The sequence below is a fragment of the Corvus hawaiiensis genome, chromosome W (genome assembly GCF_020740725.1).
Source record: "Corvus hawaiiensis isolate bCorHaw1 chromosome W, bCorHaw1.pri.cur, whole genome shotgun sequence".
NCBI lineage: Eukaryota > Metazoa > Chordata > Aves > Passeriformes > Corvidae > Corvus > Corvus hawaiiensis.
The window spans coordinates 2,796,615-2,868,383 of record NC_063254.1 but is presented as its reverse complement, the minus strand read 5'-3'; the positions used below and the strand labels follow the sequence as shown (position 1 = coordinate 2,868,383).

General features: G+C 47.6%; 1 protein-coding gene and 1 long non-coding RNA gene across 2 annotated transcripts; both read right to left on the bottom strand.

Annotated features, from left to right (window-relative positions):
* Window positions 1–20,385: 20,385 nt before the first annotated feature.
* Window positions 20,386–29,007, bottom strand: LOC125319338. The gene is made up of 3 exons (XR_007200667.1): window positions 28,925–29,007; window positions 22,328–22,742; window positions 20,386–21,297 (listed from the first exon to the last, which is right to left on the bottom strand). It is a non-coding gene; the product is annotated as an uncharacterized LOC125319338 (long non-coding RNA).
* A 13,263-nt stretch (window positions 29,008–42,270) lies between these two features.
* Window positions 42,271–65,289, bottom strand: LOC125319329 (the record flags this gene model as incomplete). The annotated part of the gene is made up of 5 exons (XM_048290435.1): window positions 42,271–42,511; window positions 44,935–45,114; window positions 47,211–47,243; window positions 50,987–51,056; window positions 63,990–65,289. Coding segments are annotated over 5 exons (1,824 nt in total), but the record flags the coding sequence as incomplete, so codon positions are not given.
* Between the last annotated feature and the right edge of the window lie 6,480 nt (window positions 65,290–71,769).

Sequence of the window (71,769 nt, the reverse complement as noted above, 5' to 3'; positions counted from 1 at the left end):
CGCCACCGACACTGCGGCTCGCGTGGCTCCGCCCGCGCGCGGGAACTGCCTCGCTGCTGCTCTCAGAGCGCTCGGTGCACGTGGCCTGGGCCGCACGGTCCCTGCGCCACGCTTCCCTTCACCAGGACACAGCTGACACTGCTCAACAGTCTCGGTAACTAAATAATATTCACGAAAATATTCTTCCATCGGCATATATCTTGACTCCAGTATTAACTGTGTCCAAACGGTTTTCCAAAAGCCCTTGGTAATAATTAAATCCCAAGAAACATAGAAAAAGTTCTTAAACAACCATGCCAGGAAGTGTTTCAGTTCTTTTTGAGCTTGAATCAAGCTAAAATTTACAAATCGTTGTTCAAGAATCATTTTAAGTTTAAGATAAATGTCCATATGCGGCTCTGAGAGCCAAGAGTCTTCCCACGGTTCCTCCATAGTTTAGATATGGAATAGCAAAGCAAAACCAAGAAGAGGAATCCAAAGTTTCCAGGGTTTACTCACACAAATCAGTCGCTTAGGGATCGGGGATCGTTCTGCTCTCAAATCTCCACCATTTGTTGCAGTGGGGATCCTGCAACACGCATATATCAAACCAGGAGTCCCGTGGAAAGGAAATATATACGGACAGACAGATTCTTGATAGCTGTTTCAGAGAGATGTTTATTTCTCCAGCCGCATGGCCGGAGCTCTGCCCAGGAACTGTTCCAGTCATGGGACCAAGGGTCCTTCTGCCCGCGCAGGGAACACAAACCAACCAATGGGAACGAGGCTGAGCAGGGACAGGAAACCCCGTGCCTGTGCCCTCAGGGCCCCTCTCCCAGGGCTACACGGCAGGGGAGGGACCCCAACATCCCTTAATGCTTTTCCATGTGCATTTGACAAGGTAGTTAAGACCAGTTATGACTTGCATCTTGTTTTACTCTTTGCAAGATTCTGCTTATTTCTTGTGTGTCATGATGGATGGTGACTAAGGTCTTTTTCCCGTTTCTTCAGATTTCTTCTAAAATCTCAATTAGATCCTGATGTTTCATTAATTGCTTTACTAATGTGAGGTCCATCCCAATAGGTGTGGGTAGCAATTTATGGTATACGGTGTAGTTAGACCTCATGAATTGATGAGACACAACTGGTGCTAAATACGAAAAGTCACAACCAAAAATCTTGGTAAAATTACAAATACAAAAATTAGAGTGATTCCTGGCAGCTACATTTATATTACTGTCATCTATCATCATAAAAGGGCAGATAGTTCTTAAGCACACACAGCCTTGACCAATATATACAAGTATGGTTTTCGGTGTAGTGTCTGGGTGGACATCGAAGTGACAAATGCCTTGTTCTACTGATGTCTTTTCCTGGACTTAAAATCAAGAGTCATACACAGTTAAAAGGGGAAAAGGGATTTTACCTTGGTGTTTATTTTAAGGATTCTTAGGTGCACACGTCCAGGTCATATGCACGGAAATGCACCCCGCAAAAATGCCCATCCCAAAAGATAGGGTATAACATTATAGGTTTTACTAATTAGCACATCTATCAAAGATTCCCCAATGAGAGGCTCAAGTGAGCCCCCCTCTCCAAGGAGCCGTCCCTTGGATGGTTCTATCTTAGTTTACAGAATGTGTTCTGGAGAGAACCTTGGGGTCTGGGGCACACTGATCCCTAGCTATGAAGCTTCTAAAATGTTTAGTCTCTCAGCTTGACAAACAAGCCCAAGAATGTAGGCAAAAAGCACTAAGAATACAGAAGTTGTAAAAAAGGATAACAGGGGAATAAAAGAAAAGGCAAAAAATCTTCATGGCATCACGACGTCAAGGCATATGTCTTTGGCATCAAGTGTATTACTTTCACAGATAAATCCTTGTTGTTCCTGTGTGATGCAAGATTCTAAATTTACCGTTTGCCATTTTTCTTCTACCATCTGAGCCCATACTTTGTGTTCAGAGGGGTAAAAAATCTGTCCCTTCATAGTTTAGTCCCAATGCAACAATCGGATGAATTACATAAACTGTGGCATTCCGTATCATAAGAACGAAGGCAGTAGCTATGTTAGTCATTGGGTCATAAGTGAAATTTACCAAGGTCCACCAGGATTGGAGCTTTCTTTCTAACTTAGTAGCATTATTCCAAACAGCTCCTCGGATTCCAATAGGGAAAACACCTTCATTTCCTTGTCTTATAATTAAGGAAGCTGTTGACTGCATCCATAATTGGGCTTGTATGCAGCTAAGGGCAAATGATACATTGTCTTGAGCTACACCAAGTGTGTTTAATATCAGTCTGTGGTCCAGGTCGCTGGTCTTTGCGAGGTCTGGGAGTATTTTTGAGACTTGCCACTGGCTGTTTCCTAGCGCTAATAGGGAGGATTGTAGGGGATGTTTTAATTTGGTCAGATCACTGGTTGCCGTGGCCAATTTATTCATCAGTATCTCTGAATCAATTCCGTTATAGACTCCCAGTCCTGTTCCCAGCATGCCAGTCAGATCTCTCCGCATTCTGCCTTTGAGGGGGCTTTGCTTTTGCAGCCAGGCTGTCCACCCTTCAAAGGATGTTTGTATTAAAGGGGAGGAGGCTGGTTGGATCTCAGAAATATTAATTTGCATTAGTAGTTCTACACGCTTAAGAGACCACTCTGGATTAAACAGCAGTAATTGCTGGCCTGTGTTCCTCACTACATAGGGGCCAATCTCATAAATCTTTGGTTCAGGTTTAAGTGGTGTGACCTGGGTTTGGATTCGACTGCTGGCATAGGTTGTAATAGGCCCAGCCATGTGTTGGGGTTTTAGTTTAGTCCTAGTTTTTTTTCAGTTAAAGGAATTTTCCCCCCCTATACATGTTGCTAAGGGAACAAATCGCTGGGTGCTTAAGAAAAACAAAGGACCTGGCTGCTCTTTTTGTTTCACCTGGGGGTGTGGGCAGTTCGGTCTCCTAGTTCGGAGAGGGAAGCTGCTGGTTCTTTTTCGGCCGTTTTTCTTTCTGCGGAGAAAGATCCCAGGATCCCCGATCCACCTTCCCTGCCCCGCTGGAGGCCAGGCTGTGGCTGCCCTGCCCCGCCGCTGATTCGAGCCTTTGCTACAGTGTAGCCGTGCTCGCCTTGCCTGCCTAGACCTCCGGGGGGTTCTCCATTTCGATACATCTCGTCTGCCATCCGGGATTTGTGCCCGTCCCTGCCGCTCCAGCCTGCCGCTCCAGCCTGCCGTTCCAGCCTGCCGTTCCAGCCTGCTGTTCCCGAGGGTCCGGCCGGACACCGGGGCCAGCTGCCCAGGGGTTTGTGAAGCTCCCAGGCCACCGGTGCCGCGTGTCCCCCGAGCTCGCTCCGGAGTGCCCCCTGCAGCCGCGGGGAAACCATCGCACCTGCCCTGCTCACCGGGAACCGCCAGCGCCCCTGATGGCTGTGAGCGGAACTGCACCCAAGGGGAAAGAGCCTGACAGCCGAGAAGGCTGGGACTGGGTTCGTGATTGTTTGCTGTTACTGCCATAGTTATTGTTGTTTGTTTGCCTTGTTATACATATATATAATAGTAAAGAACTGTTTTTCCTATTTCCCACATCTTTGCCTAAAAGCCCCTTGATTTCAAAATTATAATAACTCAGCGGGAAGGGGGTTGCATCTGCCATTCCAAGGGAGGCTACTGCCTTCCTTAGCAGACACCTGTCTTTCAAAACCAAGACACCATGGTATTTATCTGGAATTTGAATGAGAGCTCATTACTATCATGGGCCCAAAGACAAACTACTTCAATGGTCTGTGCTAATGTAAAATTATACCAACAATCTAATTCATGTGGATGACTACAGATTTCATTAAGTTTGTCTGTAGGAGTATTTGAAACACTAATTTGGGTTGCTTTTTTATGAGTAGTTTTGTTAATCATTCAGCATCCTATATAGATTTCTTCTCCTACAGTTCCCTGAAGCTGCCAAGTTTTTTGTTTTTCCCATTCTTGCTTTGTATACACTAGATTTACATGCATGACCACAGTCAGCAGGCTTAAATCCTTTAAATCAGAATATTTCCCCATGAGTCCAGTAAACCGCATAAAGGCTTGGGACTATATGTCTTCTCTCTTATGAATAACTTCTCAACTTAAGGCTAAAAGCTTTCGGCTATCCTGAAAAGGTATCTGTCAGCACTAGCAGATATCAATACCCCCCTTTTCTTGGAAGTTCCATAAAATCGATTTGCTACTGCTGTCTAGGCCCATGGCCTTTTCTAATTTGACCCATTTTTGGTTTGGGGGTATTTTTGGGATTAGTCTGGAGGCAAAGGTTACACTGTACCTGCACAGTGGTTTCGTATAAATTTCTAGTGATAATTTTACTAATTAAGTAGTTATATAAGGCATTTGTTCCCCAATGCGGTTTTTTTGGTGCTCCGCTCTTACTAGTGACCAGAGCAAATGGAAGGGAATAACAAATTTTCTTTCTGCAGTGACAGCTCATCCTTCTTGGTTAAATGCTCCCCCTTCATCTTTAATCAATTTCTTGTCCTTTTTATTATATGTGGGCTTACCCTCTAGGGAAAGTTGTCCATCTGGGATCAAGGCTCCAGTTGTTGTTACCTCACCTTTTTCTGCTTCTTTTGCCTCTCTGTCTGCCAGTTCATTTCCTTCTTCCAATTCTGAGCTCACCTTTTGATGTGCCTTAATGTGCATGATTGCTACCTTCTCAGGTAGCTGGACTGCTTCCAACAGTTGCATTATTTCTTGTGCATGTTTGATGTTCGTTCCCTGCGAATTTAACAGTTTTCCTTCCTTCCAAATGGCCCCGTGTGCATGCACAATCCCAAATGCATACCTTGAGTCTGTATAGATGTTTATTTTCTTTCCTTTTGCTATCTCTAAGGCACAGGTTAGGGTGATTATTTCAGCCTTTTGTGGAGAGGTGTTTGTTGGCAGGGGTCCAGATTCTATTACCTCTTTTCAGGTGGTAACTGCATACCCAGCATGCCGCTTTCCACTGATGACATAACTGCTCCCATTGGTAAACCAGATCTCTGCATCATGTAAAGGGGCGTCCTTCAGGTCCAGGCGGCTGGAGTAGGTGGCTTCGATAGTCTCCAGGCAATCATGGCGTACCGGTTCCCCTTGATTTCCACTGAGAAAGGAAGCTGGGTTGACAATGTTAGTTACCACTATTTCTACATCATCTTGTTCCACCATGATGGCTTGATATTTCAGGAACCTTTGTGGGGAGAGCCGGTGCCCGCCTTTCACTTCCAGCTCCGCGGACACCGTGTGGGACACCAGCACAGTCATTTTCTGGCCCAAGGTGAATTTGCGTGCTTCTTAGATGTTTAGCACGACTGCTGCAACGGTTCTGAGGCACCCAGGCCATCCTTTGGCTGCTGTATCTAGCTGCTTGGAGAAATAAGCAAGTGCCTGGCGGTATGGGCCCAGGTCCTGTGCTAGTATTCCCAAGGCAATCCCTTGTTTCTCATTGGAAAACAGAAAGAATGGCTTACTCATGTCTGGAAGTCCTAGAGCTGGAGCTGACATGAGGGCATTTTTTAGCTGACTGAAGGCCTGCGTGGCCTCCTTTGTCCACTGGAGATCTTTGCTTTCCTTTGTAATGAGCTCATATAACGGTTTCACAAGCAGCCTGTAATTGTAGATCCATAATCTGCACTATACTGTCATCTCTAGAAAGCCTGTAATTCTTTCACTGTCTGGGGTTTCGGGGTTTGACATATCGCTTCTTCGCGATCTTGCCCCAAAGTTCGTTGCCTGGCACTGACTTCATAGCCCAGGTAGATCACTTTCTGTTTCACCACCTGAGCCTTTTTCTTAGATACCCTGTACCCTAGGAGCCCCAGAAAGTTTAAGAGGCTTATTGTCCAAGCTACGCAAGCTTCCTCTGTTCGGGTAGCTATTAGAAGGTCATCCCCCTACTTCAATAGCTTCCCTTCTCCTGGTGGGGCTTCCCAGGACTCTACGTCTTTTGCAAATTGTTCTCCAAACAGAGTGGGACTGTTCTTAAATACTTGAGGCAACACTGTCCATGTGAGCTGGGTTTTGCACCCACTTTTAGGGCTTTCTCATTTGAATGCAAAAGTTTTCTGGCTGACTTCATGGAGAGGGAGGCCAAAGAAGGCATCTTTTAAATCTAAAACGGTAAACCAAGTTAGCTCTGGTGTTAAGCATGTTAACAGAGTGTAAGGATTCGCTACCACAGGATAGAGATCTTCAGTTATCTTGTTAACAGCTTATAAATCTTATTCCACCTTGTACAACCCATCAGGTTTACGGACAGGCAAGATAGGAGTGTTGAAATCAGACTGGCACTTTTTTAACAGTCCTAACTGTAAGAATTTTTCAATTATTGGGCTAATTCCTTCTCTGTCTTCCCTTTTGAGGGGGTATTGCTTAATTCTAACTCGTTATTTCCCCTCCTCTTTGACTTGAGGATTTATGAGTTTTATAAATGAATAGAACAGCTATCAAATTCTAGAATCTCTTATAAACACAACATTTTTGTCTACGAGGCAATTTTTTTTCTTCACTATTTTTATACTTATGCATCATACAACTGTGAGGTTGCCATACTTTTTCTCTAAGAAATTTCCCACTGGACAGAAGATACTCACATGTATCACCACCTTTAAAATGTTATATTAAGATTAGAATTCAGATACACGAAATGTAAAACATAAATTGCCTTCATCACATTCTGCACCTACAACTGAGATTGCAGAATGTGCTATAAATAGGAGGCGTGAAGTAAAGTTAAAATACCCTCTTAAGACATAAGGCATGATATTCAACAGCACATTAGTTTGAGAGCTGGTAGAAGGCTTTTCTGTATTTTATTCATGTCCTATCTGCAGTCTATGGCTACCCCTCTTGGTTTAGGAAGGGGGATCCAATCATTCCTCATGCAGCATTTGCTTGTGTTTTGTCAAGATTCTTTAATTCACCAATTAGAAAATCTAAAAAATTTAGCCAGATTATAATAATTTTGAAGCCTTCTGAGGCAGAGCTGGGAAGGTTAGTCCATATTTGTAGGATTTCAAATATGTATAAATTCTTATACCAACTCAGGATAATGTTGGTTGAGGCAAATTATACATCCATAAGACCTTAGCAACAACATTTTTCAGTAAAAAGACAAAACAAGTTAGACAAAAGCTAAACTCAAGAATATGTAGAACACTTTAACTTCTATTTGATCCTTCACCAAGTCACTTGCAATGAAAACACAAAGAAATTACAAACATTAACTAACTGACAATGCAAGCAATTATGGTGACACTTTAAATTTCATTGGTTTTCATGCAGCTCCATCTCATGTGTTGGTAGATTCCTATAAAAGAAAAGTGAAAATTTGGCCCACTAGACCGATTATTAAAAAAGAAGTAAAACTTTTTGGGGCTAACACAAAGTGACAGTGAAGCAATGGTTATCACATTTAGGTGTGATTTTGCTGCTTGCAGTTTCTTTGCTCTCAAACTGCTTTATCTTCGGTGCCGGGATGTTTGACATTCTTAGAAAAGAGAAAAGAAACAAATTTCTTCCGAAAAAAAATGAAAAATATGTCTGAGTGAAACAAGTTGTTAATTGCATTAAATTTTTCAAGTGGAGTTTTAGTTTTTATTCTATGAAGTGCTTGTTGCACCACTTTTGTTGTTTCCTACAGGTTTTCAGTGGGGTTTCTTCCAATGGATTCTTCAGTGGAGGGAGTGAGACTGCTTTTAAAAGTTTTGCAAGAGTTGCAGTCTGTGAATCAGGCATTTTCTCTTAAAGTTTCCCTACAGCCCCCACAGATGAGGCTGCATGACAAATACCTAGGCCTGCATAGGGACAACACTATCTCTATAAGGCTGTAGCTGTAGAATTGGCTTCAGGATTAGAACCTGCCAATTCTAGTTCTCTACAATAAACCACAGACTGGTGGGGGGGTTCCCCACAAGACAGGAGCTCCAGATTGGCTTCAGGACTGAAATCTGCCAATTTTGGCTTTTCACAACAAAACACAAAAGGCACAGGGGCATGGGTCCCCTCCAAACAGGAGCCTTTCAGCTCTGCACAAAACACCAAGCAGAAAAGGGAACTAAACACCCAAATCGATTAACCACAATGTCCACAATTCTTACAACTTCTGCCATCACCTTTGCCTTTGCTTTTGCCTTTTCCATATCCCTTCTTACATATAATTGCTGTACATCTCTAACTAGTTCCTCTCAAATGTCTCACTATTCTCTGCCACTCTCCCCTCACTCTAACATTATCTACACCTTCATTTTCTGCCAAGTTCTTTATTCTTGCTCTTTCTAGTCTGATACCAAGCTCTCTCCTCTGGCAGCTTGGACACCACCTACTCCTTCTAGTAGAAGCACAATACTACTTTCTCTCACAATTCTTTCCCAGTTTTCTTCCCGAACCTCCCAAACCTCAGGTACCAAATGCGACTTCCCGCACACAAACTTTAAAATCTCAGGCTCAAAATCAACTTCACTAGAGTGCCTCCAATAGCACTGAGAACATAGGCTCTGCCGTCTGGCAGAAGAGCAGTGCCACCTCTTCTTACAAACTTTACACTGTATTAATACCCATGCAACTCTCTTACTGAATGAAAAGTTCTGATACATCCACAAAAATAAGCTATTCCACGTACTCTTTCAAACCCTAAATCCTCTGCTGCTGGTTGTTCCCAGTCTAAAGCCACTAATCTTCCTGTAGAGGTTCTGTATATTCCCTCTAAAGGAACTCATTCACCTCTTCTCTCTATCCAATGTCCTATTGGATTTATGAATTCCCAAGAATCAAGGCCAAACCACTGAGGGGGAGGGGTTCTTCTAACCTCTCGCCTAGCCACGATTCCAAAATCAGCAATCAAGCACCGCTCCAAACAAATGCTTCAATACAACGTACTCAAACAACACACGGCAACATACACATCTCCGATCTACAAACAGGCGAGCTAATATACAGCCACATGCACATAAAAGCAGTCCAACAACAACCAATATCCACACAGACATATAAGCAACACAACAACACTCAAACCAGCTACTAGTAGCAAAAATATTCATAACACTCACTTGTAATAACTATAGGCTCCCGCTTATTTATTTTCCCCAATTCAATCATCAAGAAGTTCTGGCAGAAACCCCCCTGGAATCACCCGATCCCTCCTCAGGATCGCTAGCAGCCGCTCTATCGGTCCCCTTGCCGGCTTCCATAGCCAGCTGCTTGCAAGCTCCAACTTTACCCACACAGGGACTATACTGTGCACGGGACGTCTCCTCGCGTCTTACCAGCAGCCCTGGCCAAACGTACGACTTACAGGCACCCTAAATCCAGAACATACCGTTTATCCGCAGTCCCAGCAGGTTGCTGTCTGCCCCTGCAGTGAGCAAGCCGAGGGGCGGAGTTCCTCCAGGAAAGCCCTAGGGCGCGCCTAGGATGTCCGCACCTCAGCCGATCCTGCAGCCGGACTGAGTTCCACCTGACGGCTAGCCAAAATGATATGGGGAAAAGACTCCACTACTGGAATAAGTAGTAAAGTAGGTAAGTTTATTCCAGTGCTGACAGCTGCATTCAGCTTGGTATATATCAGATTACGAGTTCCATATTCATTGTTTCCTAATATGCCTATACATATTCATTACCTAGCCCCGCCTAGCCTCACCTCGTATTACAATGAGCCCAAAAGTCATTTACATCCGCGTTGCGATTGTGCAGTGTTGTCTGGTGGTCGTGGGTAGGGGTCTCTGGGATGAAGTGAAGGGTCTTTCTCATTCTGAACTTTTCACCTTGCTTCCCTGCGCATGCTCTTTATGTCCCTGGCCCAAGTCCAAACTTCAAGGCTGGTTTAGGTTAGTTTTATGTTCGAAAACAGGATCTTTGGTCAAGATTCCTTCCCTTTATCAATAGTCTTACATCTTCTCATCCTGCTTTGGTAGGCACAATAAGTGTTGAGCAAGCTGTATGCATTGCTTCTAACAAACAACTTCTTAATAAGTCATTTAACCTCTGCTTCCCCCTCCTCCCCCTGGTTCAATAGAAGGGAAGCACGTTACAGGATACATACGCTATTGTTAATGGAAGGGAATTAAAGGAAGGAAGGAGGTTACCGCCCACATGGTCAGCTCAGACAGCGGAGCTGTATGCGCTTGTGAGATCCTGTGAATTATACCGGGACAAGATAGTGAATATTTTTATTGATTTTAAATATGCATATGGAGTGATACATGCATTTGGGAAGCTAAGGGAAGAAAGAGGTTTATTAACCTGTAGGGGAAAAACGTTAGTTCATGAGAGCTTAATCTCTCGCCTATTGGAGGTGGTGAATTTACCAAAAAGGGTGGCAGTTATACCCGTCAGGGGACTGTAGATACAAAAATGCTGCTAGCAAGGATTTTCTTGCTATTTTCTAAGTCCATGAGAGACTTTTCTCTCTCACAGAAGAGGTAGCAGAGTATGTAAACAACTAAACCACCTGCAACCTTGAAAAGTCTTGTTTATGGTATAGTAGAAAAATATTTTGAAAATGGATGTTTTAGGATTTTAGCCAATCACCCCCAAGGGGTGGCGGATCCTTGTCCAATTAGACTATGAAGAAAAAAGTCTATAAAAGAGTTTGTAAAATAATTCAATCAATCAATCTTGCTGCACAATTCCTGCCTGCTGGATCTTCTCTCCTCCTCCTCCCTACGGCTGCGGGACATGATGATATACCCTAGGGCCTAGGCCTGCGGTAATAGGGGACACCAGGCAGGGTGCTCAGAGGAGGCAATAGGTAACCGACTGGCTGATGAAGAGGTTCGGATAGCTGCATTGTTGCCAGAAATCTCTATGATCCCTCCCTTGCTCCCAGTAACCCCACTGCTGCCAAAGAAACTGTCTTTTCCACCAGAGGAGCTTGAGATAATTAAAAAGAGTGGGGCAGAGGAAAGAGGGGATAATTGGTTTACAAGGGATGGTAAACAGTGGATACCAAAAGCTCTGGCCTTACAGTTATTAAAACAACTTCATGAAGGGAGCCATTGGGGCTCCCAAGGACTGGCAGAAGCCTTCCTCAAAATGTACGCTGCTGTGGGTCTTTTTACTCTGGCAAAGCAAGCTATTGAAGTTTACTTGATTTGTGCTAAAACCAATAACAGGGTTATAAAGAAAATTGTCAGGGGAGGGAGGCCTTGGGCTGTACATCCCTTCTAGAGATGCCAGGTGGATTTTACCGAAATGCCCCGAGTGGGAAGGTTTAAATATCTTCTGGTAATAGTATGTTAGCTAACAAATTGGCCAGGAGCATTTCCAGCTGTTTCAGCAACTACAAGATCAGTTATTAAAGTATTTTTGGAACAAATAATTCCAAGATATGGGATTGTAGAAGCAATACACTCAGATAAGGGAACTCATTTTACAGGAAAAATTCTTCAAGGGGTTATGACTGCTTTAGGAATACAATGGAACCTCCATACCCCTTGGCACCCCCAGAGTTCAGGCCAGGTTGAAAAGGTGAATGGAGAAATAAAGAAACACCTTCTGAAGCTGGTGATAGAAACTAAGATGCCATGGGTGCAACTCTTGCCACTGGCTTTAACAAGAATAAAGGCTGGACCCAGGGGAGACATTCAATTATCTCCCTTTGAATTGATGTTTGGAATTCCTTACCCTTGTAATTCTCAGCCTAGTAGGAGGGTAGAAACAAGTGATGTATATTTAAAACAATATGTGGCCCGGATACTGTTTCTTGTGAAATCTCTTCAACAGGAAGCTCAGGTGGCACAGACCCTGCCTTTGGACTTTGCTGTTCACAACATCCAATCAGGAGATTGGGTCCTAGTTAAGGAGTGAAAAGAAGCACCACTGGTGGTGAAGTGGCGTGGCCCATTCCAAGTGTTACTGACCACAGAAACAGCCATCAAGACAGCTGAACATGGGTGGACCCATCACACACAGGTCAATGTCTCTGAGGCCCCAGAGATTTGGACATCTCAGCTGGAGGAGAAGGACGGAAGGCTGTGACTAACACTCTGCAGGAGTCAACCGGAGCAGTAGCCTGTGCGTCGACATCGGGGGAAGCCTCGTGTGCCTACCCACAGACTGTCTGCTGAAATAGTCTGTATGATCATCCCTCCTTTAGAATCTCCAGTCACTGGGGGACCAATCCTCGCTGTCATTGTTTTCTTTTTAAGCTATTTCTGTGCCTTCACTCGCCACAGGTGGTGCAGGAGACAACGTGGAAGTGAAAATTGGGTTAGGAGATAAGATTACACTGATGCCTTAAGTGGCCTCCCAGAAACAGAGACTAGACAGGAGTAAGGGAATAAAAGTAGGCATTTATTTGAAAGGCCTTCAAAGGTACCCCCTGGGGACCCTGAAGCTATTCTCAAAAATGCACCCCAGGTCACAAGTTTTTCACCCTTTTATAGGTTTGGTTCATTTGCATAGCAGGGTTAATTCTCCAATTAAAGCTTCAGTTTTCCCCTCAGCTTGCCCCCCCCTTAGCGGCTCTTTGGTTTATACTTTTGGCCTCAGACAGTCTTGGTGTCCTTGGAAAGTAGGGCCGGAGAGGCTTTGTTATGTCTACCTACCATGAGAGAGCAGAAATTAACAGGCTACAAAAAACTTCAGAGTCACACACCAAGCAGTACAGAATTTGAAAAATAAAAAGGTTAAAACCTAAGGCATCAACACCATTAGAATATTTCTCTTAATAATCTTACCTTTATATTGTCTGTTAGGTTTGGGCCAAAAGTGGGAGAATCATATTTTTAATCCTAGGAGAAGAAGTAGCAAAAACCTTTAACCTTAGCAATTGTTGGGTCTGTGGAGGGCCAGGAGGATCTGAAAACTGGCCATGGGTGGCCAGCCCAGTCGAACCTAAATGGTGAGCCAGCACCCTGAGTGAAGTCCATAATAGAATGGGATTTTGGGGTGAAGAAGGAAGTCCATGGCTACTTCATTCTTCTGAAAGAGGCATTTATTGTCTAAATAGAACAGGAGGTGTATATGTCGGAAAAAGTGTTTGTGACTGGACTTTATCTTTGAGTTTATATATTAGCAGAAGAAAGGGGACTGTGTAGAAAAAAAAATTACTGAAACCGCTGTTTGCAAATAGATGACAATGGAAAAGTGGTGAAACAAATAACAAAAGGAATAAGAAAGTTAACAGATGTACTGGTCCAAACGTGGAAAGGATGGGAATGGGACATGTTTTCGTAGTTACCTGGTGGACTATGGGTTAAACAAATGGTTTTTTCTCTTATGTGCTGTAGCAACTCTAATTTTTTTACCATGCATGATCCCTTGCTAAGTGCAACTTATTCAACATGTGATCAAGGGGATGCAGGTAGTAGCCATGCCTACAGATCCAGAGATGGCTACAAAAGGACAGAAAATGATGTCACTGCAAATAACTGCAAAACTAAAAAAAGACCCAAGAACAGAAAATTAAGTCAATGATAACTAAAGTTCATAAAGACAATTATTAAAAAAATAAAAGAGGGGGGATTGAAAGGAATGAGGGACTTGTCTTTACAAACAAGATGTGGGCCTGCTGGAAGATAAAACTAGTACTGAGAGATAAAAGAAACAATGGGAAGCATTCCACTGATTGATGAATGGAAAGAAAGAGATTTGTCTTTACAAATAAATTATAGGTCTGCTGATAAATTAAATTGGATATTGAGAGATGAAAGAAACAATGGGAAGAACCATAAATTCCATAAGAATTAAAATAAAAGGGGGGGGGGTTTATACATTAGAAGGGAGTCTTAGGCATTTCGGGAAGTCTGTACCTCTCAAGTACCTCAGCCAGTGGGGAAAGAGAGAGGGAAATGCGGTTGGGAAATTAGGATAAATAGGAGGCTGCGACCTACAAAAATTTGAGACACCCCAGGGGAATGCCCCATGGCCTCTCCCTTTATTCGAATAAAGTTACAGGACTCCTCTGTCTCCTTTTTGGACATAAACCTCTGGTGTTTGTGGATTAATTTTCCTGACACTAATATAGTTATGCTTGTGGTAATTGAACTGTCTGCTTGGTTGGATAACATTCAATGAATATGTGTTGAAGACCCCTGCAACTGACATGGCAACTATCGGCAACTACCGTCTGCAGAAACCATGGACCAAAGCCCACTCTGGAAGTGATAATATAAACTGACTAAAACCACAGCCAAGAAATGTGCATGCTCTAAAAAGGTGGATCCAAGGAGGAGCCATGCTAAACAGTTCCTGGAACATGTAAACTAGTTTGGGGAAAGGTTTGAATATGCATAATTGATTATGAATATGCAGTAGGCTGATGCAATAGGACAGGTATGTAAAAGGTGTCTCCTCAATAACAGGTGTGCTTTTGGCTGAGTGCCAAAGCACCCAGCACTTTGAATTTTGCTTTATTGTCTTTGTCCCCTATTGTCCTTTATTAAACTTTTAAATCCTAACAGGAGAGTGAACCTCGTTTTTCACAATACACTCTGCAGGCTTTTATTAAGGCATACAATTCTGTGTTTTGTGCTGACCATGTGCATTTCTATCTAGGATTAATAGTAGAGTTGCTATCTTATAAAACAAAAAGGGGGAATTATAGATACAAAAATGCTGCTAGCAAGGATTTTCTTGCTATTTTCTAAGTCCATGAGAGACTTTTCTCTCACGCAGAAGAGGTAGCAGGGAATGTAAACAACCAAGCCACCTGCAACCTTGAAAAGTCTTGTTTATGGTATAGTAGAAAAATATTTTGACAATGGATGTTTAGGATTTCTAGCCAATCACCCCCAAGGGGCGGCTGATCCTTGTCCAATTAGACTATGAAGAAAAAAGTCTATAAAAGAGTTTGTAAAATAATTAAAGAAATCAATCTTGCTGCACAATTCCTGCCTGCTGGATCTTCTCTCCTCCTCCTCCCTATGGCTGCGGGACACGGTGATATTCCCCAGGTCCGTCCATTCCTTCCTTCCTTCCTTCCTTCCTTCCTTCCTTCCTTCCTTCCTTCCTTCCTTCCTTCACACCCATTGACCAGGTCACCTCAGAGTAATGTGGAGAGGCACCATATCCAGTTTTCCATATTCCCCCGGGACTGCCCACACCTCTGGGTTCACTCCAGAATTCATAAGTGTTAGCCTCCCCATTACTCCCCACAACACCAACTCATTCCCAACTCCAGCTATCAAATCCCCTCCCAGCAAACCACAATCACAACTAAGAATAATCAGAAACTCATGCTTTTCAAACTCACACATTCAGCAAACTCTCATGGGTGTCCCCATATACACACATTCACCAATCATCTTTCCCACTTATGAAAAGAACATTTGAACAATTCTTCCCCCTTTGGCATGGATAGAGAAGTTCCCGTGTCTACTAGGAAACACACTTCTCAGTTGAGCCCCCAGTACGGTAGCAGATTCCTTCCCAACTGCTGTTTCGGTTGGCTCTCCCCTGCCGAGGAGGGAATGCCTCTGCGACATCCTTGTGGCCAATCCCATCCCTTCTTTCCCGGGGGATTCCTTGGGCCCTGCAGTTTATCCCTCCGGGGCTGTAAAAACTCTGCTATCACCTTTGCATTTGCTGTCGCCTTTTCCTCATCTCTTCCTACGTACACCTTCTAACCAGTTCATCCAGGGGCTTATTCTGCCCTTCCTCTAGCCCTGCTGTATGTACTCCTTCTCCCACAGCTCAAAATCACTCGTTTCTCCAGTGACACAAACAAAATCCCTTCGTGTATCAGGCCAGGCCTTGGTGACACGTTGTCTCTTATACAGTATACCAAAGCCGGTTGCTTTACCTTACACAGCACATCAGAGCCACTACCCGTCCAGTCGCAGTGTCCAGACACCCCCGCAGCACACCTGTCTGGGCCCCCAGGCCGCTCTCCCAGCACCACAAGCTCTGTAAAGCACCAGGTGCCAGCGCCGCTCAGCGGGCTTGCAGAGCCAACGGTGCTACAGGGATGGGAAGGAGGATGGGGTGTCCTGCAACCTCATGGGGCCGGGGGGGTCACTGCAGCCCCTGCCCGTGGGGGTGGCGGCATTGGGCACTGCCCGGCGCTGAATCCTGGCTGTCCCACAGCCTCGGCTCCATCCCACACCTCCCCCACATGCCCCAGCCCGTGCTGCCGATCCCGCACTCTCGCACCTAGCCTCGGTACTCCTCACTATAGAGGAACCGCCTTACAAATCCAAATCCTCCACCCTGGCTCCATAATGACCCGGGGAGGGCTGGGGGTGTAGGAACAATACCTCCCTGTTCTCCCTACCCTGGAAGCTGGAAATACAAAAGACTTGCAGCTGGCCCTGTATTAGACTGCAGCTTTTGAAGATAAGGCAGACAACTTCCCAATCTTTCCTTATCACATAGCCTCCCGCTGCTATTTGCCTTAACCATATTTTTCCACACTCCTCTCGATCAATCCTTTCCCAAAGCAACACCATATTGCCCACTCTGGGTGTGGGTTGCCAAGACCCTTTCTCGGCACCTCTTATTGCCCCCCCATGGCATACACCATAATGCCCGCTCTGGGCATCCATGACCTTAACTACCTCTGGAAGAATGTGCAAACCATCTCAACATTCTCCTAAAGGACCGTTCAGAGGTATTTTAGGATCATCATCCGTATAGTCGAGTGTCAGGGTCTCCTCCCCCTGCCATGTAGCCCTGGGAGAGGGGCCCTGAGGGGAGGCACGGGGTTTCCCGAGCCCCTGGTCAGCCTTGTTCCCCATTGGTTGGTTTGTGTTTCCCTGCGCGGGCAAGGACCCTCGGTCCAGACTGTGAGAGTTCCTCGGCAGAGCTCCGGCCATGCGGCTGGAGAAATAAACATCTCTGAAACATCTACCAAGAATCCATCCATATATATTTCTTTTCCACGGCCTCCTGGTTTGGTGCATCATGTTACAGTATCCTCGCTGTAACAAATGGTGGAAAATTGTGAGCAGAACAATCCCCGATCCCTAAGCGACTGATTTGTATGAGTAAACCCTAGAAACTTCGGATTCCTCTTCTTGGTTTTGTTTGGCTATTCCATATCTAAACTATGGAGGAACCGTGGGAAGACTCTTGGCTTTCAGAGCCGCATATGGACATTTATCTTAAACTTGAAAAGATTCTTGAACAATGATTTGTAAATTTTAGCTTAATTAAAGCTCAAAAAGAACTGAAACACTTCCTGGCATGGTTGTTTAAGAACTTTTTCTATGTTTCTTGGGATTTAATTCTTAACAAAGACTTTTGGAAGACCGTTTGGACACAGTTAATTTTGAGTCAAAATACATGCCGATGGAAGAATATTTTCGTGAATATTATTTAATTACCGAGACTGTTGAGCAATGTCAGCTATGTCCTGGTGAAGGGAAGCCTGGCTCAGGGACCGTGTGACCCAGGCCACGTGGACCGAGCGCTCTGCGAGCGGTAGCGAGGCAGTTCCCATGCGTGGGCGGAGCGACGCGAGCCGCAGTGTCGGTGGCGGAGCGAGGTGCGGCGGGAGCGGGACGACCCAGCGGTGCCCGCCCGGCCCCACGCAGCGCGTGGTGGAGTAAACCCCATGAACGCCCGACCGAGAGGGGCGGCGCGCGGGCGGCAGCTGGCGGCGGTGGAGCGGAGCCGCACCCAGCCGAAATGTGCGCTGAAGCAGGGTGCAGGGGAGTAATCGCTCAGGGGTCCGGCCGAGATGCAGTGCCTGGCAGCGGCAGCGAAGCGGCGACCAGAGGAGGCGACGCACGGAGAACTGAGCAGCGCGGCCCGGCCCGGCCCACGCAGCCCTGAACGCGACCCCGGGAAGAGCGCGCAGGCATGAGCAGCTCCGGCGGCCCCGGCAGCCCCAGCAGCTCCAGCAATTCCAACACGGGAGCGAGTGAAAGAGAAAGCAAGAACGCAGAGAGACAGAAAAAAGCAGCCACTTGGAAAAAGGAAAAAATCATAGTAGCCAAAGTTTTAGGAATAGTAAAATGGTGTAATGTTAAACAAAATTATGGTTTTATAACAAGATGTGACAACCAGCAAGACATATTCGTGCATAGAACTGCTATTAAAAAGAATAACCCTGAAAAATGCATCCCAAGCTTGGGAGATGGAGAGGTGGTAGAATTCAAAATTATACAAGGTAGAAAAGGGTTACAAGCATCGCAGGTCACTGGGCCTGATGGTGTTCCTGTAAAAGGCAGTATATATGCAAAAAATCGTAGTCATGTTAGACAATATCTCCATTATAAGCCCCCCCTACAGTCTCCCTTTCCTAATCTCACCTTTCCCTTTTACCCTATGTCCTATTACCCCCAGTGTATTCCCAATCCATTTTTTCATCCATGGTTTCCCTCACAAAACCATACCTTTGCCAATTGTTTCCCCAAAAATCCCTTTCCAATGCCGAGTGGGGGATGAAAAGCGGGGGGGAAAGAAATTAAACCCTCTCCTGCCTCAGTTTCCCCACAAAGCATGCTCAGAGAGTTCTGTCTCCCTTCTGTCAGCCTTAAGATGTTCCACAGAATCTGTTTGGACATTTAAAGACTCAGGAGGGTAGCTTGTTTTGTTTTGAAACTGTCCTTGTTGTTTTCAATGTTAAGTTTTACATCTTTTGTTAAAAATAAATGGGTGAAATGTCAGGGTCTCCCCCCCCTGCCATGTAGCCCTGGGAGAGGGGCCCTGAGGGGAGGCACGGGGTTTCCCTAGCCCCTGGTCAGCCTCGTTCCCGATTGGTTGGTTTGTGTTTCCCTGCGCGGGCAAGGACCCTGGGTCCAGACTGTGAGAGTTCCTCGGCAGAGCTCTGGCCATGCGGCTGGAGAAATAAACATCTCTGAAACATCTACCAAGAATCCGTCCATATATATATATTTCTTTTCCACGGGACTCCTGGTTTGATATATGCGTGTTACAGTAATCCCCACTGTAACAGTCAAGACCCTTTTTCGACTTTCCTTTCTTGCCCACCCCAGGCGTCCTGCCATGTTTTACTCCCCGAAGTTGTACTCACCGGTGAGATTTGCTGAGACCCTTCTCAACTTTCCCTTACTGCCCCCTCTGGGCATTCATGTCCAGTGGTCCTTTCCTGTGGACTCATCACGGAGTTCCCTGGTCTGCCTCTCATCTGTCTCCTGGACAGTCTCAGGTACCCAATCAATCACCCAGTGCCAGCCAGCGCTGAAGGAAGCTGGTCACTGAAAATAGGTGAGGCACGCCTCAAGCTCCTCTTGCTGCATGCCAGACCCAGATGGTGGAAAGATCCCGGACGAGCTCCCAATTGTCAGAAAAATCCACCAATGCCAGAGGTTTATGTCCAAAAAGGAGGCAGAGGAGTCCTGTTACTTTATTCGAATAAAGGGAGAGAGTCTACTGGGGTACACGCCTGCGGGTTTTCTCTCTTAAAGTTTCAGAGGGCACAGCCTCCCTTTTATCCTAACTCCTGGCCGCATGTTGCCCTCTTCCTTTCCCCATTGGCTGAGGTACTAGGAAGGTACAGCCTTCCTGAACTGCCTACCCCATATCCCCCCCTTGAACCTACTGTTTTACCCCAAAGTTCAGAAGTTCAGGCTTGTGCAGACCCACCTGTCTCTTCCAGGAGCCGAGCTGTCTGGGCCCGGTAAGGAACCTGCTGCCCAAAGTTAGTAGAGGCATTAAGACCCATTTCAAAGATGTTAACACCCATCAAATTGTCTGTAAAGACATTAGCACACATCTTTCCTCTCATTAGCACAGCTGCTGAGTTTGACTCTCAATCTTTTCCTTGTATACTTGTTTACTTCTCCCGGGCCTGAGATGACTGAAGAATGGGTTTCCCTTTATCTAATCTCAGCAGTTTGACTTTCAGTCCAAAGTTCCAGTCAAGCATTCTTTAGGGAAGGGTGGGCTTCGATAGCTCCTTTATACAGTTTTGTTATAATGAGCAAAACTTTATACCTATGTTTGAGGCATGAACTATTTCAGTCTCTGACAGTTGATAAGCGGCCAAAACTGCATGAACACAGAAAATCTAACTACGAGTAAACCACTTGACGCTATTAATATGTGCAGTAATCAAGGTCCTTTGAGCTCTCCCTCCATACCAGCTGGCTGCGCAGCAGTGATCTTCCCTCGAGTAGGGACACCTCTCAAGGTTACTCCTCGAGGCTGAGAGATCCCTTACCTGACAGCAGGCATCGATGGGTGGCTAAGCGACATAAGCATAAGTTTACGCGATAATCTCTGTATACCTGTCTTGGTTTGAAAGACAGGTATCTACCAAGGAAGGCAGGAGTCTCCCTTGAAATGAAAAAGAAAATGCAACCCCCTTCCCTCTGAATTATTATAATTTCGAAATTGAGGGGCTTTCAGGCAAAGGTATGAAGAATAGGAATAACAGTTCTTTACTATTATATATATGTATAACAAGGCAAACAAACAACAATAACTATGGCAGTAACAGCAAACAGAACCACAAACCCAGTCCCAGCCTTCTCGGCTGTCAGGCCCTTTCCCCTTGGGTGCAGTTCCGCTCGCAGCTGGCAGGGGCGCTGGCGGCTCCTGGTGAGCAGGGCAGGTGTGATGGTTCCCCCGCAGCTACAGGGAGCGCTCCGGAGCAAGCTCGGGGAGCATGCGGCAATGACGGCTTGGGGTCCTGAGGAGGGATGGAACAAAGGCTTCACAAACCCCCTGGGCAGCCGATCCCGGTGTCCGGCCAGACCCTCGGGAAAAGCAGGCTGGAACAGCAGGGACAAGCACAAATCCCGGATGGCAGACAAGATGCATTGAACTCCAGATCTGCGGTGGGGACCCTGGGAGGTCTCGGCAGGCAGGACATGCAGGCGCTACAGAGTAGCGAAGGCTCGAACGCAGCAGCAGGGGCAGGGAAAGGCGGGTTTGGGAATCCTGGGGTTTCTCTGGTAGAAAGAAGGCAGCTGAAAGCAGAAAGCCTGCAGTGCTGACGAGATGGAAGCAGCCTCTCTCTCTGTCTGAACTCGGAGCACCAACCGCCCACACACCCAGGTGAAAGCGAGTAGCCCGTTGGACCACACCCTCAGTGGCTAGGTCCTTTGTCCTCCCCAAATACCCAGCAATTTGTCGCCCCCAGCAACATATATGGGGAAAATTCTTCAAGAGGGGGAAAAAAAACCAGAAGGGGAACTCCCAAAACCCCCAACAATACCATACTGAAATTAAGTGTAGCAAATAGCTATTGACTGACAATCCATCTGTAATTATTAAAAATTTTATGTACATAAATTTACTGATTAGAGCTCAGTAAACTAACTACTAGATCAGATCTGTCCGATTGATCTCTGATTCTTCTCCTGTGACACCTGGACAGTATACAAAGCATCTGTGATGGGTTGACCTTGGCTGTATGCCAGATGTCCACCAATCCACTCTGACTCCCACTTCTCAGCTGGACAGGGGAGAGAAAAAAAGATGAAAAACATCTCTCAAGTGTAGAAAAGGCAGTTTACTAAGGCAAAAGAGAAAGTTTGCATGCCAACAAGCAAAGAGGAAAAAGAAAATAATTCTATCCCCTGATTCCCATCAGCAAGAGCTTTATGGCCACTTTCCGGGAAGCAGGGCTTCAGCATGTGTAGCAGTTGCTCCAAAAAGGCAAACGCTATAAATAACGAATGTGCCTCCTTCCTCCTCCTTTATTATGTAGCTTTTATAGCTGAGCTGACATCATATGCTACGAAATACCCCTCTGGCCATTTTGGGTCAGCTGGCCTAGTTGTGTTGCCTCCCAAGATCTTGCCCACCCCCAGCCTACTGATGGGGGGCAGAATGCTGGAGAGACAGCACCAATGCTGTGCCAACACTGCTCAGCAGTGACCAAAACACTGGGGTGTTACCAACACCTTTCTAGCTACCAATGCAAAGCATGGCACGGTGAGGGCTGCTATGGGGAAAATGAACTCCATCTCAGCCACACCCAGTACAATCTCCACCCCTTACTTCATACCATTTGCATCATACTCAGATCCCACAGAATTATGTGTATATATCTATCTATATCTCTATATATCTTCTAACTATTCCATTGTATTTATTTGTCATTACTGAAATCCCTTCTTACAAACACAACCTAAACTTCATGCTTAAACCATCTTTATAGGCAACACATAGATGCATGCATTTTCATTAACTACTGTCCCCCATCCTTTCACTGATAGATATTATTTTCCCATTTCATGGGCTTCCTCCGCTCCTACAGATATTCAAAAAGAGGCTGCTGTTGGGAAATGGTTAGAGGATCAGGGACATGGATCATTGATAGAATTATGGGATCAATAAAAGAACTGTACAAGCAATAGGCTTGCAAGCAAAGGTTAGTGTGAGAAACTCTCTCCATGAGAAAATCCCTGTGTGAGAAACAGGCCTGAGAAATAAAAAGGGAGTTTTGAAGAGAAGCAGCTGTGCAGATAAGATGTACTGACCAGGAGAGAAGGGAGGGTGAACTCTGAATTCTTTTAATCATAACATAACTGTAGAAGCTTGCCAATGTAGTCCAATTATGTAGAAGCAGAAATGCGCTTGGATAAGTTTTAAGCCACTTAAGAGTTAACAAGCTGGTATACTATATAAGTGCCTCTGGATTGCTAATAAACGGAGCTTGCTTTTATCAACCATATTGGCTGGACTGCAATTTCTTCCTCCCCCCGCCGGAGTCCACGGATCTTTTTCCAACAGGCTGCAACTTGGGCTCCATTCCATCAAGATGGGTGCTCAGGACAGGACAAGCAGCACACTTGATCGTTAGGTCCCAACACCGGCCCTGCCTGGGTCATCGTTGCACTCTCCTCGCAAAAATTGACTCTTCATTGGTTCATGTCACTCCTGCTACTTTACTTCCTGCAACAGACAATTTACACACAGATTATTTTTCACCCAAGATTAAATCTCCTTGAGGCACACACCAGGTATCCCCATCCTTCTGTATTACCCACCAAGTACACCTAGGTCTTTGAGCAAAGACAATCCCACAAATGGGTTTGCCTTTTCCCATGGGAGGAGAAATCCACACAGACCTCCCCAGCCACTTCCCAGTGTGTAGTAAAGGGACCTTATCTCCTCCCACAGTATGTAGTGGTTTTGTTTGGGCAGGACCAGTGTGGTCAGGAGATCCTCTGGTGTTAACCCAACAAGTGGCTTCTGCTAAATTTGCATCCCAATGCTTCCATGCCGCATTGCCTAACCCTCTTGACATAGTCTTCAGCAGTCCACCATACCTCTCGACCTTTCCAGAGGCTTGTGGATAATAGGGGATGTGATATATCCACTCAGCGCATGTTTCTTTGCCTAAGAGTTTATGAGGTTATTTCAAAAACAAGCCTCATTGATTCCATTCTTTCTGGGGTACCATGTCGCCACAAAATGTGTCTCTCAAGACCTAAGATGGTGTTTTGAGCAATAGCATGGTTTAAAGTATTAATGGTATTGAACAGCTTACATAAGGATGAACAAGGAACATGGGAGCCTGCATTCTGAAACAATCCACATCAGTCCTAGGTAGGGAGTGAGAGAGGTATTCCCTCATCGTCCCCAGAAAATAGCTCCCCCAGCACAACAAAGCCATTAATGTCACAGCAAAGCACAGAGCCATTGTTTGTATTAACATGTTCCCAAACTCAACAAAACAGAGATAAACGGTGCACCTGACAAACTCCATGTCCCGCACAGGAGCTTGCTACTCAATACCTCCTATTACTCTACCATGCAAGATATATAACTGCTGTTGTCTTGGCCCATGTTGGGTGCCAAAAATGACTGTGGTGGGTTGACTATGTCTGGATGCCAGGAGCCCACAGAGCTGCTCTATCACTCCCTCTTCTCAGCTGGACAAGGGAGAGAAAATAAGATTAAAAACAACTCGGAGGTTGAGATGAGGCTGATGCCTTAGGTTTTAACCTTTTTATTTTTCAAATTCTGTACTGCTTGGTGTGTGACTCTGAAGTTTCTTGCCGCCTGTTAATTTCTGCTCTCTCATGGTAGGTAGACATAACAAAGCCTCTCCGGCCCTACTTTCCAAGGACACCAAGACTGTCTGAGGCCAAAAGTATAAACCAAAGAGCCGCTAAGGGGGGGGCAAGCTGAGGGGAAAACTGAAGCTTTAATTGGAGAATTAACCCTGCTATGCAAATGAACCAAACCTATAAAAGAGTGAAGAACTTGTGACCTGGGGTCCATCTTGGGGTCCATTTTGAGAATAGCTTCAGGCTCCCCAGGGTGTACCTTTGAAGGCCTTTCAAATAAATACCTCTTTTAATCCTTTACTCCTGTCCAGTCTCTGTTTCTAGGAGGCCTCTCAAGGCATCAAGGCAGTTTACTAAAACAAAAGCGAAAGTTTGCGTGCAAACTAGTAGAGGGAAAAACCTCCCATATTTATCATCTAGTTACGATCAGGAAGTGCTGCATGGCCACTTCCCGGGAAGCAGGGCTTTAGCGTGCATAAGAGTTGCGCCAAGAGGCAAACACTGTAAATAAGAAATGCCCCCGCTTCCTCCTCCTTTTCTTAGCTTTTATATCTGACCTGATGTCATATGGTATGGAATAATATCTGGCTAATTTGGGTCAGCTGTCCTGGTTGTGTCTCCTCCCAAGATCTTGCCCACCCACAGCCTAATGAAGCTGGGGCTGAATGTGGGAGAGACAGTGCTGATGCTGTGCCAGAACTGCTCAGCAGTAGCTAAAACACTGGGGTGTTATCAACACCTTTCTAGCAACCAATGCAAAGCACGGCACTGTGAGAGCTCCTGTGTGGAAAGGAACTCCATCTCAGCCACACCCAATGCAGCACCATTGGTGCCTGATTCTCAGCTTTGGGTGTCCTTTGCTGCTGAAATTCCACTTATAGAAGATGGATTGGTAGCTGCCCTTCAGTCAAATCAACATTCAGTCATAACAGTTCCAAAAAAAAAGGTCGGGAACGACATCACCAGCCTTAATTATTGTCCTTTTACTGTTCACATCTTCAAGGCATTGCCTTCCCTAAAGCCCCGTCTTAATCAAGTTTAGCCAGACAAACCCTACATCTCCTCCATGACCTTTTATAGCTGGTCCTGGGTTTCCAGCGCGCACACACACAGCACCCAACAGGCTCTGCAAATTTTCATCCCTTTGCATGCAAGAGTTCCAGTTCTTTGCCGATTGTATTACCAAGGGAGAAAAAAAGGACACTAGATCTTTTTTCTCAGAACAACATCGTATTGCTCAGAAAGAAGGCTTTTTCCATTTAAACTTCCCCCCTCTCAAAGTGACTGGAATCCCAGATATGACCAGACTTTCCTAGCTCCAAAATTTCCTGTTCCTAAAATCTCTAAACCACCAACCCCCTTTTACATAGAAGAATACACCTTTTAGGCTTTATGATGCCAGATCTTGGCCAGCTGCCAGGGGGCCACCCAGCTGTTCTCTCACCACCCTTCCTCAACAAGACAGGAGGAGAAAATAAGATCAAAAAGTTCCTTCAGGACATAGCCACCTGCCAGATCTAAGGGCAGCAGGGAAGTACCTGCCCCGGACAGAATTTAGCACTTTCTTAAATATGCTTACACAGGGGTGCCACCAGCTTTGCTGAGTTGCTTAGCTTTGGCTCTTGGGGATTTCAGTGCCTAGCTGTCAGGAACTAGCTGTGTCCTTCACAGGGCAGACCCTGGCCTCTTCTCACAGAGGTCACCCCTGCAGGCTGCACCTGGAGTGCTGTGTCCAGTTCTGGTCCCCAGAATTAAAAAAAAAGAGGCAGACAGACTGGAGAGGGTCCCAAGGAGGGCAATGAAGATTATCAAAAGGCTGGAGAATATGAGGAAATCCTGAAGGAGCTGGGTCATTTCTCCCTTGGAAAAGAGAAGGCTCAAGAAAAATGACATCACAGAATTCTGGCTCTCAAAAGGCAGCTACAAAGAGGACAGAGGCCCTCTTTTCACAAGTAGCCACATGGAGACTCAACGGGAGGGTATTCCTTATTCATTTTATTCTTTCCTCCCTTTTCCCCCTCCAGCCTCAACATGGATAATTTTGGTGTTGATTTTGGTTTAAATTTTAGTTTGCTTTTTCTCTGTGTGGTTTAACTATTTAGTAGTAGTAAAATGAACCTTGCAAATGAACTTTGTTGAGCTTTCACTTTTATATCAAACCTGCTTTGGCCAATACCTTTGCCAGTGATTCTTTAAGCAAACTAAAACACCCATTTGTACTAGTTGGTGTAGTCAGCACGATGGCAAGCAATAGCACTGACTATTTACAGAAGCATGGAATAAGCCCAAGTCCTAAGTTCTCAGACAAATGGGCTTGGCACGATCGTAAAGCTAAAAGCAGCTATGGGCTGAATGAAGGCTAGCAATGACAAAGGAATTGGTTGCAAAATGTTAGGCACCTGCATAGGCTCAGGGGGAACCTCCTCACAGTATTCCAGTACTTAAAGGGAGGGTACAAAGAGGACAGAAGCTCTCTCTTCACAAGGAGCCACATGGAGAAGACAAGGGACAATAGGCATAAATTGCACCAGTCCCCATTGCTGGAGGTTTTCAAGATGTGATTGGACAGGGTGCTAGATAATCTCATCTAGGCTCCCTTTCCCATAAAAAGGCTGGACCAGATAATCTTTCAAGGTCCCTTCACACCTGGGCTGGTCTAGGATCCTACAATTCTTCAGTGGATCTCGGTTTCATAATGCTTGGCTCTCTTCAGTTTGGAGCAAAGTATCAAAAACCTTGCCTGCAAGGCAAGACAAAATTCCACCAGGCACCACAGACTTCTAAAGCCTATAGCAATCACCCATTCTCTCAGAATGTATGGGCAATACCTAGCTTCTCCAAAATCCCCCTGCCCCCTCGAAGTGGGAACGTCTTCTAGATACCTTAGGGAGTTTACAGAGACAGAACCATAGAATGTACCTACCTTAATCATTCAGTAAGCAAACACTGCACCAGAGCACTTTCCATCTACTTCAGGGAAATCATTTCTATCTCCTCCCCCAGGATGACTAAATAAAGGTGAAGTCTGTGGGTTACCTACACGCCCGCGTCACCAAACTTCACCCAATTGTTTGGGGATCTTGAAGAAATGAAGATGCCTTTCACTGGGCACCTCAGGTTGTCTCAGTAACATAGGGTTCAAGGGCAATGAAGGACTGCCTGGCTTTCCCATGCCCATCTCCCTTTTTTAATAGCTGTTAAAGCAAGCTGAAGTTTGCTGTCTCACTGCAATGGAGATTTGGTTTCGGTCTAGCTTGGGATGGAGGTAACTTTCCCCATCGCAGCCACAAAGTGCTCTGCTTTGCAGTTGAAAATAGAAGGGTGTTGATAAAAATCAATGCTTCAGCTACTGTGGAGCACTGCTTCCACAGCATGGAGGCTGTCGCTCCAACCATCCCCACCCACACAGTCCAGTAAGCTGGGGGTGGGCAAGAGGTTGGGAGGGGACAGAGCCAGGATGGCTGACCCAAATTGACAAAAGAGAGATTCCACTGTGCTATGGAAGCACCACAGCTGCCAGTCAGACCCATTGCTTTCTCCTACCATATCCCTCCTCACCAGAAAATGGATATCACAAGTCTTATGACACAGCCATTGATAAAGCACTGCAACAGGAGGTGGATGCTTCCAACACATTGCACCATGCTGAAAAACCACTTGGATGACATGCCTGTAGCCTCACATACAGTATATTCTAGAGTTGTAGCCGCAGCCTACACGGACTTTCTGTACGTTGACATACCTCTGCCAAAGAGCTAAGACTCTGCTTCCTACAAGATGCATGAGACTGCTAAGCGCTTCCAGCACCACGCTTCAAATGAACAGGAAAATCACTATCTATGGAATGCTCTTAACAGGCTGAAATATTGCACATACTTGCAGTCCAGGGAGACACCGTTTGATCTTGCAGAACTACTTCCCCTCAGTAAGACGCGCAAGACGGAGATGATATCCCCATGACAAATCTTTATTGTGCAACTGCTGCTCAAGGCTTTTATTATCTTCCACAGACACACGGCACAAAAAATTACACACCGAAAGCTGCTAGATTGACAGGCAACAGATGAAATCCATTCAGTGGCAATTTGTACACGTGCAGCAACTCTTGCAATGCCAAAATCTTAGCCAGGTGGCCAGCCCAACTGACGGCCACTCAGAATAGGTAGATGTATATGATAGACAGACTGCCCACCCTCGGGCCCTTCATCCACAACCATCCGGAATCCATTGGTCAGGCCCAGGTGAGCAACACACATCTCGCCAACAATCATTACATGCCCAAGAAGCTGGAGAAGGAAGTACAAACTCATAAATAAGTAAAATAAAAAAAAAAAAAGAACACACAAAGAGGGGAGAGGGCAGGAAGGGAATGAACGAGAGCAGAGAACCACCCAGAGAAAGCAGCTAGGAAATTCCTAGCAATTCAACTAGCAACTGATGCTTTCCACGCAAAGCTACAAAGACCAATTATGCACAGTATAGTGGCAAAAGAGAGCTAGGCAATTTTTTTTAAGATAGATGGCAACAATCAAAAAAACAGCCACTGAAGCTGAATTTGTCTCTGGGTTAAAGCCCCCATTGTGTATTCAGGCAACATAAGCAATCCTGGTGGAAAATAAACTTTAGGCTGCCTTTTGCATGGGTTTACAAAGTCTTTGAACTTAACTTTCATAGCTAAAAGAAAAGCATCCAGCACCTCTCAACCAGCTTTGCCCTTCCCTGCCCCTGACCTGCCAATAACCCCAAGCCCTCTTCCCTGCATTAGAAATACAACTACTCGTACACTAAACCATGACAATAGGCACCTGACTGCACTCCAAAACAACACTGCATTTTGCACCAGAAGTACATACCCAGGGATGAGCACTGCTTTTTATCACTGTTTTTAGTCAAAAAGCTCAACTCCATTACAAGCTAGAGGCAAAAGATTATAGCACCACAAAACCCAAAGTAGCCTACTGTGCCCTATCGAGAAGGAAAGGGGGGATGGGAAAGAGTCTAGTAAATGAGAAACTATCTACAGGTACAGTTTAGCATACAGAAAGCTCACACAGTACTTACAGATTCACCAGAACCTTCTGCTTCAGACAACCCAATAATTGGCTCCTTAGGCATGACTAGGAAAAGTGTCCCAGATTGCAGTGAAAGATCACGGAACGCACGGCACTGGAGGAAGAGCAAACAGTTAAAACATAACCGGCTTCAGAGAAAGGTAATAGCTTATGCAAATCAACCTGCCCCACTGAACTCCTACAGAAGCAGATTACCAGATACCCAAAACACAAGCCCGAACATTGATTTTTCTTGCATGATAGTAATGCTTTCTATATCCAAAATACAACATATTTCCAGAGCCCCCTCCAGAATTGGTATTCGTCATGCAAGACGATGGGAGCAAGGAGATGGGCCACTATTTGCTATTAACAACCTTCAGTATGTTTTAGTTTGGGCTGATTTGTTTCCTCAGCAGTTCTTCTATTGGATGTGGTCCACACAGAGGCAGGAGACAAATGGCTTGACTGAATCAGCAAAGAGGTTAGTGAAGTGGAAGAGCAGTAGCCATTCACTTTCCACGGTACAGGGAGCTCAAGCATTGAACAAACATATAATCACAGGAAGCCTGCAAGTGCATAGGACCAGTCTGTCTTCTACATTGCACGCAAACACTACCTTCCAAAGCAGAAGGCATCCTTAACTGTTAACCTTCAGCATTTTAATAACTAAATCATACGGGATATTACCTTAAAGTTAACATCGCATAGGCAACGGCTGCATTGTTTTCCCCCCGGTCTAAGCAGCTCACTCTCGTTCCCAGCACCAGCACCTGTAACCCTCGCAAGCATGCTGTTATCACGGTCCCAGTTCCCCACAGAAAGAAGATCTGGAAAGCTTCTGAAGCCTACAGGATGACCCCTTTCTAACTTTTTTTTTTTTTTTTTTTTAAAGAAAAACTAGAGAAAGCCGTAATTCCTTGCCCTAATAATCCAGTTTGGGGGTTCAGAACCACAGCCTAGCACAGCGAAGCTGCGAAACCTCTTCGATGCTATTACGAAACACATTGAGACCAAGTTACCGTCGGAGGCCCTTCTCTACGCGCGCACACGACACGGTGGGGGTGGCATCCGAGGCGAGTCCGGACAATACCAGCAACCCAGTACGCGCCGCGGCAGCCGAAGGGGTGGGGGTGCGGCACCGAACAAGCTTAGGGGATGATGCAGTAGAGAGCGCCACAACCCAAAGAGGCCCCGTCCGTCCCTCCACCCACCCGCAGCAGCAGCGCCGCCACCCGCCGTACCACGCGCCCGGGCACCGCGCACCGGGTGTCCTCGGCTCAGACGCCCGCGAGCGCGGGAGAGGGAGGGGGGAAGGGAAGAGGAACCGCGCACAGAGCAAAGCCGCGGCTACCTCCTCGTCCTCGTCGCTGACGATACCAGGGAAACACCTCGCCGATGATCTTTCCGAAGACAGTAGTGGCGCCAGCAGAGCGAGAGACCAGCAGCCCAATACTCTCGTCAGCCAAGGACAACGCCCGTGTCCGCCCCGACACTTCCTCCACTAAGCCAGGCCCTCCGCGACGCCCATTGGGCCGACGGATCGTCGCCCGCGTCTCGATTTGCTGTCTCGCCTGTCGTTTTCGCGTTCCCCGCCCCCTTGGCGGGTCCGCGCTCGTCGACCTGGTGCCCGCGGGGCGCGGAGGGATCTGCCCCGTGTAGTGCTGCGACCTTGAGGGCGGGATACGAGGTCGCAGAAGAGGCTGTAGTAGTTACGAGTACTATTTCTTGTTATTTGTTACCGCATCAAGTCCACCCCAAAGGTGCCTGTGCCTTTTTGGTGCTGCTCCCTCCAGTCAAATGACTGCTTTGGCCAGGGCAGGGCAGGCCTGGCCTTAACTTCTCAGGACATTTTGAAAAACCAACTGAAGTTGCTCTACATTGTTCCCTGAAATCCCACTTCCATTGTAGACATTTCTAAGCTGCACGTCTCCCGGAAGGAAATTAAATACAAAGCGTGCCTTCGGCGCTGCTGGCCTGAGGGCTCAAGATAGTAGGATTTGCGTTAAGCTGGATAGGAGACTTTTAGAAAAAGAGGCAGTGCCCCCAAAGCTGCCCAAGGGTGGTATGTGGTGCTTTGCACTCTTAGGGACAGTGACCACTTTGAATGGCCCACACAACTGTCTTGTAACATATATAAACCCTGCTTTCCTCTATATTGGGCTAAGGATATCCTTGGTCGCCTTTGCGGCAAGGGCACATTGTCCTATTTTGCAAAGCTGCTTTCCAGCTGATGGGCCTCCAGCATGTACTGGTGCATAGGATTGTGCCTCCCCTAGTGCAGGACTCGTCTATCCACTGGTTCCTCAGGTGGTTGTGAACCATATAGTTTCCTATGATGGGCGGGACTTAGCTCCCCAAGTTCCTGCCTTGCGGTTCAGGGTCTCAAGAGGTGTGAGAATGGTGCCAGGGAAAACGAAAGAAAATAAATCGCCGAGTACTAGCACAGTTCAGTGCTCGCTGCACGAGCTCTGGCGTGCCCTCGATCAGAGAGAGTCCAGCTGCGTTACTTCTGTGCGTCGCTGAAGCGACTTTGGCATCAGTATAGGCGCTGCTGGCTGAGCTAGCTAGCTGGCTTCTTTGCAGAGGAAACACAGAAGGAGCCAATGATATCGGCTCACGTTAGTTCAGAGGTAAAGGAAGAGAGAGGCTGTTCTGGTCTGACTTCTAACAGGTTTATTGTCAGAAGTTTAGCAACCAGAACATGGCAATGATCTTAACCTGGGATCCTGCTGAGAGGCTTTCCCCTCAGTTTTATAGGGGAGTTGAAAACTGCGGGGAAAGGGGAAAGCAACCAATGAGTTACAAGCCAGGGGGAGGATACAATTCAACAAGAACCAATGGGGGAAACCGAGAGGTGGGAGTTATAACAAAGAACCCATGAACAACCGAGTAACCGAGAAATTTCCCGAACAGGGGGAGGCAGCTTGGACCCGGGCGTCGCCCAGGGGGGTGTGGCTTAAGCTTCTGAGCTGCCCCTCGACCCACTCTCTGAGTCTGTGTCTTGGGGAAACTCGATCCAGGGGAGGGGCTGGGATTGATTGTCATCTCACTGCCCCAGCCCCGCAGTGGGCTGGGTCACAGCAACATCTCCTCTCTTTTTATTATATTGAAATGAGGGAGAAGACTTAAGGGATTTCAAAACCAAACCCTTAAAAATGGGAAGGGCTAGTAAAATTAACAACACTATAAACAAAACCCATACAATGTCTTTGATAATGGAAGGAATCCAGCTGCTGGAACTCCCAGTGAACAGGAGGAGCTGCAGCAGCTGGGACAGCAGCAGGTAGGAGGTCATCACGTAGTCAAGGGTGGTAACTTTAGGAAAAGTGTAACACAAATATAATTAACACAAATACAATTAACTTAAATAACAATGGCTCCCTTGGGCTCCCCCTCTTTTAAAAAAAATGAGGGGTCATTTTGGGAAGGGAGACACATTTAAGAAGACTGGGAAGGGGAGGGTTTGTTTTTCAGGCCTGGAGGAGGAGGAGTCTTTTTCTTAAGTGGTTTGGTTTTTCTTCTTTTCCAGGCTGTGGCAGCTTCTTTCCTTTGCTTGGCATCTGCAGGTGGTCTCAAAAAGGGTTTTATCCACTTCTCAGGGATCCATTTTGGACCCTCTGGGGTGGGAACACACCCGTAGCCTCTACCCTGGGTGACTAGGGGGTACGGGCCACGTATTTGTAAAGTGTCAGGGTCTTTTATTAGGACCTCAGGTCTCTCAGTCTATGTTTGGCAGAGTTTGTGAAGTGTCTCATGATGGGAGGGTCAGGTTCCTCATAGGAACAGTTTAAAAAGTTCAAAATGAACAACGCTTTGGACAGTCTTATGATGGGGGCAGCAATCTCATTGCCACCTTTTTGTTGCTCTAACAGTCTTTTTAATGTTTGATGTTTCCTTTCCATGATACCTTGGCCTGTGGGCGAGTGAGGGATACCAGTGATGTGATCTGCACCCCACTCACTCATGAATCTTTTTAATTCTGCAGAGGTGTATGCTGGGCCATTGTCAGTTTTTATTTTATTTGGTATACCCAACTATTACCGCCGGCCTGGTTCCTATGGTATATCACCGTGTCCCGCAGCCATAGGGAGGAGGAGGAGAGAAGATCCAGCAGGCAGGAATTGTGCAGCAAGATTGATTGATTTAATTATTTTACAAACTCTTTTATAGACTTTTTACTTCATAGTCTAATTGGACAAAGGACCAGCCACCCCTTGGGGGTGATTGGCCAAAATCCTAAAACATCCATTGTCAAAATATTTTCTACCATACCATAAACAAGACTTTCCAAGGTTGCAGGTGGCTTGGTTGTTTACATAACTCTGCTACCTCTTCTGTGAGAGAGAAAAATCTCTCACGGACTTAGAAAATAGCAAGAAAATCCTTGCTAGCAGCATTTTTGTATCTACAATTCCCCCTTTTTGTTTTATAAGATAACAACTCTACTATTAATCCTAAATAGAAATCTACATCAGTTATTAATTCTAAATATGTCCTTAAGGCTTTAACTATCTGACTCCATAACAAGAAATTTAAAGTTCAGTCTCTGCTTGTGGAAGGACCATCCCAGTCTCTGCTTGTAGAAGGACCATCTGCCTGATGGTTGACATCTTGGTCATCATCAGAAGAGTCATTAGGCTGATGATCTACATTCTGGTCGCCATTTGGATGGTTGGCGTTCTGGTCATCATTTGGAGGTGGCCTGTTCTGCCTCTGGTGCCGTAGGTCAGGGCAAACGCATTTTGAAGGTAGCCACCATACCTCAGTATCTGTGGAAACGCAAGCATACCCATGACCCCAAACGATAAGCTCATGAGGGCCGTCCCACTGGTTAGTGAGTAAATTCCGTACCCAGACTTTTGCCCGGGGCAGTTGTGTGTCGCCTGCAGACTGCAATGATAGAAAATGATTCAGAATAACAGGATTATTTGAATTTTGTGATACTGTAAAGTGATTAATTGTATACAAAGCTTTTGCTAGTCGGCTCTGTGGGGTTTCTCCATGCATTCACCTTTTCTGTTTGTCCAAAACATGCTTCAAGGTACCATGAGCGCGTTCGACAATGGCTTGGCCAATAGGAGAATGTGGGATACCAAAGGTATGGTCTACACCCCATAGGTGTAAAAACTGCTGCGTCTTCTCCGAGGCGTAGGCAGGACCATCATCGGTTTTCACAGAAGCTGGCACGCCCAGGACTGACAAAGCCAATTTCCAATGGGCAATGACATCACGGCCCTTCTCTCCAGTGTGAGCAGTAGCTCACATAGCCGAGGAGAAAGTGTCAATAGACACGTGCACATATTTCAGCTGACCAAATTCAGGGATGTGAGTTACATCCGTTTGTCAAAACTGCAAGGCTTTTAGCCCTCTGGGGTTTACCCCTGCTGGCAAAGGCGCAGCGAGTCCGTGACAGTCAGCACAAGCACTGACAATGTCGCGCGCCTCGGTTGGCGTTAAATGAAACTGCTTCTGCAGGGTATGTGCACTTTGATGGAAGAAACCGTGCGATGCCTTGGCTTGTACAATTTTGTCAGGCTGAGGCCCTACCCACGCAGGGTTGGCCAGCATGTCAGCCCTGGCATTGCCTTCTGTTATGAAACCCTGGTAAACTGGTGTGGCTTCAAATGTGCAGAATGTAATACGGATGCACTCGAGCCTGAATTGCAGACCACAAGGTTTGCAACAGCGAAAACAGAGCCGCATTGTTCACCTCCTTCAGAAGTGAACAATCTAAGCGTTGGGTGATATCTGCTACATAAGCAGAGTCAGTAACCAAATTCAAAGGTTCCTGTGAGAATCGCTGAAAAGCCATGGTAATAGCCCTTAATTCAACTAACTGAGCAGAGCCTGACTCGGATTGGTGTGTTAATCAACCACCGCAAAGGCAGTGTAGGATACTGTGCGCCCTTACACACAGTGACCCCTGCTAAAAATTTGTCCCAATCCGTACGCCCCAAGCTGCCAACACATCCCATCCCCAAAGGTTACGGGAAGTGGTAGCAACATAAGGCCTAATTGTAGCTGTGTGCCCCTCTGAATCCTTCACACCCACAGACTGTTCGCTTAAATAGCTCTGTGTGGTTCCTCCTACTCCTGCGATGGCCGATCCCACCGGGGCTAAAGGCCATGAGGGAGGCCATGCAGAGAAGGAGATGATAGTTACATCAGCACCCATATCAATCAAACCTCGAAGCTGAATCCGGGGAGGTTGGGCGTTCGGCAGGACCAGGGTACATGTCATCTGTGGCCTTTGGTCAGAAATGTCCGCAGTCCAGAAGGCCTGCGGAAGTCCCGTAGATCCACTGCCGTTATCTTTGTGAGTTTGTTGTTCTATCCTGGGGACACAAGACTTAAAGGGCACTAATTTAGCAAGGCAGGTCTTTTCAGGAATAGTTACAGGGGGTTTTTGCGTGGAGACCATAGCACAAATCTGACCTTTAAAGTCAGCATCAATAACTCCTGAGTGCACAAAGATTCCTTGATGGGCAACGTCAGGTTTTCCCACCAGCATCGCACTGGATCCCTGGGCTAAGGGTCCATATGCATCCAAGGGCACCTCATAAATACCGCTAGAGTCTAAGACGACTGCGGCTGCGGTGTGGACGTCAAACCCGTCTGATCCCTGGGTGCCGTCTGATCCCTGGGTGCCGTCTCTAGGGTGGCTGGGTAGGCCTGTGTCCGTACCTGTGCCACTCTCTGGGGGAGCGACTGCATCGGAGAGAAATTCCCCCTCCTTGCACCCCGGCGGAAGTTTCCCTACAACGGCCGACCATCGGCATGGGTCTAGGATCTACAATAGTCCAAGCAATGCCCTGGCCTGCCACATGTCTTGCACTGGGGGATTGGTGTGTTCTCTTTTTGTCTCGGCTTAGGCCTCTTCCGTTTCTTCACCTGTTTTGGTTGCTTTGGTTCACGACCAGAAGATGTGTGAACAGGCTGCAGGAACGCAGCCAAAGCAGGCCTTTTCTGGTTCCCAGATCCCACCTTAGCGCAGGCTTCGACCATGTCTGTTACCTCAGGATCCCCTGGTAAGGCATCTATGATTTTTCGGCACTCCTCGTTTGCGTTACCTCTCACTAACTGCCTTAACAACAACTGTCTTAACTTGTCATCCTCAACCTGCTTCTCGAGAGAAGCAGCGACTTTCTCTACAAAAGAGAGGAATGACTCTGATTTCCCTTGAACTATTTCAGTATATCGCTTTCTGGGCGCAGACAACTCTATGGTTTTCAACAGGGCAGCCATGCCAACCTTCTGAGCTTGCTGCAGGACGCTAGAGGACAAGTTACCCTGTAGACTGGGATCAGAGAAGGGACCAGTCCCCATCAAAGCATCCATTCCTGCTGTCTGTCTCGGATCAGCAGCAGGGAGCTGCATATTCCCTAATGCAGCCTTGCCGGCCAGCTTTCTCCAGGTTTTCTCAAAAACTGTAAATTGTACAGGTTGAAATAGAATTTGACCTAAGTGTCTGATATCAAATGGATCAAGCAAATCTGTATTTATCACCCTTATTATTTGCATAACCCCAGCAGAACCTCGCCCATATTGTGCCACCTTGAATTGCAGATCCTGTGCAACTTTCCAAGCAATTACCTCATGCTTGTCATGCACCCCTGAATCTGGGACAGCCTTATACACTGGGAAAGCTTGGATCTCCCCTTTTGGGGAGTCACTACCATCCTGAACTTCTGGCACAGCCTGTGGATGGAGTGTAACAGCTCCCCGGTTACCCCCAGAATCCTCAGATCTATTTGGCATTCCAAGGGTTTCTAATAACCTCCAGTCACCCTCCTCCAACGCTTGCATCTTAACTGACTCTAAGAATCTATTGTAATGGGTCGGACGCACTGTTACCATGCTGTCCGGGAAGGTCCAGGGGCGAGACCGGCGCAGCCTTTTTCTTCGCCGCGCGGCTACAGCCGCCTGACGACCTGGGGCCAGAACCTCATCTGCCTCACTGCCCAACGATGAATCATCAGGCAAAGGATACTCAGAGACGCTGGGAGTGAACAGAAATGGACGGGGAGGGGCAGATTGGCTAAGTTCGCTAGAGGCAGAACAGACAGCACAGATTGCAGTTAGCTGCTGTGCAGTTTGAACAGCAGTTTCTTTACGGGAGGCCGTCTCGACCAGTCCCGACCGAACCGGTACTGGAACTGCTGCTGCCGTCTCTGGGGCTACGGCCGCGCTCGGCGCCACGCTTGTTTCTTGCACCGCGGCTGCGTTCGGCGCGGTCGCCGCTTCCACTGCTGTTTCTCGCTCCCCGGCCACGCTCGGCGCCGCCATCTCTGGCCGCGTCTCCGCAGCCGCCGCTGCTTCCGGGTTTTCCTGTGGCAGCACTGCTTCTGGTTTCGCTGCTGGCCGCACCGCTTCCTGGCTCGGAGCCGCATCTCCCGCGGCCGGCGCGGGCGGTGCTGGCGGCGCGGGCGGCGCAGGTGGCGCGGGCGGCACGGGCTCAGGCATCCGCTGCTCTAGCAGGCTGAGCAGGTGCTCCATCCTTCAGAATCGGTTCAGTAACTCTGTCAGCAAAGGCAGGTGCTGTATTAAAAGGTCGATGGCTCGGTTCTGCAACTGTGCAGAACAGTCCAGCGCCAAGGAGGGCAGCGGACCATAGCCAGGCAGTCTCGGGGCAGGCACGCCCGGCGCTACACCGGCTAAGAAGTTAGATCCAGGTGCATACGCAACCGAGCTAGGAGCCACTCTGGGGGTCCAGTTGGCTAAGCCGCTGATCTGCGGCCCTGGATAAGCTGTGGCCGCCACCCAGCCGAACGGCAAGGCAGGCTGTGCGCCATGTCGCTGCCTCGACCCCCCCGCCTCTGCCGGCGCGGGGTCCCTGGGGGCTGCGGAGTCCTGCGATTGTGCAGGGTGAGCCGGCACAGGCTCTGCCTGTGGAGCCGGGGGGGTTTTTCCGAATCCACCATCATTTGCCCCGGAAGCCCAGTCAGCGGGGCCCCCCTCGGACATTCCTTCGTCACTCATCACCAAATTGGCGATCCAGCTCTGCTATCACAGTCAAGGTCCGTCAGCAGAAAAAATAACGACCGCCAGGTTTTGTATAATTCTAACGCTGCTGGGTCCCCAGTCGGGAGCTCGTGTCGGACAGCACAGCCGAATTCCTGCCATAAGGCAAAGTCCAGGGCAGTATCTCTGTCCATGGAAATCCCTTTTAAAGTAGCCCAGTCTAATAATTCCCGAACTGAGTTTTCAGGAATGGAGGTATGCATTATACACAAAACACCTTTCCAGACCAGTACGACAGCATCGTTCTGTGAGCCGCTGTTCGCCATTTCTCAGTTCTGTCGGACCTCCCAGTCCCGGGGGGGAAGGGGAACAGCGTACCTCTAGAGGAATTTGGCTTGGCTCGCAGCATGCAGGACACGTCAGAGAGTGCAGATCACGTAGAGCAGCACCAAATATTACCGCAGGCCTGGTTCCTACAGTATATCACCGTGTCCCGCAGCCATAGGGAGGAGGAGGAGAGAAGATCCAGCAGGCAGGAATTGTGCAGCAAGATTGATTTCTTTAATTATTTTACAAACTCTTTTATAGACTTTTTTCTTCATAGTCTAATTGGACAAAGGACCAGCCACCCCTTGGGGGTGATTGGCCAAAATCCTAAAACATCCATTGTCAAAATATTTTCTACTATACCATAAACAAGACTTTACAAGGTTGCAGGTGGCTTGGTTGTTTACATTCCCTGCTACCTCTTCTGTTAGAGAGAAAAATCTCTCACGGACTTAGAAAATAACAAGAAAATCCTCACTAGCAGCATTTTTGTATCTACAATTCCCCCTTTTTGTTTTATAAGATAACAACTCTACTATTAATCCTAAATAGAAATTTACATCAGTTATTAATTCTAAATATGTCCTTAAGGCTTTAACTATCTGACTCCATAACAAGAAATTTAAAGTTCAGTCTCTGCTTGTGGAAGGACCATCCCAGTCTCTGCTTGTAGAAGGACCATCTGCCTGATGGTTGACATCTTGGTCATCATCAGAAGAGTCATTAGGCTGATGATCTACATTCTGGTCGCCATTTGGATGGTTGGCGTTCTGGTCATCATTTGGAGGTGGCCTGTTCTGCCTCTGGTGCCGTAGGTCAGGGCAAACGCATTTTGCAGGTAGCCACCATACCTCAGTATCTGTGGAAACGCAAGCATACCCACGACCCCAAATGATAAGCTCATGCGGGCCTTCCCACTGGTTAGTGAGTAAATTCCGTACCCAGACTTTTGCCCGGGGCAGTTGTGTCTCGCCTGAAGACTACAATGAGAGAAAATGATTCAGAATAACAGGATTATTTTAATTTTGTGGTACTGTAAAGTGATTAATTGTATACAAAGCTTTTGCTAGTCAGCTTCAGTAACCAAATTCAAAGGTTCCTGTGAGAATCATTGGAAAGCCATGATAACAGCCCTTAATTCAACTAACTGAGCAGAGCCTGACTCGGATTGGTGTGTTAATGAACCACCACAAAGGCAGTGTAGGATACTGTGCGCCCTCATGCACAGTGACCCCTGCTAGAAATTTTTCCCAGTCCGTAGCCCCCAAGCTGCCAACACATCCCGTCCCCAAAGGTTAAGGGAAGTGGTAGAAACATAAGGCTTAATTGTAGCTGGGTGCCCCTCTGAGTCCTTCACCACCACAGGCCGTTCGCTTAAATAGCTCTGTGTGGTTCCTCCTACTCCTGCGATGGCTGATCCCACCGGGGCTAAAGGCCATGAGGGAGGCCACGGAGAGAAGGAGATGATAGTTACATCAGCACCCGTATCAATCAAACCTCGAAGCCAAGTCCGAGGCGGACAGGTGTTCAGCAGGATCAGGGTACATGTCATCTGTGGCCTTTGGTCAGAGATGTCTGCAGTCCAGAAGGCCTGCGGAAGTCCCGTAGATCCACTGCCGTTATCTTTGTGAGTTTGTTGTTCTATCCTGGGGGGACAAGACTTAAAAGGCACTAATTTAGCAAGGCAGGTCTTTTCAGGAATAGTTACAGGGGGTTTTTGCGTAGAGACCATAGCATGAATCTGACCTTTAAAGTCAGCATCAATAACTCCTGAGTGAACTAAGATTCCTTGATGGGCAACGTCAGGTTTTCCCACCAGCATTGCACTGGATCCCTGGGCTAAGGGTCCATATGCATCCAAGGGAACCTTATAAATACCGCTAGAGTCTAAGACGACTGCGGCTGCGGTGTGGACGTCAAACCCGTCTGATCCGTGGGTGCCGTCTCTAGGGTGGCTGGGTAGGCCTGTGTCTGTACCTGTGCCACTCTCTGGGGGAGCGACTGCATTGGAGAGCAATTCCCCCTCCTTTCACCCAGGCAGAAGTTTCCCGACAAAGTCCGACCATCGGCATGAGTCAGGGATCTACAATAGTCCGAGCAATGCCCTGGCCTGCCACACCTCTTGCACTGGGGGATTGGTGTGTTTTCTTTTTGTCTCGGCTTAGGCCGTTTCCGTTTTTTCGCCTGTTTTGGTTGCTTTGGTTCACTATCAGAAGATGTGTGAACAGGCTGCAGGAACGCAGCCAAAGCAGACCTTTTCTGGTTCCCAGATCCCACCTTAGCACAGGTTTCGACCATGTCTGTTAGCTCAGGTTCTCCTGGTAAGGCATCTATGATTTTTCTGCACTCTTCATTTGCGTTATCTCTCACTAACTGCCTTAAAAACATCTGCCTTAACTCGTCATCCTCAACCTGCTTCTCGAGAGAAGCAACGACTTTCTCTACAAAGAAGAGGAATGACTCTGATTTCCCTTGAACTATTTCAGTATATCACTTTCTAGGTGCAGGCAACTCTATGGTTTTCAACAGGGCAGCCATCCCGACCTGCTGAGCTTGCTGCAGGACGCTAGAGGACAAAGTACCCTGTAGGCTGGGATCAGAGAAGGGACCAGTCCCCATAAGAGCATCCATTCCCACTGTACGTCTAGGATCGGCAGCAGGGAGCTGCATATTCCCTAATGCAGCCTTGTCGGCCAGCTTTCTCCAGGTTTTCTCAAAAACTGTAAATTGTACAGGTTGAAATAGAATTTGACCTAAGTGTCTGATATCAAATGGAGCAAGTTAATCTGTATTTATCACCCTTATTATTTGCATAACCTCAGCAGAACCTAGCCCATGTTGTGCCACCTTGGATTGCAGATCCTGTGCAACCTTCCAAGCAATCACCTCATGCTTATCATGCTCGCCTGAATCTGGGAGAGCCTTATACCCTGGGAAAGCTTGGATCTCCCCTTTTGGGGAGTCACTACCATCCTGAACTTCTGGCACAGCCTGTGGATGGAGTGTAACAGCTCCCCGATTACCCCCAGAATCCTCAAATCTATTTGGCATTCCAAGGATTTCTAATAACCTCCAGTCACCCTCCTCCAACACTCGCATCTTAACTGACTCTAAGAAGCAATTGTAGTGGGTTGGACGCACTGTTACCGTGCAGTCCGGGAAGGTCCAGGGGCGAGACCGGAGCAGCCTTTTCCTGTGCTGCCCGGCTACGGCAGCTTTATGCCCCGGGGCCAGAACCTCATCTGCCTCACTTCCCGATGAGGAATCATCAGGCAAAGGCAACTCTGAGACACTGGGAGCGAACAGAGGTGGGTGGAGAGGGGCAGATTGGCTAGGTTGGCTAGGGGCAGAACAGACAGCACAGACTACAGCTAGCTGTGCTGCAGTTTGAACAGCAGCCTCTTTACGGGATGCCGTCTCGGCCGGTCCCGACTGAGCCGGTACTGGAGCTGCTGCACCCATCTCCGGGGCTGCAGCTGCGCCCGGCGCCGCGCTCGTCTCTTCCACCACACCAACGCCCGGCGCCGCTGCTAGCCCTTACTCTGCGGCGGCGTCCGGTGCCGCCGCCGGCCGGGGCATGGCCGCTCCCACCGCCGCTTCCGGGTTTTCCCGTGGCTGCGCTATTTCCGGGTTCGCTGCTGGCCGCGCCACTTCCTGGTTTGGAGCCGCGTCTCCCGCGGGCGGCGCGGGTGGTGGGGGCGGCGCAGGCCTGGCGCACCCCGCACGGTCGGGTGCATCTGGCTTCTGCAGCAGCTGCTTTTGCAAGCTGAGGAGGTCCTCCAGCTGCCGTGATATTTTCAGTAGCTCTGTCAGCAAGGGCAGATACTGTATTAAAAGGTCGATGGCTCGGTTCTGCAGCGGTGCAGAACAGTCCAGCACCAAGGAGGGCAGCGGACCACACCCAGGCAGTCTCGGTGCAGTCACGCCTGGTGCTACGCCGGCCGAGAAGGGACATCCGGGCGATTTTGGCTCTGCTGGGACATACGCAAACGGGCTAGGAGCCGCTCTGGGGGTCCAATTCGCTAAGCCACTAATTCGTGGCCCTGGATAAGCCGTGGCCGCCGCCTAGCCGAGCGGCAAGGCGGACTGCGCGCCCTCCTGCTCCCCCGACACCCCCGCCTCTGCCGGCACGGGGTCCCTGGGGGCCACGGAGTCCTGCGAGTGTGCAGGGTGAGGCGGCACAGGCTCTGCCTGTGGAGCCGGGGGGGTTTTTCCAGATCCAGCACCACACGCCCCTGAAGCCCGGTCAGCGGGGTCCCCTTCGGATATCTCTCCGTCACTCATCACCGAAATAGGCGAGCCAGCCCTGCTATCACAGTCAAGGTCTGTCAGCAGAAAAAATAACGACCGCCAGGCTTTGTATAATTCTAATGCTGCTGGGTCCCCAGTCGGGAGCTCGTGTCGGACAGCACAGCCGAGTTCCTGCCATAAGGCAAAGTCCAGGGCAGTATCTCTGTCCATGGAAATCCCTTTTAAGGTAGCCCAATCTAATAATTCCCGAACTGAGTTTTCAGAAATGGAGGTGTGCATTATACACAAAACACCTTTCCAGATCATTAGCACAGCGTCAGTTTGTGAGCCGCTGTTCACCATTTTCTCAGTCCCGTTGGACCTCCCGGTCCCGGGGGGGGAAGGGGAACAGCATACCTCTAGACAAATTCAGCTTGGCTTGCAGCAGCAGCAGGACACTTTGCAGCGTGCAGATCACGTCAGGTGCACCAAATATTACTGCAACCCTAGGGTATTTTACCTTGTCCCGCAGCCGTAGGGAGGAGGAGAATAGAAGGTCCAGCATGCAGGAATTGTGCAGCAAGATTGATTGATTTAATTATTTTACAAACTCTTTTATAGACTTTTTACTTCATAGTCTAATTGGACAAAGGATCAGCCACCCCTTAGGGTGATTGGCTAAAATCCTAAAACATCCATTGTCAAAATATTTTTCTACTATACCATAAACAAGACTTTCCAAGGGTGCAGGTGTTTGGTTGTTTACATAACTCTGCTACCTCTTCTGTGAGAGAGAAAAGTCTCTCATGGGTTTAGAAAATAGCAAGAAAATCCTTGCTAGCAGCATTTTTGTATCTACACCACACACAGTGAAGGCCTGGACTAAGTGGTTGATAACATCTTTGGCCCTCTCTCCACGGTGGGCTGAGGCGAAAGTCGCACCGGAAAAAGTATCCACAGAAACATGAATATATCTTTTGGCGGCCAAATTGGGGGAAGTGGGTGACATCTGTTTGCCATACCTCGCAACTGCCTAGCCCTCGGGGGTTAACCCCCTGACCTTATGACGGAAGCTGATATTTTTGGCAGTTGGGGCATGTCGCCACTATGGTTTCTGCTTGGTCTCGAGTGAAGTGGAACATTTGAATGAGAGCAGGAGCATTCTGATGGAACATTGCATGGCTCAGCTGGGCTTGCTGGAATCTGTTAGGCAGATTCGCTAACTCGATGGGCATCGCTAGGGCATCTGCTCTCCTGTTCCCTTCTGCAACAAATCCTGGCAGGTCAGTGTGTGATCTCACATGCATGACATAGAATGGTTGCTTTCAGTGGGAGATCAGTTGAATCAATTCCGAAAGCAAGTTATGAATTTTTGGGTTTGCAACCTCCTTTAGTAAGGCTCTCTCTGCCTTGGAAACTACACCTGCAACATAGGCTGAATCAGTTATCAAATTAAGTGGTTCACTGAACCGCTCAAATGCTCTGACCACAGCTACAAGTTCTGCCACTTGTGGGGATCCTTCGACTACCTGCACATCAGACTCCCACTTCTGAGTGCGAGGATCCTTCCAAGTGATGCTAGACTTGCAGGAAGCACAAGAACCATCTGAAAAGATTGTCAGGGCATTTAATGGTTTTCGGCTTTGAATTTCTTTTGGAATCAGTTTGAAGACTGAAGTAAACAGTCTGTGTTTTGGATGGTGTACAGAAATTTGGCCTGTGTAGCTGTCTAGGGCGAACTGGAGGTGCATGTTGTTTTGAAGGAGGTTATCAAGTGAATCGGTTGTCAGTGGTAAGTAGATGCATGTAAAGTCACACCCTGCAAGGGTGCGGAGGCGGGATCTAGCTTTCATCACCAGCTGAGCCATGAGCTCCTGTGGCGTTGTGATACTTTTGGACGGCTGGTGTGAGAGGAAAACCCTCTCAGTGATTAACAGGGGATCACTCTGCACCTCATCCCATTGAAATATCAGCCCGTGGAGGTATGGCATTTCCCCTAACACAATAAATTGAAAAGGCAGACCTGGGGTGCAGCGGTGTGCCTGCCGGGACAACAGCGCTTCCTGTACATTACAGATGGACTGTCTCGCCTCCTCTGTTAGATGCCTAGGTGATGTGAGGTCATCTTTCCCTTGCAGGAGGTTGAACAGAGGAGCGAGATCTTCTGTCGTCAGCCCTAGGAGTGGCCTCACCCAATTTATGGTCCCGCAGAGCTGGTGGAGTTCCTGCAAGGTCTTAGGATTATCATTAATTTTGACTTGTTGGAGAACCACAGTCTGTTCATGGATTTTCAGTCCAAGGTATTTAAATGGAGAGATTTTCTGGACCTTTTCGGCCTGGATCTAAAATCCATTTGCCTCTAAGGCCTCGATTACCTTCCCCAATGTCCAGTCTAAATAGGATTGGTTAGGAGCATCCACCAAAACATCGTCCATATAGTGGAGCACTACTGCCTTTGTTGCTAACTTTCTGATGGGGGACAGAATGTTAGCTACATACCACTGGCAGATGGTGGGTGAGTTTTTCATGCCTTGCGGCAGAACTCGCCAGTGGTAGCGCTGCATGGGAGCCTTTCGGTTGATGGAAGGTACCGAGAAGGCAAACCGGGGTACATCATCCGGGTGTAGTGGGATCTGGAAGAAGCAGTCCTTTATATCAATGACTGCTACCTTCCACTGCCTAGGGAGCATGGAGGGTGAAGGCATTCTGGGCTGCAGGGGTCCCATGTCCTCAATGACTGCATTTATTTTCCGCAAGTCGTATAGGAGGCGCCACTTGTCTTTCCCTGGCTTTTTGATTACAAATACCGGGGAGTTCCAAGGGCTATTTGAGGGTTCAATGTTATCCTTTTTCAATTGCTCCTCCACGAGTGCAGTGAGCACCTTTATCTTGTGTTTTTCCAAAGGCCACTGATCCATCCAGATATGTTTGTCAGAGATCCAATTTAATTTCTGGAAGGGGCACTCCGCAGTGGCCTTTACTAAAAATTCTGGGGTTGAGATGGAATTTCGACTCGAGTCCCCCACTGGGACATAAGATCCCTGCCCCACAGGGTGAACGCAGAGTTAATTACAAAAGGACAGACTGATTCTATCTGTCCTTCTGGACCCTCAATTTGGACAACTGCCCTGCTTCTCTGGGCAGATATAGATCCCCCCACACCCGTCACGATACCTTCTGCCAGCTGCAGCTCCCAGTGTGATGGCAAATCATGGGAAGAAATGACTGTCACGTCTGCTCCTATGTCCATCATTCCTGCCAGGCTGGTGTCCGAGCCTTGGCAAGACAGTTTGCAATTAAGCATGGGCTTGTCATTCCCAACTACCTCAGCCCAGAAGACAGAGGGATTGTAGTCCTGTGGCAGACTACTGGGCATTAGAATAGCTTGAGCAACAACTTGGTTAGCAGCAAGAAAATAGGGAGAGTTAACACACTGGATGTTGACAGTAAACAGCCCTTGTGGTCCCACTTGAACAATTTCTGGTGTAACACAAATGTCAGCTGGTGTGTGTACATCTTTTAACACAAACAATATACAGTCTTTCATATTCTCGCAACTCACGACGATTCTCTGGGGTGTTACTGAGTCCATTTGAGTTGCAGTGGTCGTGGTAACCATTTTCCTGGTGGCAGTTTCATGATTTGTTCCCCCGCATGGCCCTGCCAATCCACGTGGTCAGGTCAGTTTTTTGGCTGCATCCCAACGGTGGCAGGCGATTTCATTTGCCCTGGGGAGACAGCTAAGGAACCCTGATTAATTGGAGCCGGAGTTCTGCAGTTTCAGGCCAAGTGCCCTGGTTTGCCACACCTGTGACAGACCCAATTAGTATTTCTTTTGTCCTGAGATGCTGTAGTTTCAGTGGCGGCTGCAGTTCCTATTAAATTCCCCCTCATTTTTAAATTTGGTTGGTTAATTGGCACTAATGTTGTGCAAGCATGAATCATTTGGTTTAGGGTCAGTGGAGGTTCGAATGGAAGGCCCAAAATCACTCTTTTACAAGGTTCATTGGCATTAGTCTTTGCAATTCGTGTTATGATATGTTCTTTTGTTTTTGGATCTTCCACTTGTCTTTCCACCACGAGCCTCAGTTTATCCACAAAATCAATAAATGTCTCATTTTGCAGTTGCCGAATCTCAGTATAATTCAATTTAGGTGCTAATTTAGGGGGCATCATTAAAAACGCTTGCTCTGCTGCTTGCTTTACAGCATTCAGAACTGGCTCTGGTGTATTTTGAGCCTGGTTCTGTGGCTTCGCTAATAACCCCTCACCGGTAAGGTGATCCATGGAAACCCCTGCATTGTTTGGATCCTGCAGTAAAATTGGGAGGACCTCTCTCAGTTGCTTTCTCCAACCTTCTTTCCACATTTCAAACTTGGATGGGGAAAGCAAGCAGGAAAAAATGCTTTTGAGGTCGTGGGGTACCATCACTGTAGCACTGAGAGTTATCCACAGGAGGTTCTTAAAATACTGACTCTCCCTCCCAAATTCTTTTTGGGCTTTGCAAAGCTCTTTGAGCCCTGCAGGATCAAAAGGTTTCCATGTGGGATTATTGCCTGCTCTGTCATAGGTAACAGGAGTGGCGAAAGGATAGGAGGGGGCTGAGGGGACTCCCGGACCCGATTTCAAGATGGCGTCACTTCCGGTTTCTACCCCGTGGGAACCAGAAGGGGGGGGGGCGTGGGAACCAGGAAGTCCTCCACAGTGGGCGGGGTTGGAGGACCAGGAGGAGTGGTCACAGGATGAGCGGGGATTCCTGACGCAGGGGGCAGTACCTGTCGTGTGGGAGGAACCCGAAGATGTCATGTCTGGGGGCAAGTATAGGAAAGGGTTGGGGGTCGGAGGGCAAAAGGGATTGTGGGAAGAAGAGGGGGGAGTGGTGGACTGTGCCATGCAGTCCCCGCCATTATAGTACACGTGGAGTGGGGGGGATAATGGTGAACGGCATTTAGAACAGTTTTCTGGGCTTACAACTGGGGAAGAGGGTGAGGGATATGGGGTTTGGGAAGGGGTTGAGGCAGCCTGGCCAGGGCTATCTCGACAGGGTGGCTGAAAAGACCGAGAGGGGTCAGAGAGAAGGTAGCAACTCTGTGCCTTTGGGCATATTACCCCGTTCGGTTTTTCCAATGAAGGGGAAGTGGGATGAGGAGCAGGACGGGAGGAAGGAGGGATATGGGAAGAACTGCGAGGGGGTTTGTGCTTTTCTTTTACTTTCCAGTACATTTTGTGTAAGTCTCGCAATACCAAAACTAAGGGGAGATATTTTTCTCCAGAGGTGTCTCCTTTCCACTTTAAATCAGTAATCTTATCACCCACACCCTGCCAGAAGGCAGGAGATTTTAAATTTGTGGGAGACGCTTGAGGAAGGTAAAAGAAAAGCCAGTGAACAAACTGTTTTAACAGACCCTTGGAAAATTTAAACCCACTAACTTTAAGGAATTTTGCAGCTTGGAGAAAAACCTCTCTTTGGGGCTGAGAGAGTTTTGTTCCCATCTCTCTCTCTCAGCACTTCACTTCCACCTAGCACTCGCAAAAGGAAAAAAGAAACAAAAAATCTCAGGGACTGGGGATACTTGTGGGGTATGCCCAGCCCCTGCCCTGGAGGGATGTCTGCTGAGATAAGGAGATTGCACAATCCCCAGCAGGACTCCCTGGAAGGCAGCTGAGGCCCTATGCAGATCCCTTGTAACCCATTGGCCTTTACCCTCTGAGACTCATCCCCTGTATCCCTATAAAAGCTAGCCCTCTGCCCCTGTGAGAGAGAGAGCTCTCGTCCCTGGCTTTCCCCTTCGCCGGAGGGGACCAACAATAAAGCTGCCTTTCATGCGGAACCAGCCACACGAGCCTCTCGTCTCTCTCTGGTCTGGCTTGGCCTGTGTCAGAGACTGAAATATTATATTTTATGACTTAAACATTTTCTTAAAGGACTTTTAAAACTGTATTACAAAAGCTGAAGAGAAGACTCCCACACCCTGAATGGGGCCCTGAGGCCTGACACTGCTCGCTGATGAAGATAAGATAAAGTAACAACTCAGGGCTGGGGACATTCACTGAGCATAGGCTTAACACCTCCAAGATGAGGACCACAGCCCCAGGGCTATCAGCTGCCAGGCTTGAACAGACCCTCGCACCAAGGGGGGGAGGGAGGAGAGGCTCTGGGTATCTTGGAAAAGCCTCTGGTCAGAGGTGCAGTGACTGCCCATCCTCCAACTGTGCATAGGAGCCAAGCTGAGGGGTCCTCACCGGGGGGGGGGGGGGGGGGGGGAAGCTTATCCACAGCAGAAGGGGGTGACATGGCCCATCAAAGGGGCCCCCCTCAAAGGGGTCCCCAGACCTTGCACCAGAGCACCAGAGATGATGCAACAGACCCTCAGTGTTGCAAGGGACAGTGTGTCAAGCTAGCCCCTGAAAGAAAGGCACGTGGGCGTTCCCACCTGGCCCGAAGTGTATATGTCCATGGGATTCTGCACTCTTTGGTGTGTGGCGGCGTGTGGCGGCGTGTGGCAGCGTGGCATGGCGTGTGGCAGCATGTAGCGGCGTGGCCACAGTGGCGACGGGGGACCCTCACCACCACCAGAGCAGATGGAGGGGAGCAACGAGACATCGTTGGGAGCCTCAGAGGGGTGATATGCTTCCACCTAACCCCTGTCACCTCTCCCTGTTCCCCCACCCCCCCCACACACTTCTTTTTCTTTCTCTCTTTCTTTTCTCTTTCCTTCCCTTTGCCTCTTTTACTATCAAATAAAATACATCCATTTTTTGGCAACAACATCTAATCTCGTTTGGTTTTAATCTCGTTTCTGGGGATATTTTGAACCTTCTAAGTTCTTTTCGGTTTATGCACAGAGACTTAGCTTGCTTTGCTTTCCTGGGTCTAAACCGGATTGTAACAGCCTGGAGGTTGCCCTGCAGAGCTGAGCTGAAATCATGAGCTGATAATCACTAAAGAGCTGACAGTCTCTGCACGGGCCCTCCTAGCTAGCAGCTGAGGGAAGACACCGGGCCTCGGGAAGGCGATTCCTTTTGGGACCATCTCTCCAGACCGGTCCCCTCTTCCTCGGTCAGAGCTACTGGCCCCTCACTGGCTGTAATAGATACTCACACAAGTTTCAGTTCAGCAGAAATCAGCACAAATTCACAGTTACAGGCGTCTGGTCCTGAAACTACAAACACGGGTGGAGTCCTCCGAAGATCGGCTGCTCTCTGAGGTCAGTTCAGTGCAGAGTCAGTCGGAGTTAGCAGCCTTCCCTCAGGGCAGCACTCCTAAAACAGAGCAGACTGCACCGAGAGGCGTTGGCAGCTCCAAAGTCGCTTCTTCTCGCTGTCCATCAACAGCCACGATGTCACAGGGATCCACTCGCATGAGCCAGACACTTGGACGCCAACCTAACGCAGTTCAGTGCTCGCTGCACGAGCTCTGGCGCACCCTCGATCAGAGAGAGTCCAGCTGCGTTACTTCTGTGCATCGCAGAAGCGACCGGCATCAGTATAGGCGCTGCTGGCTGAGCTAGCTAGCTGGCTTCTTTGCAGAGGAAACACAGAAGGAGCCAATGATATCAGCTCACGTTAGTTCAGAGGTAGAGAGAGTCTGTTCTGGTCTGACTTCTAACAGGTTTATTGTCAGAAGTTTAGCAACCAGAACATGGCAATGATCTTAACCTGGGATCCTGCTGAGAGGCTTTCCCCTCAGTTTTATAGGGGGTTTGAAAACCGCGGGGAAATGGGAAAGCAACCAATGAGTTACAAGCCAGGGGGAGGATACAATTCAACAAGAATCAATGGGGGAAACCGAGAGGTGGGAGTTATAACAAAGAACCCATGAACAACCGAGTAACCGAGAAATTTCCCGAACAGGGGAAGGCAGCTTGGACCCGGGTGTAGCCCAGGGGGGTGTGGCTTAAGCTTCTGAGCTGCCCCTCGACCCACTCTCTGAGTCTGTGTCTTGGGGAAACTCGATCCAGGGGAGGGGCTGGGATTGATTGTCATCTCACTGCCCCAGCCCCGCAGTGGGCTGGGTCATAGCAACAGAGTACCACAACCTTCTCCATGTTACTTGTCACTAGATCTTCTTGCTTTTTTAAAAGTGGGGAATGGGGTAGGGGGAATGGGGTATGCTTTCTTTAGTATTCCTTTTCTGACCAACGCACCTCTGGAAGACCATTTTATGATTATTCACATCCCTTTCCAAATTCAGCTTCAGCTGTGCCTCAGCTTTCCTTATCCCATCCCTACACACCCGAGCAGCATCTCTAGATTCTTACTGGATGCATGTCCCTGCTTCCACTACTTATGCATTTCGTCTTTATGCTTCTGCTCGACCAGAAGAGAAGGCCCTTACTCAGCCACTCTTGGGTCCTGCATCTATTTTCTGATTTCTTACATTAACCACATCCTCTTGATTAGGTAGCCTATAGTAGATATCAACCATGAGGTTTCCTTTGTTGGCTTCTGTGGGATGATGACCACGGAACCGGGCAAGGGCTAAGGCTTACTATCTACAGCCTACACTATGTGCCCTCCACGTTATCTTTATGGATGGAGATCCGCATACCTGACATCTAGAAAGGGCGAGTTGGCTGAAGGAGGAGTTCCTGGGCAGTTAGGATAGTCCTCTTTTGACCCTGAAAAACAACACAGAAAAGGACAAAGTCATATGACCAGAACTTTGTAGATCACCTTGGCCAAAAAAGTAACCTTTGCCCAATTAAGGGTCATTTAAGTATTAAAATGCACACCCCTGTGTATGGTAATAAGCTTACTGAAGTACATGCGTCAGGAAAATTAATCCACAAATGCCAGAGGTTTATGTCCAAAAAGGAGACAGAGGAGTCCTGTAACTTTATTCAAATAAAGGGAGAGGCCATGGGGCATTCCCCTGGGGTCTCTCAAATTGTTAGAGGATGAAGCCTCCTTTTTATCCTGATTTCTCGGCCACATTTCCCTCTCTCTTTCCCCACTGGCTGAGGTACTTGAGAGGTACAGACTTCCCGAATCACTTAATACAGACCACCTTCTAATGTACACCCCTCCCTTTTTCTTTTCCTATGGAATTTATGGTTCTTCCCATTGCTTCTTTCGTCTCTCACTATCTATCTTCACCTATCAGCACACCCATAGTTTGTTTGTAAAGACAAATCTATCTTATTCCTTAATCCCTCTTTTATTTTACTAATAATTGTCTTTATGAACTTTAGTTATCATTGACTTAATTTTCTGTTCTTGGGTCTTTTTTTAGTTTTGCAATTATTTGCAGTGACATCATTTTCTGTCCTTTTGTAGCCATCTCTGGATCTGTAGGCATGGCTACTACCTGCATCCCCTTGATCATATGTTGAATAAGTTGCACTAAGCAAGGGATCATGCATGGTGAAAAGATTAGAGTTGCTACAGCACATAAGAGAAAAAACCATTTGTTTAACCCATAGTCCACCCGGTAACTATGAAAACATGTCCCATTCCCATCCTTTCCACGTTTGGACCAGTACATCTGTTAACTTTCTTATTCCTTTTGTTATTTGTTTCACCACTTTTCCATTGTCATCTATTTGCAAACAGCGGTTTCAGTAATTTTTTTTTCTACACAGTCCCCTTTCTTCTGCTAATATATAAACTCAAAGATAAAGTCCAGTCACAAACACTTTTTCCGACATATACACCTCCTGTTCTATTTAGACAATAAATGCCTCTTTCAGAAGAATGAAGTAGCCATGGACTTCCTTCTTCACCCCAAAATCCCATTCTATTATGGACTTCACTCAGGGTGCTGGCTCACCATTTAGGTTCGACTGGGCTGGCCACCCATGGCCAGTTTTCAGATCCTCCTGGCCCTCCACAGACCCAACAATTGCTAAGGTTAAAGGTTTTTGCTACTTCTTCTCCTAGGATTAAAAATATGATTCTCCCACTTTTGGCCCAAACCTAACAGACAATATAAAGGTAAGATTATTAAGAGAAACATTCTAATGGTGCAAGCTAATCTCCTAATCTGATTCTCACATTGTCTCCCTCACCCTCTGTGGTGAGTGAAGGCACAGAAACAGCTTAACAAAAAGAAAACAATGACAGCGAGGATTGGCCCCCCGATGACTGGATATCTGAAAGTAGGGATGCCCATACAGACTATTCCAGCAGACGGTCTGTAGGTAGGCACACGAGGCTTTCCCTGATGTTGAAGCACTGGCTACTGCTCTGGCCCACTCCTGCGGACTGTCAGTCACAGCCTCCCCTCCTTTTCCTCCAGCTGAAATGTCCAAATCTCTGGGGCCTCAGAGACCTTGACCTGGCTGTGATGGGTCCACCCATGTTCAGCTGTCTTGGCGGCTGTTTCTGTGGTCAGTGACACTTGGAATGGTCCACTCCACTTTGCTACCCATGGTGCTTCTTTCCACTCCTTAACTAGGACCCAATCTTCTGGCTGGATGTTATGAACAGCAAAGTCCAAAGGCAGGGTCTGTGCTGGCTGAGCTTCCTGTCGAATAGATTTCACAAGAGACAGTATCCTGGCCACATATTGTTTTAAATATACATCACTCATTTCCACCCCACTTCGTTTCGGGTAGGAGGCTGTGTAAATCTGGCTTCTGTGGGCTGTGGTCTCCCCCACCCCAAACTCAGCCAGGGAAGAATCTCTGCTTTGTTTGGCTTTCTTGTGGATGCATTCCTCTTTCAGCCTTGTTTGGGTTTTTTTGTTGTTTTTTTTTTTTTTTTTTCTCTAGGCCTGAGATGATTAAAGAATGGGTTTTCCCTTTATCTAATCTTAGTGGTTTATCTTACAGTCCAAAGTCCTGGTCTGGTATCTTCAGGGAGGCTTCTTTGGTTGTCGCTTCTTTATACAGTTTTTGTTACAAAAATGTTCTTACTCCACTGGATAATTCTATACATTATGAAAGATTAGTTTTTATAATACAAAATTAACACACAAAGCGTTCTCATGCAAACAGTTGCTTACATCAGGGCTATGCTCTGTTTTCCAGGAGACAGATTATAGCCCTGCTGTCATTTAATCTTGACACAAACCAGAAACTGTGGCTTTATTATTGGTGGGATTAAAAATGAAATTAATTCCGTTTCAAACTTAGTTTTATTATCCCAAGTAGCTTTTTCTTTTGAATTTTAGTGAGTAAATTGCCTTCATCACATTCTGCACCCACAACTGAGAAGCATGTTGTCCCGTTCCACTATAAAAGCGGTAGCTGGGAAAGATTATTTTGATAGATTTTTCTGACTAAAATTCAAGCACTAAGATGGCAATATTATATCTGAAAACCATTTATTGAAATAAAAAAACAAACAAACAAAAAAACCCAAAGTGTTCTTATTTAAAAAAGGAGGGGGGAACAGGAAAAAGAAGCAGAGAGAGAGAAAAGAGAGACAGGGCGTATGGGTGAAACAGATTTTAAAAAGAAACATAAAGATTTAGTTAGAAGGTTAGCTGCGCTGAATTTAGTTAAAATAGAAGTGAGTTTAGGCTTGGCTAGAATGAATTAAAGGTTAATAGTTAGTTAAGAAGAGCTGAACCTTAAATGAGTTTTCAAGATGCGAGTAACTGATTACTAAATAACTGATTACCTGTCACTTTTATGTTTGTTCAGCTGTGCTTAGAATGAGAAACAGAAACATTGATAAGTAGGTCTAGGGAACTAAACAATTGTCAGTTTAGTCCCCATCTGAGAACCAATCCAAAAGTCATGCAAAGAAGTACTGGAAGGTCACCATAAGTAATTTGTATTGTCAAAACCCAGGAAGGCAGAAAGGTCAAATTGAGGATGACTACTTATGCTTCATCTTATGAGATCACTCTCCTAATAAAAAGACCACCGACTCAATTCAGAGAACATACTATACATGCTTAGTGACATTGAAGCTAATTTCCATACGAAGTGGAGAATGGGAGGTGTTAATGTTATAAATATGTATTTGTATTTTGGTTATTCATAACTTTTGTAGATAAATAAACTCTGTATCGGCTTGTACCTTTGCACTGCATATCAGGGAATTATCCCATGCAGCTGCCCGGCACTGGAATAAACATACACTTTCTAAACTATTAGAGTCTTTGTCCATCTTATTTGGGTATCGATATTAGATCCCTACCCATATTTTGGTAAATCATGGGGAATTATAAGAGAGAATTGGGTTGTGAGCTGTAAAATCTACCTGCAGAGGCACATGGCAGCACAAAGAAGCACATGGTGGCATAGAGAGGCTTGTCTCCTCTGGACCCTGGGGGGAGGAGGTGTCACGCGGCAGACCCCTACGGAAAGGAGCCTGCAGGGAGCTGATGGAGGGATGAACAGTGAGTGATCATCCCGTAGGAGGAAGTGTGTTGCTGATGTGGCAACACAGGATAGGTCACGCCATATAAGGAAATACTGTGCCTTAGAAAAGTGTATAAAACCAGCTCATTCCTTTGAATAAATTATTCAGGTTCCCTGCTGGCCTGGGTCCATGAGTCAATTGCCAACAAGGGGGAAAGAAACAGAAGACAGGGGACAGTGTTACCACAGAACCTCGGCTATTTATCAGCCTTGGTTTGGCAGATGGACTGTGCATGTTGCGAATTGTGGTGCGTTTGCGTAGCTTCAGTGGCAGGCTGGGTGTGATTTTTGAAGAGCAGCAGGCTGCGTGTCCCTTCCGTCAGCAGGGAACAGGCTGCTGTGGTTACAGGCGCACTCCTGGAGCAGCTGCGGTCTGTCAGAGTCAGGGTGAAGAGCGGACGGAACTCCACTACTAAAGAAGTAGTAAAGTAGGTATGTTTATTTCCAGCTGGGACGCACGGGGGATCGCTCCTCCAAAGCCATGCGTGCCGACAGCTGCATTCAGCTCGGTATTTACCGGGTTACAAGTTCCATATTCATTAAGTTTCGCAACACGCCTATACATATTCATCACCTAGCCCTGCCCAGACTCGCTTCGTATTATAATGAACCCAAAAGTCATTTACATCCGCGTTGCGCTTGCGCAGTGTGGTTTGGTGTTTTCTTGGTAGGGGTCTTCGGGGGTCTTTTGGAGGAAGGCTGACGGTCTTCCTCGTCCTGAACTTTTAACCTTTCTTCCCTGCGCATGCTCTTTTGTATCCCTGGCCTTTGAGACTGGTTTGAGCTAGTTTGCAGGATGTCTGTCTGAGACCCCCCTGGTTTTATCAGAGTTCTCTTATCTTTCCTTCCTGCCCTGGTATGCTGACCAAGCTGGATGCATTGTTCCTGACAAACTAATTCTCCTGCTTCCCATCCCCCTGATTCAGTCCCCCCTTTTCTAAAGAGTTAGTAAATTCTTTTACTAATACTTAAATTCCTTTTCTAATGAATTTTTTTTGGTAGGCATCTCTTAATGTTTTTCCGTGTGCGTTTGTCAAAGTAGTTAGAACTGATAACCTTTTGAGTACTCTATAGTTCCAAATAAGTAACGTGATAGACAGCATGAGGCAGACACTAACCAAGGTTAGTAAGACAATGATGGGGTGACATAACGTATTTAGGATGCCTGTTGCGGTAGGTGACCACCCGAAAAGCGAGTCCTACCAGTTATGGCTTGCGTCTTGTTTTACTCTTTGCAAGATTCTGCTGATTTCTTGTGTGGCATAATGGACGGTGACTAAGGTCTTTTCCCCGTTTCTTTGGATTTCTCTCAAAATCTCCATTAGGTCCTGATGTTTCACTAATTGCTTTACTAATGTTAGGTCCATCCCAATAGGTGTGGGTAGCAATTTATGGTAAATGGTGTAGTTGGACCTTATTAATTGATGAGACACAACTGGTGCTAAATACGAAAAGTCACACCCAACAATTTTGGCAAAATTACAAATACAAAAATTAGAGTGATTCATGGCAGTTACATTAATAACATTGTCATCTATTATCATAGAAGTGCAGATAGTTCTTAAGCATACACAGCCTTGACCAATATATACAAGTACAGTTTTTGGTGAAGTGTCTGGGTGGATCTCAAAGTGACAAATGCCTTGTTCTGCATCAAGACATATGTCTCCGGCATCAAGTGTATTACTTTCACAGATAAATCCTTGTTGTTCCCGTGTGATGCAAGATTCTAAATTCACTGTTTGCCATTTTTCTCCTACCATCCGAGCCCATACTCTATGTTCAGAGGGGTAAAAAACTGTCTCTTTATGGTTTAGTCCCAATGCGACAATAGGATGAATTACATAAACTGTGGCATTCCGTATCGTAAGCACAAAGGCAGTAGCTATGTTAGTCCTTGGGTCATAGGTGAAATTTACCAAGGTCCACCAGGATTGGAGCTTTCTTTCTAATTTAGTAGCATTATTCCAAACAGCCTCTCGGATTTCAATAGGAAATACACCTTCATTACCTTCTCTTATGATTAAGGAAGCTGTGGACTGCATCCATAATTGAGCTTGTATGCAGCTAAGGGCTAATGAGATGTTGTCTTGAGCTGTGCCAAGTGTGTTTAATATCAGTTCGTGGTCCAGGTTGCTGAGTTTTGCGAGGTCTGGGAGTATTTTTGAGACTTGCCACTGGCTGTTTCCTAATGCTAAGAGGGAGGATTGTAGGGGCTGTTTTAATTTGGTCAGATCACTGGTCGCTGTGGCCAGTTTGTTCATCAGTATCTCTGAATCAATCCCATTTATGACTCCCAGTCCTGTTCCCAGCATGCCAGTCAGGTCTCTCCACATTCTGCCTTTGAGGGGTGTTTGCTTCTGCAGCCAGGCTGTCCATCCTTCAAGGGATGTTTGAATTAAAGGGGAGCAGGCTGGTTGGATTTCAGAAATGTTAATTTGCATTAGTAGTTCTACACGCTTAAGAGACCATTCTGGATTAAACAGCAATAATTGCTGGCCTGTGTTCCTCACTACATAAGGGCCAATCTCATAAACTTTTGGCTCAGACTTAAGTAATGTGACCTGGGTTTGGATCTGACCGTCAGAGTGGGTAGTAGGCCTAGCCATGGCATTTATCTGGAATTTGAATGAGAGTCCATTGCTGTCTTGGCCCCAAAGACAAACCACTTCCACAGTCTGTACTAGTGTAAAATTATACCAACAATCTGCTTCACTTGAATAACTACAGATCTCACGGTGTTTGTCTGTAGGAGTAGTTGAGACAGTGATTTGGGTTGCTTTTCTATGAGTAGTCCCGTTAACCATTCGGCATCCTATCTTGATTTTTTCTCCTACAGTCCCTTGGAGCTGCCAAGTTCTTTGTTTTTTCCATTCTTGCTTTGTATACATTTGGTTTCCGTGCATGACTACAGTCAACAGGTTTAAATCTTTTATATCAGAATATCTCCCCATGAGTCCAGTAACCCGCATAAAGGCTTGGGACCATATGTCCTCTCTCTTATGAATAACTTCCCAGCTGAAGGTTACAATTATAACTGTGAGAAAAACAATTTTCTGGGTTATACTTGCGTGCCACCCTGACATTTTCATTTTGTTCGGGTGAACTTCAATTTCAGTTCATCATCCCCAGGGGTCACTTTCCAAGGGGTCTCTGGAGCCTTCTTTACTCGGGTGTGGTGAATCCAGGCACTCTGTTCTCTGATCTTAATCGCGGCGTAAGTGGTGAGGAGCACCTGGAATGGTCCTTCCCACTGTGGTTCCAGAGTCTTTTCTGTAAGAGACTTAACATATACATAATCTCCAGGCTGAATATCATGTACAGGACTGTCCAAACCTCGACTTCGAGTTCCAGCCACATGTTTTCCAATTTCTCTAAGCTGTTTATCTAAGGCAATCATGTAGGTGGTTAGCGTCTCTTCCCCTATTTGGGTAGATATGCCTTTCTGTACCCCATATGGTCTCCCATAGAGTATTTCAAAGGGACTTTGTAGGTTACGGATGTGGGTTCGGCAATCACGGTGGGCGCCAGACTGTAGGTTGTGGGGGTTCTGGGGGTCCAGTCGGGACGGCCGGACGTAGACGGTGACGGATGGAGACGAGAGATCTCTATAGGCAGGTCTTGGGACACAGCCGGTTTATTGTAAAGGGCGTGGGTATTGGGGCACTGCTCAGAGCTGGTAGACTCAGCTCTGAGCAGGCCCAAGAGAGCAAGAGAGTGAACGGGTGAGAGAGAGAGAGAGAGAGAGTAGGAGCATGAGTGGAAGTGGAAGAGAGAGAATGAGAATGTGAATGAGAATGAGAATGAGAATGAATAGAAGAGAGAGAATGAGAATGAGAATGTCTGAAGTCCTGGTTACAATACAATAAATCATCTTCTGCACTGAATATTCTAATTGTCACTAACCAATCTAATACAAGATACAAATCCTATAGCATTTACATACAGCCTATAAGAGTTCTTATATTACCATAGAGTGTTACATCTTAACTTCTAAAAACTACTCTTTGGACCCCTTCTGCTGAGCTAGTAGGGTCTGCTCTGACCCTTGGACCTGTTTGCAAGCAGAGGGTATTGTTCCATCAAGAGGGGATTACCTTCAGTCGGCCATACCATTGTTTTCTAGTTGTTCAGTAACTAAGACCTGGTATTTCAAAAGTGGCTTTCATTTCGATGTTGCCTGTAGTTTTCATATTCCCAAAATCTTTTGTCAGGCAATCATATTTCCAAGGCTTTCCTGTTTCATCTTCCCCAACATCTCCCCCTTTTCGACGGACAATTAAGATATTAGACATAGTCTTACTCGTCATTTTTTTGCAGACACTGAAGTGTACAAGGTACTGCTACTAAAACTATAATTATTACTACTAGAATAATCAAGCCTATTTTACAGAGTTCCCTTAGCCAGGGTGCAAAGCTCCAACCATCAAACAAACTGTCTAGCCAAGACGAGTTATCTGTTGTAATTTGGTTAGCTAGGTCCCTTAGGTTTTGTCTTTGGTTGATTTACAGGTAAAGCTTCATTATAAAAACAAAAACAAAAGGTTAAAAGCAACATGCATCTACACAAATAATGCTAAAACTCCATTCTTTTCTCGAGCTGTTTCTGGCAGACAATCTTCTCTCAGTGGTTCTGCCGAGTTCACATTTCAGTGCCGGCTTCTCGGCTTCTACTCGCGGGGTCACTGCCTGAAGTGGAACAGACAGTGGGCTTTGATGCGTGGTACAGCTTCACGTTCTTTGCTGGAATCCACTTGGTTCCTTCACCTGTGGAGAGACATGCAAATCCCTTTCCCCACATTATAAGATCATAAGGTCTTTCTATTTTTCCTGATGCTAAATTCTTGATTAAAACTAGGGGGTGCTCTTTCAGTTTTGCTTTTTTGTTGTTTAAGAAATGTCTGAAGATGGGGGGATCAGGCTCTTCTGCAGAGCTGTTCAAGAAATTAAAAACATACAAGGCTTTATTCAACCTTCTTTGAGGTGTAGCCTGGGCTTTTCCCCTTTTCTGTTGATTTAAAATGCGTTTTAAAGTTTGATGTGTTCCTTTTAGGGTACTTTTTGGCAGTTGTTTAAGATACGGTGAGCAAATGCCACTGTATCTTACAGCACTTTTTAGTTCTTTAATTTGGAGAGTGGAGATGGGAGCCCACATTTTAGGACTGTCAGGCTGTTGGCTAGCTATCACAGGCTTAGTTAATAGACTAAGACTTTCATCTTTATAGATTTGGGGTCTTATTTCATGGCACTCTGTTAATTTAGAATAATCTGAGCACTTTGGAGGATTTTTTGATTCAGAAGGTAGCGCTGACAAACTTTCAGAACTCGTTTTCTCTTTCTGGGTTGCAAGATCCCCGCCGCTCGCCGGCGGGACTCTAGGGCTTATTGCAAACAAATCTGGCTGATTTTCAGAGTTTACTTGTGTTAGATTTAAAGCATCAGCTCCGGCAGAGGGGCTCTCCGTCTCCTCTGCCACTGGAGCTGCATTATTGCTCTCGGTTCCCCCCCTGCTCGCAGCTTCTGAGGCAAGGCTGCGCTGCGCGGAGGGATACGGCTGTACGGTGTCGGGGGACCCCGGCGGGGGCGGCTGCGGCGCGGGGATGGGACCCGGCGGGGGTGATGATGGCATGGCAGAGTTCGGGAGTGGTGCAGCCGATCTCGGTGGCGGCGGGCGAGGAGGCGGGGTGGAGCTGCGCGGCGGAGTCGCGGGAGGATGCGCGGCTGGTCCCGGGAGCGGTGCTGAGGTTGGAGAAGTCTGAGCGGACTGATACCACTGGTCCGGGAGTTGCAGCAATGGCGCATGCGCGTGTTGCGTCATCAGGTCCGCGCGGTAGGCTGTAAGGGCAGCAGTCCGTGTGGCAGGCGGTTCGGGCGGAGCGAGAGATGGCAGGACCGCAGAACCAGGGGCTGGGGCTGCGGTCGCGGGAGGCAGGAGGGCTGGTGGCTGGACCGCGGCGTGCTGCTGCTGGAAGCTTGTAGGCTGGGCTGGGGTGGGTGGTGGTGCCGCGGGAGATGGGGCTGCAGTGCCGGGAGACGTAGCTGGAGCAGGGGCAGGAACGGAGGAGACTGCAGACCTCCGTGCAGGCAGCGCGGCACCGGCATCAAGTGGCTCGCGGAGCTGGGGCGCTCCCAGCGCAAGCGATGGTGTGCGGGGATCGGGGAACAGCACAGAAACGGCAGGAGAGACGGGAGTAGACACAGGCGGCTGCTGTGCCGCCACGGGGCCGGGGGACCGCTCGGGGCGTGCTGTGTGCGCTTGAACGGCAAGGTGGGGGGGTAGGGTTCCTGCGGTAACGTGCACAGGGGGTGCCGGAGACAGCAGCGCGGCCGTGACCGGCGCTGTAGGCACCGGTGGTTCGGGAGCGGCAGGGGACTGTGAAGACGCAGCAGCGGCGGACGCAGATGGAACAATGGCTATCATCGGCGCCGTGTGGGGGGGGGGGACCTGGGGGGCTGGAAGAAGGGTCGCCGCTTGGCTTTGGGGGGGGCCGGCTATAATGGCAGCCATGGCCATAACCGGCGCGGCTGGGGGAGGGGTAACACCCGTAGGTAGCAGGGGGGTAGGCGCTGGTCCCGCAGGGGTACCGCCGGGGGGCGGGGCCACCATGATGTCAGCAGCGGGGGGTGGGGTAGCAATGACGGCAGCAGGGGGGGGTGGAGCCGCGGTGACGGGACCGGGGGGGGGGCACAGGGGGGCAGGGGCAAGGGGCGGGGCCGCGGAGACGCTGGCACTGAAGGCGGGGGCCGCGGGGGATGGGACAGCGGGGGCCGCGGGGGATGGGGCAGCGGGGAGGAACGGGATGGCGGGAGGGGCCGTAGGGTCCGGTGGGGTGGCTGGGGCCGGGGTAACGGGCGCGGGGGCCGCGAGCGCGGGGGGGGCGGGGCGGCGCGCGTCAGCCGGACCGCGGGTATCGGAGCCGCGGGGTCCGGCGGAGGGGCGGGGGCCATGCTCCGCTGCGGGCTCGCGACGGCAAGGGGCGGACTCGCAGCTGGAACCGGGCTCGGCGGGGTGGCTGCTGCGGGCGGCGCCACCGCAGCAAACAGCTCTACCAGCGCTCTGCAAGCTGGGAGCAGCTGTGCAGCTGCCATATCCCGGTAGGAGATATTATTAAAGAGCTTAACTCCAACTGTGTCCCAAAAGTCTCTTGTAAAGACGGCTGAACGGTCAGCATTTGGGAAATTAAGTCGGGTCCATTCTAAAAGATTTTTTAGCTCGTGTTTAGGCAACTGACTTGGACCAGAGCTTATAAGTAAATGCTTAAGTTGCTTATAGAGATCTCTGTCATGGGCAGAGTGGGTTTGTCCCATTTTTTTAGACCAGTATGATACTCACTTAGGTGATGTCGCAGGAGCAGCGTCCTTACTCAGATGTCTGTCGTGGGGGGCTGGCCAGGCACTCCACTCAGCACTCAGGACGCCGCTTTTCGGTCCTTTCCCAGAGCTCCGATTTCAGGCGTCGCTTGGCAACGGCTTTCCGTGCTCAGGACCTCACGGGTAGGTCCGCACTGAGCTCCAGCGCGGGCGGTGCTCAGCACTACTCGCCCGTGCTCGGGGCGTGCGGCAGATTTCCCTCCGCAGAGCTCCGGTCAGTACTGCTTAGCAGCGTGTCCGTGCTCGAGGGGTGATACGGCAGACCTCCTCAAAGAGCTCCAGGGGGCCGCTGCGCAGCAGTGGCGGCCCGTGCTCGAGGGCTGCCAGGCAATTGCCTCCAAGAGCTCCAGGTAAACCCCGTGCTCGAAGGCTGCCTCAGCAGAATTACAGAGCTCCAGCTATTACGATGCGCAGCATCGGTATGCCGTGCTCACGACACGTTCTAGGTGGCTATAACTGGTCTTTTAGTTACCGTCCATGGAGAAAAGTCCTACAGATGGAGAAGGCTGAACCGGGCGTTCAATCACGTTGTGCGCCAGGCTGCAGGTGCTGGGTGTGGGCTCGGCAATCACGTTGGGCGCCAGACTGTAGGTTACGGGTGTGGGTTCGGCAATCACGGTGGGCGCCAGACTGTAGGTTGTGGGGGTTCTGGGGGTCCAGTCGGGATGGCCGGACGTAGACGGTGACGGATGGAGACGAGAGATCTCTATAGGCAGGTCTTGGGACACAGCCGGTTTATTGTAAAGGGCGTGGGTATTGGGGCACTGCTCAGAGCTGGTAGACTCAGCTCTGAGCAGGCCCAAGAGAGCAAGAGAGTGAACGGGTGAGAGAGAGAGAGAGAGAGAGTAGGAGCATGAGTGGAAGTGGAAGAGAGAGAATGAGAATGTGAATGAGAATGAGAATGAGAATGAATAGAAGAGAGAGAATGAGAATGAGAATGTCTGAAGTCCTGGTTACAATACAATAAATCATCTTCTGCACTGAATATTCTAATTGTCACTAACCAATCTAATACAAGATACAAATCCTATAGCATTTACATACAGCCTATAAGAGTTCTTATATTACCATAGAGTGTTACATCTTAACTTCTAAAAACTACTCTTTGGACCCCTTCTGCTGAGCTAGTAGGGTCTGCTCTGACCCTTGGACCTGTTTGCAAGCAGAGGGTATTGTTCCATCAAGAGGGGATTACCTTCAGTCGGCCATACCATTGTTTTCTAGTTGTTCAGTAACTAAGACCTGGTATTTCAAAAGTGGCTTTCATTTCGATGTTGCCTGTAGTTTTCATATTCCCAAAATCTTTTGTCAGGCAATCATATTTCCAAGGCTTTCCTGTTTCATCTTCCCCAACAGGACTTAACTTTTCCTTAATTCTGGGCTTGGTCCGAATTCGTAACAACGCAAGTGGAAGAGATTGGGGCCAGGGTAGGTTAGCTTCTTGCCCTAATCTCACAATTTGCTGTTTAATCAAATGATTCATTTTCTCTACTTGGCCACTTGACTGGGGATGGTATGGAGTGTGGAGTTCCCAGTCTATGCCTAAATGTCGGCTGGTTTGTTGTACCACCCTTGAAATAAAATGTGGTCCCCTATCTCCGGATATTGTGGCTGGAACTCCGAAGCGCGGTATTATTTCTTGTAGTAACACCTTGGTTACTTCTCGAGCCTTAGCAGTCCTGGTAGGAAAAGCTTCTGGCCATCCTGAAAAAGTATCTGTTAGCACTAATAAATATCGGTACCCCCCTTTTCTTGGAAGTTCTGTGAAATCAATTTGCCACTGCTGTCCAGGCCCATGGCCTCTCCCAATCTGGCCCATTTTTGGTTTGGGGGTGTTTCTGGGGTTAGTCTGGAGGCAAAGGTTACACTGTTGAGTTACTTGCACAACAGTTTCGTAAAAGTTTCTAGCGATAATTTTCCCAATTAAGTAGTTATATAAGGCATTTGTTCCCCAGTGTGTTTTCTGGTATTCCTCTTTAACTACGGCCCATAGCAAATGAGAGGGAATAACCAATTTTCCTTCTGCAGTGATAGCCCATCCCTCTTGGTTAAATGCTCCCCTTTCATCTTTAATCAATTTCCTGTCTTTTTTATTATATGTTGGCTTACCCTCTAGGGAAAGTTGTCCATCTGGGATCAAGGCTCCAGTTATTGTTACCTCACCTTTTGCTGCCTCTTTTGCCTCTCTGTCCGACAGTTCATTTCCTTCTTCTAATTCTGAGCTCACCTTTTGATGCGCCCTTATGTGCATGATTGCTACCTTCTCGGGTAGCTGGACTGCTTCTAACAGCTGCATTATTTCTTGTGCATGTTTGATGTTCTTTCCATGCGAATTTAACAGTCCTCTTTCTTTCCAAATGGCCCCGTGCGCATGCACAACTCCAAAGGCATACCTTGAGTCGGTATAGATGTTTATTTTCTTTCCTTTTGCCATCTCTAAGGCACGGGTTAGGGCGATTATTTCAGCCTTCTGCGCAGAGGTGTTTGTTGGCAGGGCTCCAGATTCTATCACCTCGCGGCAGGTGGTAACTGCATACCCAGCATGCCGCTTTCCACTGATGATGTATCTGCTTCCATCAGTAAACCAGGTCTCTGTGTTGTCTAAAGGGGTATCCTTTAGATCCGGGCGGCTGGAGTAGGTAGCTTCAATAGTCTCCAGGCAATCATGGCGTACCGGTTCCCCTTGATTTCCACTGAGAAAGGAAGCTGGGTTGACAATGTTAGTTACCACTATTTCTACATCATCTTGTTCTACCATGATGGCTTGATATTTCAGGAACCGTTGTGGGGAGAGCCATTGCCCACCTTTCACTTCCAGCACTGCGGACACCGTGTGGGACACCAGCACAGTCATTCTCTGGCCCAAGGTGAATTTGCGTGCTTCCTGGATGTTTAGCACGACTGCTGCAACAGCTCTGAGGCACCCAGGCCATCCTTTGGCTGCTGCATCTAGCTGCTTAGAGAAATAGGCAACTGCCCATCGGTATGGGCCCAGGTCCTGTGCTAGTATTCCCAGGGCGATCCCTTGCTTCTCATGGGACAATAGAAAGAATGGCTTACTCATGTCTGGAAGTCCTAGAGCTGGAGGTGACATGAGGGCATTCTTCAGCTGGCTGAAGGCCTGCGTGGCCTCCTTTGTCCACTGGAGATCTCTGCTTTCCTTTGTAATGAGTTAATATAGTGGTTTCACGAGCAGCCCATAATTGTAATTCCACAGTCTGCACCACCCTGTCATCCCCAGAAAAGTCCGTAACTCTTTCACTGTCTGGGGTTTCGGGGTTTGGCATATCGCTTCTTTGCGATCTTGCCCCAAAGTTCGTTGCCCAGCACTGACTTCATAGCCCAGGTAGATCACTTTTTGTTTCACCACCTGAGCCTTTTTCTTGGATACCCTGTACCCTTGGAGTCCCAGGAAGTTTAAGAGGCTTACCGTCCAGGCTGTGCAAGCTTCCTCTGTTCGGGTAGCTATTAGGAGATCATCCACGTACTGCAATAGCTTCCCTTCTCCTGGTGGGGCTTCCCAGGACTCTATGTCTTTTGCGAGCTGTTCTCCAAACAGGGTGGGGCTGTTCTTAAATCCCTGAGGCAACACCGTTCATGTGAGCTGGGTTTTGCGCCCACTCTTAGGGCTTTCCCATTCGAATGCAAAAATTTTCTGGCTGGCTTCATGGAGAGGGAGGCAAAAGAAGGCATCCTTTAGATCTAAAACGGTAAACCAAGTTAGCTCTGGTGTTAAACATGTTAGCAGAGTGTAAGGGTTTGCCACCACAGGATAGAGGTCCTCAGTTATCTTGTTAACAGCCCGTAAATCCTGTACCACCCGGTAAGACCCATCAGGTTTACGGACAGGCAAGATAGGAGTATTGAAATCAGACTGGCACTCTTTTAGTAATCCCAACTGCAAGAATTTTTCAATTATTGGGCCAATTCCTTCCCTGTCTTCCCTTTTAAGGGGGTACTGTTTAATTCTAACTGGTCGTCTCCCTTCTTTGAGTTTGATCTGTATTGGGGTTGCATTTTTGGCTCTCCCAGGTACATCTGTGGCCCAGACTCCTGGGAACACTTGCTCCATTATCTCTTCCCTGATTTCCTCTACAGGGTCTTTGGTTGTTAATATTAGGCTCAGTATTTCTACATACTGTTGGTCATTTACCTCCAGAATAACTTCCCCATTCCTAAAAATAATGGTTGCTTGTAATTGTTCTAATAAATCTCTTCCCAAGAGAGCCTTTGGAGAATTGGGTAAATATAAAAACTTGTGAATACCCCATTGTTTCCCAATTTTATATTTCAATGGTTTAAAAAAATAAGCTTTTTCAGATTGGCCAGTTGCTCCATGTACCACAATATAGTCATCCCCCACAGGCATTAAAGCTTTATTTAAAACTGAATATGTTGCCCCTGTATCCACCAAAAATTCTATTTCTTTTTCCTTGTCCCCTAGCTTCATTATAACCAGTGGATCTGCTAGGGTGGAATCCCCCGGTCCTCCTCAATCTTCTTTCACGTGTGCAACCACCCTCCCCCTTCCTCAGTTTCCCTTGTTCTGGTGGTCTTCTTGTCTTCTTTCTGGGCACTCGTTTTTCCAATGACCAAACCTCCCACAAATCGTGCATTGGTCTCTACCTAGCCGGGGTGGGCCTTGTCTGGGAGGTCCTCGTCTGGGGGGTCCTTGTCTAAGCTTTTCTCTATTCCCTTCTTTTACTACTGCCACTAATTTCCTCATCCCTTGCTTGTAACCTTCTTCTCGATTACTGAATACCCTCCAAGCTGCATCCAATAGAGTTTCCAGGTTCCTCCCTTCTGGCCCCTGAAGTTTCTGCAATTTACGTCTGATATCTCCTGTGGATTGTCCTAGAAACAAAGATACTAGCTGTTGTACCCCTACCTCGGTCTCAGGATCCAGCGATGTGTTACGGCGCATTGCATCCCTCAGACGATCCAGGAATTCGGATGGTGACTCGGAAGGACCCTGTCTTATTGCGTACAAAGCTGACCAGTTTAGGGTCTTGGGAATAGCCCTTTCCACCCCTTTTGCTATCCATTCTTGATAACCTTTTAATTTCTTTAATTCAGCTGTTCTATTCGGGTTCCAGTGTGGTTCCTGGAGTGGGAAGTAATCTTTTACATCTAACTGTTGTGTTTTGTAATAGTCCTCTGCCAAGTCTTGAGCTGTTTTCAAAACTAGCTGTCTTTCTGTCTCTGTTAGTCCACCCAATAGTAATTGTATATCAGCCCAATCTGGATTATGCTGTTTAATTATAAGTCGCAAGCGCTCAGCAGTACCTGCTGGATCACTTCGGTAATTTTTGGCAACGTTATACCATGCATCTAGGTCAGCAGTAGAGAAAGGTACTCTAATCAACATTGTATCCCCATCAGGTGCCACTGCCTCTCTCAGAGGTGCCATCAGTACCTGTTTCCTGGTTCGGGACGAGACAGGACTGCCCGGGGGAGAGGAGGTTGGCGTTGGTGTTCCTTCCGAGTCCGCATCCTCTTCCTGTCTCCTAAGGGGAGGCTTAAGCAAATCGGTTAATTCATCATCATCTTGTCCCTGAGCTGCTGCTTGATAGACTTTGTCTGACCTTGTGCATCTCTGGCCTATGCTGCATGACGAGCAGAATCGTTTGATTCTTCTTCGGCCCTTATTATTTTCTTTTTCCAGAGCTGACACCATAGGATCACTGGGGGGTTTGATTCCACAATCTCTCTGCCATTCAGGGTGTTTTCGGAGAGAAAAAAATGCGTCAGCGTAGGAAACTTCTTCCCATTTACCTTCCTGTCTCAGAAACAGCATTAACTGAAGCAAGGTATTATAATCTAAAGTTCCATTAGATGGCCATTTGGCTTCATTTTCTAATTTATACAGTGGCCACCACTGGGTACAATATTTTATAAGGGTTCTTTTATTTTCTGTGCTTCCAGCTCCTACTATCTCCTTCCAATGTACCAGAATACAGCCCAGCGGGCTTGCTCTGGGGATTTCCTTACTTTGTCTGGTTCCCATACTGTGCCACCCCCTTCGGGTCACCTGTATAGTGTATAAGTTACTCTTTATAAATTCTCTTGTGCCTTCTGCCAAGCCTGCTTTGCTGCTGCTTGAAATCCCCTCTTTCCACACTCTCTCTCAGTTCTTTCCCAATTTCTTCCCGAAATTCCTAAATCTCAGGTACCAAATGCGACTTCCCACACACAACCTTTAAAATCTCAGGCTCAAAATCAGCTTAATAGCACTGAGAACACAGGCTCTGCCGTCTGGCAGAAGAACAGTATCATCTCCTCGTACAAACTTTACACTGTATTAATACCCACGCAACATGCCATCCTCCCGTTGAATAAAAGGTTCTGACACATCCACAAAAACAAGTTATTCCACGTACTCTTTCAAACTCTAAATTCTCTGCCACTAATCCTTCTGCAGAGGTTCTCCCAGCCACGATTCTATATTCAACAAGCAAGCACTCCCCCAAACAAATGTCTCAGTATCACACTCTCAAACGACACACGGCAACACGCACGCTCCCGTTTTACAAACGAATAGGCGACCTAATACACATCTACACACATAAAAGCAGTCCGACAACAACCAATATCCACATAGACATATAAGCAACACAACATTCAAACTAGCTACTAGTAGCAAAAATGTTCGCAACACTCGCTTGTAACAGTTTCAGGGTCCCGCTTGTATTTTCCGACACGGTAACAAGTTCCGGCGGGACCCCCCCTTGGAATCACCCAATCCGCTCCCAGGATCGCTAGCGGCCGCTCTATCGGTCGGCGATTCCCCCTTGCCGGCTGCAGTAGCGGGTTGCTTGCAAGCCCCACCTTTACCCTCACAGGGACTACGCTGAACGCGGGACGTCTCCTCGCGGCTTACCAGCAGCCCTGGCCACGCGTACGACTTACAGGCAACCTAAATGCAAAACATACCGTTTATCCGCAGTTCCAGGTCGTTGTCTGTCCGCCGCAGTGAGCGAGCCGAGGGGCGGAGATCCTCCAGGAAAGCCCTGGGGCGCGCCTAGGATGTCCGCTCCTCAGCCGATCCTGCAGCCGGACAGAGTTTCTCCTGGCTGCTCGCCAAATGAAGAGCGGACAGAACTCCACTACTAAAGAAGTAGTAAAGTAGGTATGTTTACTTCCAGCTGGGACGCACGGGGGATCGCTCCTCCAAAGCCATGCGTGCCGACAGCTGCATTCAGCTCGGTATTTACCGGGTTACAAGTTCCATATTCATTAAGTTTCGCAACACGCCTATACATATTCATCACCTAGCCCTGCCCAGCCTCGCTTCGTATTATAATGAACCCAAAAGTCATTTACATCCGCGTTGCGCTTGCGCAGTGTGGTTTGGTGTTTTCTTGGTAGGGGTCTTCGGGGGTCTTTTGGAGGAAGGCTGACGGTCTTCCTCGTCCTGAACTTTTAACCTTTCTTCCCTGCGCATGCTCTTTTGTATCCCTGGCCTTTGAGACTGGTTTGAGCTAGTTTGCAGGATGTCTGTCTGAGACCCCCCTGGTTTTATCAGAGTTCTCTTATCTTTCCTTCCTGCCCTGGTATGCTGACCAAGCTGGATGCATTGTTCCTGACAAACTAATTCTCCTGCTTCCCATCCCCCTGATTCAAGGGCACAGTGGCTGCGGCTGCAGGTTGGGTGCCGCGGGGTTGTGCTCCGGGTTCATTGCTGCGGGCAACACGGGGAACACGGTGGCAGCGGTGGTCACAGCTAGATGCAGGCGGCAGCAGCTGGGAACACGAGATCCTCACGTCGACAAGCTAGGTCCCAGAATGGTCACAGCAGGGTAAAGCAGGCACGGGCAGGGAAACAGGACCACAGGAAAGAGGGCACGAAGGCGGGAGCAGAAGGGGCCAAGCTGACCCTCCAAGTGATCCAAAGCAAAAAGACCTCGTGGTGTTGTGGCTAGCTACTTTTATGTGCCCCCAAACTCCTTCCCCAACTCGGCTTCGCGGCCCGTTTTTGGCGGGCATCTTTCGCAGGCATCCGGGTACTTGCCTTCACCAGCAAGTGTGTGGGGGGGAGGGGGGGGCTGGGAGATGCTCGCAGTCTAATCATGGAAGTTTCCTCTGCCCTGACTGGCTGCCAGGTGAAGCTTCTCTGGGCACAGGGCAACACAGGTTTTTTTTAGGAATTGTCTTCACCTCATTTATGACATGTTGAGGCATATATATTGGTCCCTCTCACATATGTACTGCAGAATGTGCTGTAGTCACTACACTGATTGGCATAAATAGGAGGAGTGAGGGAAAGTTAAAATACTCTCTTAAGACATATGGCATGAAATTCAACAGTACATTAGTTTGCGAGCTGGTAGAAGGCTTTTCTGTATTTTATTCATGTCCTATTTGCAGTTCATGGCTACCACTCCTGGTTTAGGAAGGGGGATTCAACCATTTCTCATGTAACATTTGCTTGTGTTGTGTTAAGATTCTTTAATTCACTAGTAAATCCAAAAAATTTAACCAAATTATAATAATTTTTAAGCCTTCCGAGGCAGAATTCGGAAGGTTAGTACATATTTGTATGATTTCAAATATGTACCAATTCTTATACCAACTCTCAGGATAAAATTGATTGAGACAAATTATACATCCATAAGACCTTTAGCCACACCATTTTTCAGTAAAGAGACAAACAAGTTAGACAAAAATCAAACTCAAGAATATGTAGACTGCTTTAACTAATGTTTGATCTCTCACCAAGTCACTTGCAATGAAAACACAAATGAATTACAAACATTAACCAACTGACAATGCAAGCAATTAGGGTGACACTTTAAATTTCATTGGTTTTTATGCAGCTCCATCTCATGTGTTGGTAGGTTCCTATAAAAGAAAAGTGAAAATTTGGCCCACTGATCAAAGTCGTTGCTCGCTCAGTCGGCTGACTCACTGTTCTTTGACCAGGAATGCCTCAAGCTGCCTAGAGAGACAGCACGGGCAATTCATCGGCTCGGCAGCTCCGATACGCAGCAAGTGTTAGATGTAAAGTTATCGTCAAAGCAGAAGCAAAGAGTAGAAATATAGCCCAGACTCCGAGCCTGTATTCCTGGTTTCTTTATTCCTCCTTGTTGGGGTTTTAGGAGTTCTCCTAGTTTTTTTTTCTCTTAAACGAATTTTCCCCATATGTGTTGCTGGGGGACAAATTGCTGGGTACTTAAGGAAAACAAAGAGCTAGCCACTGAGGGTGGGGTGCATCTGGCTACTCTTTTGTTTCACCTGGGTGTGCGGTTAGTCGGTCCCCGAACATCAGAGAGGGAGGCTGTTTTTTTAATCGGCTGCTTTTAATTCTGCGGAGAAAAACTCCAGGATCCCCAGCCCGCCTTCCCTGCCCCACTGGGAGCCAGGCCGTGGCCGCCCTGCCTCGCTGTTGGTTCAAGCCTTCGCTACGTTGTAGCCCTGCTCGCACTGCCTGCCCAGACCTCCGGGGGGTTCCCCGTTTGGATACATCTCCTCTGCCACCCAGGATTTCTGCTCGTCCCTGCTGTTCCAGCCTGCTGTTCCCGAGGGTCCAGCCGGACACTGGGATCGGCTGTCCGGGGGTTTGTGAAGCTTTTTTGTTCCATCCCTTCCCGGGATCCCAGGCCACCAGTGCCGCGTGCCCCCTGAGCTCGCTCCGGAGCGCCCCCTG